We start from the raw sequence: 72089 nt of genomic DNA, 5'->3' as shown, positions 1-72089 counted from the left end.
GACAATTCTCGTGGTCACCGCCTTCGAATCACCAGTGCTCTTCAGGTGCCCAACGTCCACGAATGCCATTGCGTTTACGCTTTGAACAAGACTGGAGCATGAAAGGGACAGTGGATTAGTGAGTTTAGTTTTACGCCGCACTCAGCAATATTCCAGCTATATGGCAGAGGTCTGTAAATAATCGAGTCTGGACCTGACAATCCAGTGATCAACAACATGAGCATCGATCTGCGCAATTGGGAACCAATGAGTGTCCACCAAGTCAGCGAGCCTGACCACCCGATCCTGTTAGTCGCCTCTTACGACAAGCATGGGTTACTGAAGATCAATTCTAACCCGTATCTTCACGGGTCTCTTCAAGAGGAGTGGGACGTACTCCCTCAGATCGTAATTGTTAGATTAATACTCAATAAGCCTTGACGAGTGAATGACTGTTTGACAAATCGCGGCGGTGTTGCATTCAGTTGATCAGAAAACATCATCTATGACATTTCTCATCTTTCATTACTAGCACACAACGTTTACAAGGAAGCAACATCTCTCACAATTTTGGAACTGTTAAGAAAGATTTAACGTTTTAAAGAGAATATTACATGTTTCATGCCACTAAAAGGTAAAAAGCACACCTTTCAGTGTTCTCCCATCAGAAGGTGATTCTCATGTGTTTTGTTCTTTGCTACTTTGTGACGAATTAAAAGGGACCGAGGGATCATTTGTTTTAAGATAGTATCGTGACATTTCGTGACAAAAAATATTTGGTGGCCCTGATGGGCGTTTGTAACAAACATAAGTCAGGAGGTCATATTTAATTTTGTTTGCTTGTTAGTTTGTTGTTAAATGCCACACTCGGGGAGGTGGGGTAGCCTAATGGTTAAGTGTCCGCTCGTAACGCCGAAGATCCGGGTTCGATTCCCCACATGGGAACAAACCGTGAAACCCATTTCTGGTGTCCCCGACCGTGATATTGCTGGAATATTGCTAAGCGCGGCGTAACACTAAATACATTCACTCACTAACACCGCACTCAGCAATATTCCACCTACATGATGGTGGTCTGTAAATAATCGAGTCTGGACAATCCAGTGATTAACATCATTAACGCAAATGGAATACGATGACATGTGTCAATCAAGTCATCGAGCCTGACCTCTCGATCCCGTTAGTCGCCTTTTACCACAAGAATGTGTTGCTGAAGACCAATTCTAACCCGGATCTTCACGGGTGAATCACACCTTTGATGATTATCATTGCCCTGAGACTGAAGTTTCTCTTACACTTCTCATTCATAATTATAATGATAATAACAGTCTGTAAGCTACTATGATTTGATAGTGTTTGTACACGTGTTGCTGAAGACCAAATTACCGGATTTTCACGGGTCGGTCATATTGATGAATGAATGTCTACCATTAAAAGTCTGGCATGGTAGATGCTTGTCCCTGTCTTTGACTGTGATATCTTAGCATCTAAGCCGCATGGTCATGGTGAACATAGCGAAGGTAAGTCACACACACACACACACACACACACACCTCTCTCTCTCTCTTTTTCCTCTTGCCTCTACAGCGGGTATGAAAGACGTCGTGTTCTTGAATGTCAAGGCACAGATGATATCATGACATAACTGGTTTGCGGTCTTCGCACTGAATAAAGAGTTCTTTCAGATAAATCGGAATAGCATGACTATCAAGTTACTCCAGACTGTATTCATAGATTTATTCAGAATGCAATGCGTGTTTTTAAAATTATTATTACAAGCTTTCAATATACAGAAAAAATACATTGAAAGGTTTCAATAGGATGTTTTTAGCACGTACGACAACCAAAATGTTAATATTATACAGTCTCTACAGTGTCACGATCAAAGTTCCTACATTATTCATTATTCGTTAAAATAGCAGTCTCTGTACATAATTGAAGCCATTAAGTAATTAAATGTTTATTTTGCAAATCGTTTGTGCAAGTTCATATAGCCTGTAAAGTACCACAAAGAGAACACATGCATTGTAATTAAAAAGAAACGTCAGTACGAATTCCAGCATGATTAAGTGAGAATAACGGACAATATTCACCGTCTTCTGACATAGAGAGTATTTCACGTAGTCATGGTAGAATTATGTAATTATCGTGGAAGGCCACAATTATGAATGAGAGGTGTAATAGAAACTACAATAGTCTCCATGGACATGACAACAAAAAGGGTCAATGAAAATCAATCAAGTCATGGACACAACACAAAGGAGTGATTTACCTGTGAAGATCGAGTAAGAATCCAATTGTGTAGATCGACGCTAATCATGTTAAAGATGCCCATCGATCCTTTCAAGAGTTTAGCATTCCCATCACGTCTGTGCATAATGGTGGCCTTCCATGATAATTACATAATTTTACCATGACTACGTGAAATACTCGAATTTGATTGGACAATCAATAAAATTAGTCACTAACAATTCGGATTGAAAATGATTTCATGACCACTTCACTGCGCACGTACACAAACCTGCCGCGATTCTTCAGCTTGACCACCAACATGGCTAATATCAACACAACAGACGTGATCGAAATGCTAATAGAACATTTATTTAAACTCGAATAATACAGTTATATGATTTTTCCTCCACAGTTATTATGGAACCGCACTATCACATTACCTTCTATCATAAAAATATTCAAACTCAATTACAATGTACAGCCCTAAACAAAAACAATATCTAACTTATAAATCAGAAAGCCTTGTAAAAATACATCCCTATTTATACAAAATTTACTGCAAAACGTCAGTAACATTTGCCTACCTGGTACACGATATGTTTTCTTCAGCATTGCATACGGAGCTCAGCAGTCTTTTGAGCAGTATTCTGAAGAAATGTGTGTGTGTGTATGCGTGCGTGCGTGCGTGTGTGTGTGTATGTATGTATGTATGTATATCGCGGTAGTAACAGTAAATTATACAAACAAAACAACACGGATTTGACTTTCACTCCAAACATTGACTATCCCGGTTTGTGCGTTTCCTTGCGTTGTGTGTGTGGTGCATATAACAAACAATAATGTTTCGTAACGAAAACATTTTTTCAGTGTTTTTGTTCAAATAGCGATGTCAGCCCTCGCACACACAATACGCTTGGAGTGTTTCCAAAGGAACGGCCACAGCATCACAATGCAGCCTTTCAGCATGAAAGAAACATTAAAACGTATCTCCTGTGCATGTCCTGATGACCTTTTATTTGGAGGTAGCGAAGCGTGTATATGTTAAGGATAGCAATGTCTGTGTAGGCGTCACATCTGTATGGCTATATAACTAGAAATATGCATGCAAAACACGACCATGACCTTAGTCAATGCACAAATATTTTGCTTCCGTTGCATATTATTGCACAGCCTACGTCCCATATCAGAGAAGGTGTTAAAATAATTTAATTTAGATAAGAAAGTAGTAATGAAGATGAAGTAATGTATTAAATGTTTATAATATGTACTTAACACACTTCAAATTCTCGACAATAAGATGTCATGGTAAAATAATACAAATCCCCAAGGAAATAATGATTGGATTGACAAAAATGTATAAAACAAAGAATTTTGTTCACATCTCAATACTTTCCCTGCTCCAATCACCGCCTTATTGTCTAGTGGTTAGCCATGATGTTGATGATGATGATTTGGAGATTTAATGTGCGCTTTCCGACATAAGGCTTGTTTCACACAAAGTAATAAGTGAGTCCCTGAATCCCTTAATGCACATCAGCTGCGGCAGCAGAACAAATTCTATTGGTTAGAGTTAATATCACGTGACAGCTATACTCTCTGATAGCTTAGAGGCTGGGCGAACCTATACCAGTTTATCTACTTTTGTGAAACATCCAGAATATTAGAGGATGTAATAATATGCAAAACGACGTGTTTTTACATGAAGTGTTGCTTTCTCCTCAATCACGTATACGATCGGCCTCTAAAACGTCGAGAGCATAAACAGAATTAGTTATCCGCCGAAATAACTTCTCTACATTTATGGGGATTAATGTTTATAACCGTGACTGGTAACAGATATATCTAGAGGTAAGATTTCAGGTTTTGTCACTTATGGTTTAAACATATTTTTATTCTCAAAAGAGTCTGGTTTGCTAAACAAGTAAAACTTTGCTTTTATCCATACCTCACCAGTACATTTATCATGTAAGCAAAATACACAAGAACTGGATACTCAAAAATGACAAGTTAAATCACATATGTGCATTGTACGTGCTTAAGAACCTTAAGCTTGCAGTTACATTTCACTCATTGTGTACACACATTGGTGTAGAATAATTTATCAAATCGTTTAGTCTTAAAGATGTATTGATGCAGGGATTCTATTATGTTCATATTGACATTGTTGGTAGCTGGGGGTATTCCATATAACACAGTTTGGAGGCTGTGGCCGTTTACAGAGAAACAAGTATTATTTCTAACAGCAGTGTATAACTTACATGTAAAAAAATAATGAACAAAGTCTTCATTGTGGTATCCATAAGCGCATTTGGGGTTGTTAGGAATGTGCCTATTTACTTTATCCGCGTTCCAATCACTACACCTGGGGTGAAGCCGACAGTGTACCATCTGACAGACCACTTATATAACAGTCTGGTTTACGGATATATATATAATTTCGATCATAATTCAGCTCGCTGCACAAGTATATTCGTGCTGTATGTAAAATATTATTGTTTCTTTTTCTATACACGATGTACGCAGGAGACGTGTAGTAGTCCCTTCTAAAGGATTTTGGAAACGAAAAATCGTATAACTGCGATCTGATAAGTGTACTTTCCACAATCGGAAAGTTGGTGGTAAAAAGATTCTGCGTTTCTGAGAGCCCGTTGGGCTTCTTTCCCCCATATGCAGAACGTGTTTTTATCATCTTAGAGCCATTGGCAACATACGACATCTCATAACAACTGACAGTAACTCACTCACAGTTCCTTCCTACAGACTAAAAACCTATGGCTACAGAACGTTCTCTCACATCTCTACAGTGCTGTGGAATACTCTTCCATCTGACGTCAAACTTTGTCCCACGTTCGAGCTGTTCAAATCAAGACTCAAATCACACCTGTTCTCTTATTGTATCTGACTTTTCTGCTTACCTTCCTATCAAATTTCAAACCTCTACTCCGGACTCTTAATCGTTATTTTGTAGCGCTTTGAGCAGGCTTTATGTCTGGATTGTGTGTATTACAAATGCACTTTTATTATTTATTATTATTCATTCTTCTTCTTAAAACAAATAGGTAGAATCTCAAATAGACAAGCAGGGCAATTTAATGATGAAGTATAAACAAAGTTTCTTTCTAACTGATTTTCGTGAATAAGTGTGAATGTTTTGAGCTGAAACTTTGCCTGCTCACTTCAGATTGCCAATTGGGTGCATCCCAAACACTGTTATCATCGGTAGACATGCCCACTGACCTCACACAAATTGTCATAGTCAGTAACATATCAGCAGTGTTATTCACATAAAGAAAGGACTAAGGACGGTTCTCTGTTGCACACCATACTTCACGTACCTTGATTTGGATATTTTCCCATTCACAAATACTTTTTGGCAACGATTACATATGTGACTAATACGACATGTTAACAATATATAATTTATACACAATCGACTATGACATTAGATTTCGTTGCTATTTAACGCTGTGTACATTAAAGGGGATATAGCGCATGTAAACGTAACATGAGTTAAATGGCCAAACGAAGTATACCTATTTACAAACAAGAAAAATTCGCAAGTGGTTTTATTGTTATCTAAAGATCAACCAACATCTGCTAAAATCCAACGACCAGCGGGTATGCATATAACAATCACAGCTTCTGCCAAGTTCAGTCTGTGATGTCATAGCCGCGAGACGACTGCCATTTTCTTTTGCTCACAGCGCATTCAGCTTCATGACAATCTCAGTTATTTTCTGGGTGTAGTAGAAAGATGGGATATTGTGTTGCGAGGGGGTGTCTCAGTACCTCACAGAAAGTGTCATTCAAGCGTAAGGGCTGATCTAGCGAGGAGGAAATTTTGGATACAGCCCTGTCTTGTGTCCTTGCATCTTGAGAGATCCAGACAAACTGACAGTGCGAAAGCAAAATCAAAGAAAGATGCCGTGTCAGCTAATTCAGCAGAGAATAAATTTGACGAACATGGATTGCCGATGGGAAAGCCTTCCTGATAATATTTACAACACATTCAGAGTGAGCTTTGCAACTATGTTATTGGATGTAGGTAAACTATTCTTGAAAATCTTATGTATGCTCGGTATCAGTAAGCCCTTCCTCAATTCATGTCTCCTTTATATATTTATATATAATGGTTATTGCTCACAACAACATACATCACTTACACCTTTCAAAAATGAAGTCAGCATAACTCAGAGACATCTAAAGCATGGATGATAACAATATATTTAAAAAAATTATTCGCGGAAAGTACTTTTCCTAGATAAATGTGAAAAGTGAAGAATGTGTTTGTCAGTTTTATTGGATAAACATCTACGCGTTTTAATGGATATATGTGTGTTAATGATCAGTCAGAGACGGATCTGGGGTTGTGTAAACGGGTTATTGTTTTACGAAAAAGACAGTTATAATGTGGCGTACAATTTCAAAAGATAAGTATATTTAAATGCAATATTGTCATTTTATTTCATTTTTTGTGTTTAAATTGTATCATTTATTTCATTTTTTTTTTTATATTATCATTTTATCTCATTTATTTGTGTTTAAATATCATCATTTTATTTCATATAGTTGTGTTTAGATATCGTTCTATTTCATTTATTTGTATTTAAATAATTTTCATGTTGAATTCTTTCTTCGTTTGAGTTTGTTAGTGTCTGCATCTCTCTCCTATACATGTAGTAGTCCATGGTATAATGATGGGTGTGCTTATTGTAAGCTAAATACCAGCAACAAAGATCCCACTGTTTATCAGTGAGGTACATGCTACAACGACTCTTTGACGGCAGTTATAACTAAACCAACCTTCACTACACACATTAGAAGATATACAATTAAAACAAAAGACTCATTTGTGTGGAAAACACATTTGCCTTTCCATAGTTGTAGGATAATTGTTCCAGATGTCAAAAGGAGCATTGTTTAGACAATGGTAAGCTTCAATCTCTCGATTTTGATAATTTCAAATAAGAATAACTGTCTTTCGAAAAACATATTTTGATATATAAGCAGTCTTTTTAGAAATATGAGGGTAGCGTTTAATGTGTTTGTTTTTATTATAACATTCCTAGATCCATTTTGTATTAGTGTATGAATATGAATAAAACAGATGCTCGCTTTGTGAATTACTTTCTATGTAGGCATAAGTACACACACACACCATACTCACTCCTAAAACAAAATATATCTGCGTGAAGAAGATTCGAAATCGTTTCATGTTTTCATCGAAGAAAATTATGGTTGGAAGTAAGTAAACAATATCATGACATAGCAACTAGCCAACATGAAATATATTTCTATTGCAATCGAAATGAATGTTTTGTTTTCTCTAGTCTTTACTCGATAGAACAACGTCGCTTTCCTTGCTGCTCTCAAACTTTTTACAACTAACCTAAAAAATACGAATATGTTTAAATTCATCTTGTGATGAACATATTTACAACGTTGCTTTTGTCTGGTGATGCCATGGATAACGCTAATAACATGTAGAAGCAATGAAACTTTGTTAAAGGTCACATGCAACCAAAAAATCAAACATAATTAAAACACAATTATCACTTATTCATGACATATAATATTCATTGCTGGTTATGAAAAAACATATAAACAAAATTATAAGCGTACAATCGCAAATCAAAAGTGCAATATTGTGTATTTCGGTTTACTTCCCGAGAAACGAAGCAGCCGGGATACCGAACCCAGTCAGAGCGGGTGGGTGTGCACTCAAGTGTAACGGCTGGTTCATTTGCAGATGCCTTCACGGCTCATTGTGTGTGTATATATAGAGATGTTGGGTTTTGTAAATACATGCTCATTTTTTGTGTATAACATTTTGCAATCAACAGACATCATAACATGTCATGTGTTCAAGTATCACACCTGCCTGTCTGTGTAATTACATAATGTGACAGAGACCGAACTCGGGCCATAAATCAATGCATTTTGTTTATGGTGTATAGCCTGATTGCATGTGGTCAGTATAGCAGCTGTGTATTGAATATTGTTATTAGCAGACGGGCAGGCAGACACACAGGTGTCAATAAAACAAGACATTGAGTTTTGTCTGTGACAACGACATATCTATATCACAGTTAGAAATTCTGTCAACGCTAAATAATGACATTGCTTTTAAGTATCGAACTGAGAAAGTGACTCGGTAAGAAGAACGTGTGGTGAAATAGACAAATGAAATTATATAAAGAGTTAATTTACTGTCATAACATATGAAAAGCTCGCGCCTGTGAGATATCAACAAAACATTAAAAAAAATAGCTCACACCAAAGCCTTCACCTAGTATTCACCGGACAACCCGCTGCCAAGCTGCGCGAACCCATTTCACTGCGCACGTGCTATGAGCGCAGCCCAGCTGTTGAAACCAGTATTCCCCTAAAGGGCTGGGGAAAATTAGTGAATCGTTTGAACTCCGATTTCGCGCGTTTTTTTTCATCGCGTTATTTTTCAACTTTACTTCCAACCATAATTTTCTTCGATGAAAACATGAAACGATTTCGATTCTTCTTCACGCAGATATATTTTGTTTTAGGAGTGAGTATGGTGTGTGTGTGTACTTATGCCTACATAGAAAGTAATTCACAAAGCGAGCATCTGTTTTATTCATATTCATACACTAATGCAAAGTGGATCTAGGAATGTTTTAAGAAAAACAAACACTTTAAACGCTACCCTCATATTTCTAAAACATACTGCTAATATATTAAAAAAGAATTTGCATTTTTGACGATTTGTTTCGGTAAGTCCATACCGAAAGGTATCAGAATCTGCAAAGTTGTGTTTTACGTTGCATGTGACCTTTAAGTTGTACGACAAAAAATGTCTTAATTTCTGTGTTGCCACTGTAAGGTTCGCCAGTTCACTTAAGGTTGCCAAATGCGTGCATCCTAAACACTGTTATCATTGTAAGACATTCCCATACAATATGTCACACAATGTGTAACACATCAGCAATCTTGTTCGCATGAGGAAAGGACTAAGGATAGAGCCCTGCTGCATACCAGCCATCGCGTCTCTTGGTTTGGATATTGTACGATTGGCTACGATTCCCTATGTAAGTAAGAGGACATATTAACAACTGGCCTTTATGAGATACATCTCCAGTTTATGCAAAAGCCCACTGTGGCATCCATCGCCAATGGTTTTTGATGCATCACGAAATACAATAGTTGTCTTTGTTATAACTGAGGATACATTTAATGATTAAGTTCCATTAGTGACAGATGGAAGGAACAAAGTGTATAAATATGCGTACTTGTATTATATAACAAAGATTTCACATACATGACATGTAAAAGCAACGAGATTAAAGTTTCCTAAATCTGCTTGTAAAAGTATATTTTAGTGTGTTTACTTTAGTTGATGATAAAAACTTAACTCAGGACTGTTAACCCTTTACGGGCTAACTCACAGGTAAAATTACGTACAATTGATACATTATTCAACAAACATGTTTAAAGACCTGCAAAGGTGCTCAATCGAACTTCAAAAACGTCCAAGCAATACTTATTCGTTTTGCATCACAACCGTCGGCAGTTTGAATGTCTCTGGTGACACTTTCAGTATAACTGAAAAGTGGTACTGAGCTTCTGATGAAACTCGAGACCAAAGTGCACTTGAAAAAACATCAATGTTATGTCCATCATTCAGAACAGAATAACGAGGCACGGTTATCCAACAAAGCAAATTGTCCGTGAAGATTAGGTAACATACCTTGTCTCGTCAATGTTTAAGGTTTTTAATATGCTTTCTTTTTTTCACCCTGTATTATTCATAAAATTAATGGTTTGGAAAGTAGAAGAGCAATTATGGATGTAGAGCTGCTAACAGCGATTTTCTTTTACCCCATCATCAAGGATGGATGTCTGTTTGCATGGTTTCACCTTTTAATATTCAGAAATTGAAAAGAATGAAGAAGAACTTCATCCGTTTAACTCACTTAGATACCCGTAAGGTATAAGTACGTCTGGCTTTATCATATGTCAGGCCAAGATATGCCTTCTTCCACTGCACTCAGAACAAAGAAAAATATTTTCTAATACTGAATTTGTTTTACAATGTAAATAACTTCCGGTTTAGAAAGGACACGTTTACTTTTCTCCGAATTTTAACCAGAGACATAGTTCAGTTTATACCAAGCATAGGAATACTTGTATTGTTAAGTACTTCAAGGTATTCAAAAAACGTATGCTTAAATAGTAGGTGCTCTGCCATGATTCTATCTCGGATTGTTACCTAAAGTGTTGATTATGTCAATTATTGTTATGGAAAACATTTACTGGCAGTATTTGAACGTCAAACGAATAAAAATATTATGGCTCTGTTATGTACTTTGTACGTTGTTTATTGGTCCTTCCTATTGGATTATGTCACTCCCGCTATTGTAATCAAGACTGCCCTGCCTACCATTTTTTGTAACTCATATTTTCATCACTGTTTCTCAATTTACAAAGAAACCTCATTTATACTTCTGACTTTAAGTATAACACTTTTTCTTTGGGAAAACAAACGAACCTCAAATCAAAAGAACCCGTTCTTCACGCCAAGAACGGAGGATATATATTCGTGGCTTTAGCTAAATCACTTGCAAAGTGAATGGTAATGTGGAATTGGGGTCATTTGTACTTTGTGCCAGAATCTCATACCTCATACAATAACGAGGCCATATAATAACGGGAGATTATGATTGTTCTTCGGGATTATGAACGTTGTATAATGTGTTTTATGAATACAAAATATATTGTGCTTTGTTTAAAAATCGCATACATTCTAATAATAAATTGTGACATTCAAAATCAGGAAACAGAGATTATTACTGTCATTATGTTTCACAGATTAAGTGGTCTATGTTGTAAACATACCTTGATTGATACAATGGTTAAGTTAACCCAGAAATCTACACGCAAAAGGATTCAGCGTGAAATTACAAATTTTACAGAAATATTATACATGTGACAATGTAATCATATGTTATTTTAGAAAACAATCAAATTGCAGAATGACAATGGTAGTAAAGAATAAAGTGTCAGTCCAACCTTGAGCTTCAGTACAAAATAGAATGCAAGTATTCAATACAATAGCGTAATAGCAATAGTAGTATAGTAGTAGTAGTAGTAGTAGTAGTAGTAGTAGTAGTAGTAGTAGTAGTAGTAGTAGTAGTAGTATATTTTTTTATTACAGTGCCACACGCACAAGTGCATTTTACATACATTACATTATACATCTGTCAATTTGTGTAGTCTAAAATATCAACTGGAAAGTTCCATACAATGCTGAATTAGTCTGAAGATTAGTTGATATAGAAGATTAAAGATTACACACGATCCCAAAAGAGTCACACACACGCACACTCACCCACCCACTCGCACACACCACACACAGACAACACTCACACACAGACAACACACACACAGACACACACACACACACACACACACACACACACACACACACACACACACATCTCTCTTCCAGTTATCACACCGTTATTACTGTTTGTTGCGAGGTGTTGAAACTGTCACAGGTATCTCATGAATGATCAATGTATGCAATACAACTAGCGGCATAGCTGCTTCACGACTTAGGTAGTGAGTTCTCAAAACGGTTTGAACTCCCCTCGTACTTTAAGGTATTTAGAAAACGCATTCTCACTCAGCAAGAGCTTTGAAAGGAATTCCCACTGTACGATGTCCCAATGGTGCTTGTTTTTGACGTGAGGGTGAATCAGCATATAGTTTTTGCCACGGCCGAGTTATCAGTTATAGAAGAATCATACAAATGTACCCTTGTTTGTAATGTGAAATCGTATTTCACACACTGAACCCTGCCCCCCTTAGTCTTTTCAAATACAGCGAAATAGCCTGATGGTTAAAACGTCCGCTCGTCACGTCGCAGACCCGATTTGATATTCACCAATCAGACACTCTATCCACTACACAGAGCAGTGAGTATGTTTTTCCGCCGCTTTTAGCAATATTCCAGCAACATTACGGCGGGGGACACCAGAAATGAGCTTGACACATTGTACCCATGTGGGGAATAGATCCCGGGCCTTCGGCGTGACGATCGAACGCTTTATCCACTAGACTACCCCACTGCCCCCTACACAGAGGAAGAGAATCGCTTATAATTAATTAAAGTCAGACTAATTTAACTGATAGTGGATAGAGACTACTGTATATGTTGGAACAGAACATCCAGTGATTTTCATAATGAGCATTACGTTTGCATGGATACAATGTCATGCATCAACCAAGCCTGCGAATCTGACAACACGACCCTGTTATTTACATGCCAGGGTTGCTGAAGACCCTTCTAATCAGGGGAGTTTTGTATGCTTTAAATATATCCCAACTGACACATTTTAGCCTTCACACATTGCGCCCATGTGGGTAATCGAATCTGGACTTCAGCGTGACTACGGGCGCATTAACCATTATGTTACTCCATCGCCCCACTATCCAATGGACCCGTAAAGGTCCCGGTTAGAATATTGATCTTCAGTAACCCATGCTTGTCGTAAGAGGCGACTAACGGGATCGGGTGGCCAGGCTCGCTGACTTGGTTGACACATGTTATCGGTTCCCAGTTGCGCAGACCGATGCTCATGCTGTTGATCACTGGATTGGCAGGTCCAGACTCGATTATTTACAGACCGCCGCCATATAGCTGGAATATTGCTGAGTGAGGCGTAAAAAAAACCTCATTCACACTCACTTTCCAATGCTGGTCTATAACTGCTGAAGTAGATTCAAGATTACACACACATACATGGACACACACACACACACACACACACACACACACACACACACACAGAGACAGACACACACAGAGACAGACACACACAGACAGACAGACACACAGACAGACAGACACACACAGACAGACAGACAGACACACACAGACACACACACACAGACAGACATACATACACAGACACACATACATACAGACACACACATACATACAGACACACACATACATACAGACACACATACACACATACACACATACACACATACACACATACATACATACATACATACATCATGAGCATCGATCTTCGCAATTGCGATACGATCACGTGTATCAACCAAACTAGCAAGCCTGACCCCCGATCCCGTTAGTCGCATCTTACGACAAGCATGAGTTGCTGAGATCAACTTTTAAGTGATTCTTGATAAACGCAAATTGTACATACATTGTTTGCCTTTTAGTCAGCTTGTTTATAACGTGACTTATATTTCAGGCACGGGTCCCTGCCTCTGTCATTATTAATACTCACGGGGGATAGTTATACATACTGATTTAAAAAAGAGGACGACAGGCCAATTATGATCATTATGCTCCAAAAGAAATGCTTCATAACAGTCCTCGTTTTGGGCTAACGAACAGGATACACACTGAGCACTGAGTACAGGTTGGTGCATGAATACCCGTGTATTGAGACCAAGTAGGCCATAGCTATCAAACCGAGAGTGACCCGTGACGATTCGGGTTAGAATTGTTCTTCAGTAACCCATGCTTATCGTAAGAGGCGACAACATGATCGGGTTGTCAGGCTCCCTGACTTCGTTGACACATGTCATCGTATCTTAATTGCGTAGACGGGCGGTGGGGTAGCCTAGTGGTTAAAGCGTTCGCTCATCACGCTGAAGGCTCGGGTTCGATTCCCCACATGGGTACAACTTGTGAAGCCCATTTCTGGTGTCCCCCCGCTGTGATATTGCTGGAATATTGCTAAAAACGGCGCAAAACCATACTCAGCCAGTCAGTCAATTGCGTAGATCGATGCTCATGATATTGATCACTGGATTATTTTGTCCAGACTATTTAAACACCGACGGATTTTCACGGGCACTGTTTTATCACAAACTGGTACATATTCTTATAGGGGTTTTATTCTACACCCTTAAAAACCACTAAACAAGGTTTTTCATATCCTGATACACAATGTGTTCGTTATCCCTAACTTTTTACCAGTATGAAGGGGCCTAATCCCTTCATACAAAGCGTCTGCAGACATATTGTATTTGAGGGATGGTCATGGTTGACCCTCCTGTGGTACGAATTACGTCAGTTCTCTTTCATCTCTCGCCTCTGACCCCTCGCTTTCCACCCCCCTCCTGTCACCGTCAATGAGCCAGATTTCAGATGTCGCCAATGTCCAATCGCCTAAATTAACAATTTCAATCAGAACCTGAGCTTCACCTCATTTAAGTTAGGAAACCAGTTTTCTTACACGGATTTTGATCAAGAGTTATCGTGACATATACATGCTTGTAAACATATGGGAAGTGAGTTGGCTGAATATTAATGAAGATACAATAAAATCATATTGAATGTCAGACAGTATTAAATGTCTGTGGGAAATCTTTTGTCAGTTTCATTTTGTTTTTGAGCATAATGGATGTCAAAACTGCTTATATAAGTTTGAATACCTATATACAGTCACGCCGCCCTTGTCAGGTTGACAGTAGGTAGACTATTCAAGAAGCTCTTCAATCCCATTGATAGTTGACCGTATTGTATGTCACACTTCAGATCAGCCTTTGTCGGACTGAAAATTACACGCTTATGACCAAACCATTGATATACTATTCACTTGCACATCTACTTAAACATGTCATTTTCAGATTATTGTCAGGCTTAAGGTAAGCCTTTGTCAGATTGAAAACGGGCGGATCCAGGATTTGGGAGAAGGGGGCACATACATCATGAAGTCCAAAGGTTAGGGGGAAAAGCTCCTCAGGGAACATTTTTGCGGGGGCGAAGGGGGTGGGGTGGGATTGCTCCCTGGAAAATTACACGGTTGTTTTTGTGAGACAGATCAGATTGAATTGTTTTTTTATTATTCTTTATTGGCCAGCATTTTACCAATTTACTTAGTATTCCTAAATGAGAAAAGTTCCAAACACTCTTATCACTGGAAGACTTGCCCATGCATCATACAATTTGTAATATATGAGCAACATAATTCACATAAGGAAAAGACTGGGATAATTTGGTGCTGGGACGTCTTGTGCATAGAGCCCAGGTCTCAAATGAGGTGAGGTTAACCAACGTTGGTCACAGAGAGTTCTTGGATGGGTGCCCGTGTTAGGCAGTCTGACTCCTGTAACTTTCTAGCAACATAATTCACATAAGGAAAAGACTAGGGTAATGTGGTGCTGGGACGTCTTGTGCATAGAGCCCAGGTCACAAATGAGTTGAGGTTAAGCAACGTTGGTCACGAATTCCAGGATGGGTGACCTTGTTTGGCAGCTTGACTCCTGGAACTTTCTGGCACTTTTGTCCTGTACCACAAGGAAACACACGTGGCATATGTGAACTGGAGGTACTGAACTAAACACGATTTGGACATTCTTTTTAGTTCTTGTTATGGCTTCAATACACCTGTGGGTGTTCCTCGATGATGGCGTTTCGGAAGGTTGAGAAAATTTCGAAAAGCTTCACATTTGTTATTGGTACATTGTCCATGGTGGCACGTTGGTTCCGTTGCCAATCGAGGTCATTCCAGTTGGTGACCATTTAGTCATTTCTGCATTGTTGACCTCTGAGGCCTGACCTATGACCTCCACTGCAAGTGTAAGATCTTGTCCCGTCTTCCTTTCTAATAGTTGAAATTAGCAGCCTCTTCAGCTTCAAACTTGAAAGGAAACATGGTGCTGGATCCTGACGGAAGGGGTCGCATGGTAATGTGTTCACCGCATGGATCATAAATCAATCGACGCTAAACAACCTTGGAAGCTGACAGCTGACCATGTTTGGCAGCTTTGACCCTGGGGTTTCCATCTTGCCAAACTCCAAAGGATATGCTACGCATAGTGAGGTAACATATTTTTAAACATGCCTCTGTTCTCCCAATATTCACTGTTGAGGATGGCGTGAAACAACACGCAAACAAACGTTCTTCCAACATCAATCTGACTCGCCTCAGTATATTCCGATTAACGTTCAGGCAAAGGTATTCAGAGGAGTCTTCATATACTCAGGAGGCAGGCGGTATCCCTGTTTATCATCCAAAACTGTGTTCCACAGGAGATATCGCTTGTGTGAGATCATATGATATCTCCTAGGAGATATCGCTTTGACAGTAGATTTTGTACAATGCCCTGCCAATGCTATGACGTCATCAACTTGATGACGTCACAATGCTATGACATCACTGCACTGCAAGTCTAATGGTAGTACAGTGTTGAGAGATGTACATTTTTCATTGAAAATTAATGAAGAATGATTTTTGATGATAAATAGAATCTCACCCTCGTGTCTACTGATATCAATTATATCAACACTCGTTGATAAAGTTAAAAATATCCTCGGCAAGCCTCGGATATTTGTATCTTTATCAACTCGCGTTGATATAATTGATATCAGTAGACTCTTGGGTGAGATTCTCTATTTATTACTGATATTAATAATATCAAAAAGGCAAGACTTTTTATGGAAGTCAACTTCTTTATTGTGATGGACACGACGTTACGATACATGTATATCACTAAATAACAGTACATGATAAATGCAAATGTTAATTACCTAGCTTAAGTAATCGCATGATCAATAAGCAATAGGAAACAGTGAGACTCTCAATACGAGTGAGTAAATTCAGTTTTACGCCGCTTTTAGCAATATTCCAGCAATATTACGGCGGGGGACACCAGAAATGGGCTTCACGCATTGTACCCACCTGGAGAATCGAACCTGTGTCTTGTCAGTGACGAGCGAACGCTTTAACCACTAGGCTACCCCACCGCCCCTCTTAATACGAAAAAATGACATGTCTGTATGAATCCGGTTGTACAAAGCGATCTTAGTGCAACGATTCTCACAACTCATCACGGTAAGTTTTACAAAGATAGGAACTAAAAGTGACAATATTTTAGGCCCACAAACCAACGTTGTTTAAAATGGGTTACATATTTCACTGCCCCCAAAGCCTCAAAGCGTTTCATAGTACTGACTGACTGACTGAGTTTAGTTTTACGCCGCTTTTAGCAATTTTCCAGCAATATCACGGCGGGGGACACCAGAAATGGGCTTAACACATTGTGCCCATGTGGGGAATCGAACCCGGGTATTCGGCGTGACGAGCCAACGCTTTAACGACTAGGCTACCCCACCGCCCCCGTTTCATAGTAGCCATATGAGGACAAGTAAAATTTGGCGCACCCGGACCCAAATGATGACCTATAATGAGTTCTACAATGTGTTCAAGCGTTTTCTCAGGCAAACAACTGTCTTGGCTTTGCATGTGTTTGTTACGACTGTCACCAGTAAGCCAGGACAAACTGACCTTTTAGCGAACACTAGGTATCATCGTTATTTGATTACGATCAAGAAACGCATGCTTAGGATACAACCGCCGCCATATAGCTGGATTATTGCTGAGTGCGACGTAAAACTAAACTCACTCACTCACTTATGATACATGCTAATGACAAAGTATATCATATAATGACATCGTATAATGACATCATTTCGTAGATATTCACCTGTTGCCATGGAAACGGTTTTTGCGTTTTAGTATCAAAATCGCTTCATTGAACGGGGCCAATCCTATCATATGAGCGCATGCATTAACGACAGTCGCGTTGCTAAGATCAACAAAACATTCAAAGCGCCGTGACTATCGCATCTGTATTGAAGTTACTTAATTCTTGATGAGGTCATTTTATAGAACGAGACCGTGTAGTTTAGTGTTGCCTTACAAAATGATTTCCGTGTGAAATAGTTTTGAGTTGCGGGACTCTGAACTGTGAAGTTCGTGTCTCTGCTTCAGTGAATCACAAGCACATGCTTATAAAGACCATGTAAAACTGCATGTTTGTCGTTAAAATACCTTGGATTACTCACAGGCGTTGTGACCGCGCCTTGTGGTTGTATGTGTGTCTCCACTAAACACACGGAGTTCCCTCCCATCTATTAACAAGGGGACGTGGCACGACGAAATGGTGCTTGTGAGGTAGGCACAACTGTAGAGTTGTTGAAGAAACTGATGTTGTTGAGTCATGACTGTGTCCTTTGAAAATGAGGCATGATGTATAGATCAAATATGCAACTGAAACGAAATAGGCTCGTTTGTGGGAATGACGTACCTCCTTTAAAGTACATGTAATTTTCTTTACTTTCTTCTGCGTTTTATAAACGACCAAACCGTGTCCTTCTCATTCCCACTATGTGGAGATTCCGGTATAAGAACCTTTGTTGGTCGTACGTGCAATATTAAATACACTGGGTGGTCTTGCTCTACCCCTTGGTTGAATGTGTGCCCTCGTATCATTACCCCCAAGAAGACAATCTCTGTGTTAGCATGTGCCTTACTGATGGCATAACATTCAGAAAATGTTTCTTGAGCCGGGTGGTAATCGGAGGTGGGAAAATTATGAAATAAGGGCGTGAGTCCTCAGTGTGCGGTGATGTGTATCTTCATACCAGACAGCGTCATCCAATACTGTCACCTTAAGTGAGATGTAGCTCCATTCACATAATAACATTATCTATATTGCCAGTAAAAAGAACAGAATTCGCTCGTGTAGCATTTTATTTATTACCCACGTCTTACATGCTTTAAAGTGACAAAATAGCGTATTTTTGTTATTTTTATGGTTTCAAACCGAAACCGGTTTTATACAGAGGTTGCGGAAGAATGTTGTTCTGTAGTACACTTTTTGCATGACGTCACACTGTAATGACGTCACTACGCCTTGCTCGTCTGCCCTCTTGGTAAGCGACGTCACGATGCATGTCAGTTGTCATCGCCTCGTACAGCCTCCTACATAAACTACTCCGTAGCACCCCGTTTTTTAGTTTGCAGTTGCTTCACTCTGCTAACATCACTGGTGGACACTTTGCGTTTATGTTTTTCGACGGATAAAATGTCATGAGAGGTCATCGGTTATCCAATCAAATCGTTAGATTCAAGTCGTTACGACACAGGTCTACGCGTTACGACACTCGTGTGACGTACGAGATTAGTATGCTACTACCCATACGTTGACCACGTGGGTAATAAAGCCAAAAGTACAATAGTAATTGATGTTTTTTAACATGTCACATGACAGTACGACTTATATAATTGTGGCAGAGCAAACACGTGTTTTACATAAAACGCAACAAGTTTCATTACATCAATATTTTAAAAGACTCACCATATTTACATTAGCAGGAAGATATTGGATGGATTTATGTTTTCATTAGACATATAACACATGAGATTGGCCTTCTATGGCTCCAAGGTTACAAGATGTAAGATCATCTTTAGATTTACGTAATTGTTTATTTTAAAGTTATGTAAAGAAATTCTAAATTTACTAACAGCACGTACTAATGATTTTTCATATAATTGTGCTATATACATTTCAAGTTGAACAAGAGATTTATGTTCACTGTAATGTTTAAGAAATTTCGAATTCTGTACATCTGAATGCCAGTTTTGAAGCGAAATATCTTTTCTTCTTTGTTCAAATGTATATCAGAACAATGACACACACACCGAGGCGAAAAAAGACAAAACAAAACAAAAGACAAACTGCAAAACACATCTCCAATGTGTCTATTAAAAAACACTGCAAATGAAATAGATAGGTTTAAAAATATACTCTCCCAAAAAAGAAACATATAGGAATTTCAACTGTATTTTTATGCTTATTTTGAAACATCTTGTAGGCTTTATGAGTTTATGAAATATAGCGAAATTGCACGCTGGGAATGCAGACGTATCCGTCGTTGGCACCAACTCGAGGAAAGTCAGTTTGAGTGTCACATGGAGACGTGTGGTGGCGCAACAGTCAATACCTCGTGTGACCACCGTGGGCATCCAGAACTGCACGGCATCGCCTCGGCATCGAACGAATAAGTCTCAGAATCTCGTGTTGCCCAATCGCAGCCAACTCTGCCTGTAGTGCCTGTGCGAGTTGCTGAAGTGCCTGGGACTGAGGGTTACGGCGTCGCACCCGTCTGTCCAGGGCATCCCACAGATGTTCGATCGGATTTAAGTCCGGTGATCTTGAGGGCCAGTGGAGCACATTGATGTTGTGGTTCTGGAGGAAGTCTCTAGTGTGACGTGCTGTGTGGGGCCTGGCATTGTCCTGTTGAAACAACTCCCTCTGGCGATCAATGATTGGAAGAAGGTGTGGGCGTAGGATTTCGTCACAGTACCGTTGAGCTGTCAGGTTGCCCTGGATCATCATACTTCTCCTACGGCAGGTGATCGTTCCCCACATCATAACACTTCCCCGGCCGAATCTGTCCACCTGGGGAACGCAAGCGTCGGCGAAACGTTCGCGTCGACGTCTGAACACTCGCATTCTTCCATCGCGTCGTTCCAATAGAAATCGTGATTCATCACTGAACCAGATTCTACGCCAATTCGGTAAGTTCCAGGCCTGAACGTTGGTGCACCATTGAACTCGATGTCGACGATGTTGTTGTCGAAGCACAGGGCCAAAATAAGGTCTTCTGGCACGTAAACCAGCCTCTCTCAACCTGTTCCTGACGGTCTGTGCAGAAAGCCTCCTCAATCCGGGTATTTGTCGAGCGGTACTGGTCGCCGTAGCTGTTCGATGACGCAGGTGATGTACCCGGATGTAGCGATCCTGCGCCGCAGTGGTCGCTCGAGGTCGCCCACTACGAGGGGCATCTGCTACCGCATTCTGCCGGCGATATCTCTCCCAGAGCCGTGAAATGGTGCTTTGGTGAACATTCATGCGTCGGGCAACTGCACGTTGAGACTGGCTAGCTTCAAGCAAACCAATGGCGATATGACGGTTGGCTTCACTTAGACGTGGCATTTTGCGTACGTCAACAATAGTTCAAATGCAGTGAATAATCGACAGACAGCGATCAACCTTTTATACCCATCATTGCGACTATCTGATCCCCAACTTTCACGTGCATTGCATGTGAATTGTGTATTCCGTGACACTACACGCCGAAATTGAAAATCATGCTGTTAAATACGGGTATTTTACGGATGGTGCGTTTTGTTGTGATGGTTCAAAACATAAACACCATAGGACTCATAAACAGAGCAAAACCTTTTGTAAAATGAATCACGTTTTAATTCATTGCTACATGAAATTGCTATTTTCATGATGCGTTTCTTTTTAGTCCAGTCGGGCCAGTAAATCTCCACTGTCACTGGCGGTCATTGTGTAAATATATCACTCTCCCCGACCTGTTAAGTAATAATACACTTTTAAATCATGCAAGATTACGGTCTGATCGAAATGTTCACCATATAAGCAACTTAATGATGAAACCCGTGTCCTGCCGACAATATCTTATTCTCGTCTACTTTTGTAATATTTTACTTAGTTTCAACATTCAAATTTCCGGCTAGTGAATTATTTTGTAGGGTACTAACTTTCAAGCATAGCGAGTCCGACTGGCTAGCAAAATTTGGAAACTATTTCGCACACTGCTTAGTAACTGTTTGCAATTACAAGTGTTTCCCTTTTACAGGCCAGCCAACATGGAAGCCGGGGTGCAAACATTCTCTTGGGTGGACTATCTTCTCTTCTCCCTAACTCTCTTTCTCTCTGCCGCCATTGGAGTTTTCTGGTCCGTGAAAACGAGAAAGAAGTTCACCCAGTCTACAGACCATCTGCTGACAGGCGACCGGAAGTTGCAGGTATTTCCGGTCACGATGTCACTGTCAGCCAGTTTCCTGTCCGCCATCTTTATCATCGGAGTACCCACGGAGGTTTACGTAAATGGAGGCATGTACGTGTGTATCTTGTTCAGTTACGTACCGACCATGGCCGTAGCAAGCATTTTCTTCGTACCGATGTTTCACAAGTTGCGGTACACAAGCGCGTATGAGGCAAGTATCCATTTTGAATTGTAACCCTTGAGTATCCGGGTTTGCATTGATCTTCTGTAACTTCTTGTTTTTGTTTGTTTTTTCACGCCGCACTCAGCACTATCCCATACTTGTTGTAAGAGGCGACTAGGTTATGCATGTCATAGTGTCACAACTGCATCGATCGACGCTCAGGATGTAAATCACTGGATTAACTGATCTCGACTTGATTACTGTTCAGACCGCTGTCATGAGCAGGAGAAATTTTGACGTTAAACAAGAAACAAACAAACAAACAAACACACTAACACACACACAAATTTGATTCATCTCGTATGATTGTATATTTTACGTTTTAGACAGGGGCGGTGGGGTAGCCTAGTGGTTGAAGCGTTCGCTTGTCACACCCCGGGTTCGATTCCACACGTGGGTATAAGGTGTGAAACCCATTTCAGGTGAATCTCATCGGGTTATCATTGTATCACAGTTGGTTATCGTTGAATTCCGCAGGGTTATCATTGTATCTCAGTGGGTTATCATTGCATCTCAGTGGGTTATCGTTGTATCTCAGTGGGTTATCATGGAATCTCAGTAGGTTATTATTGTATCGCAGTGGGTTACCATTGTATCTCAGTGGGTTCTCATTGCATCACAGTGGGTTATCATTGTATCTCAGTGGGTTCTCATGGAATCTCAGTAGGTTATCATTGTCTCTCAGTGGGTAATCATTGTATCTCAGTGGGCTATCATGGAATCTCAGTGGGTTATCATTGTATCTCAGTGGGTTATCATTGTATCTCAGTGGGTTATCATTGTATCGCAGTGGGTTACCATTGTATATCAGTGGGTTATCATTGCATCACAGTGGGTTATCATTGTATCTCAGTGGGTTATCATGGAATCTCAGTAGGTTATCATTGTATCGGGGTGGGTTATCTTTGTTTCTCAGTGGGTTATCATGGAATCTCAGTAGGTTATCATTGTATCGCAGTGGGTTACCATTGTATCTCAGTGGGTTATCATTGTATCGCGGTGGGTTATCATTATATCACAGTGGGTTATCAAATATATAACCGAGAAATTCCAGACTATTCAAAACAGCCTCACCCACATATACATTGACACACACAGACACACACACTCACTCGCGAGGACGTGGCTGTGTGAGTGCAGTCGTCTTTAACGCAATTCATCTAAACTTTTTGGGTGGTTGGGAAAAGTTGTTAAAGCAGTCGCTCGTCACGCTGAAGACCCGGGTTCAATGTGTGAAGTTCATTTCTGGTGTCCCCCGCTGCTGCTAGAATATTGCTAAAAGCGGCGTAAAACTAAACTCACTCACTCACTTCTCAACTGTTCAGTCAATGGTAGTTTCCATTGTGCCATTTTGAGCAGTTTCACAAGACCTCCAATGTTGCCATTGTCCCGTTTGAAATATATTCAGCTTTTCTTATCGCAACTTAAGTTCAACTTTTATTACTTAAGTGTGGTTCAGTTAGGTCGGGTTCATTGAGTGTATGTGCATACGCCGGGTTTGATGCATATGCCAGTTAAGTAGAGAGAGCACTCACTGTCTACTTTTCACACACTGGTCATGGTATCTGAATAATTTTTATGAAATATAGACAGCCTTTATGTAAGACAAAAGATGTCAAGTTGGCATGAACATAGGAGATAGGGTTCTCTTCGGCGTGAACAAAGATATAACCGCATTATGCTGCATTTATATTTTTAATGTTCACTGAGGTAAAGCGGCCTCTTATATAAGAGCGGATTTTTGTATTATGCTGTGGATATAATGATGATAAATATTTGTTAAATAAATCTTAGCGCACAGTCGTTATTGTTCATAGGATGAAGATTATATAACAGAAATTCTTTGAACTTCATTGAAATTGTTTTTAATTATTTTTAAGATATCTGTGTTCCCTTTTAGTACCTTGAGAGGAGGTTTAACAAAGTCATCCGGATAATGGGGTCCCTGACGTTCACAATAGAAATGGTAAGAGGCTGTTTTTCATTCTGATAAAATTTGAACCTATAAATTTTTAAGATGTCAATTTATACAACCCCGTCGCTATATTACCATGCGTGTTCTACCTACTGAGACCCGTGATGATCCGGGTGGTCTTCAGCAACCCATGCTTGTCGTAAGACTTTAATTTCTTGGGAAAATAATTAAAAGATAATGTGGACGATTGAATCAAGAGTACCAAAATGATTCAATCTCGAAAAAATGACAGAAAAATTACTCATGGTTCAATCCCATGAAAAAGCATCGTCTAAAAGTCATATGGGAGCGCATTAGTGACATCGTCTAAAAGTCATATATGGAAGCGTTTTAGTGACATCATCTAAAAGTCATATATGAAAGCGTATTAGTGACATCGTCTAAAAGTCATATATGGAAGCGTATTAGTGACATAGTCTAAAAGTCATATATGGAAGCGTATTAGTGACATCGTCTAAAGGTCATATATGGAAGCGTAATAGGTATATAATCTAAAAGTCATATTATGAAAGCGTATTAGTGACATAATCTAAAAGTCATATATGGAAGCGTAATAGGGATATAATCTAAAAGTCATATATGAAAGCGTATTAGTGACATAAACTAAAAGTCATATATGGAAGCGTAATAGGGATATAAACTAAAAGTCATATATGGGAGCGCATTAGTGACATCGTCTAAAAGTCATATATGAAAGCGTTTTAGTGACATATAATCTAAAAGTCATATATGGAAACGTATTAGTGACATAGTCTAAAAGTCATATATGGAAGCGTATTAGTGACATCGCCTTAAAGTCACATATGGAAGCGTATTAGTGACATCGTCTAAAAGTCATATATGGAAGCGTATTTGTGACATAGTCTAAAAGTCATATATGAAAGCGTATTAGTGACATAGTCTTACAAAGGTGTTATCTAGGTATATGAAACTATCATCTACTTACATTATTGTTTTAAAATAGTAATGTTTCACTAATACGCATCCATTATAAACTAAAAGTCATATATGGGAGCGCATTAGTGACATCGTCTAAAAGTCATATATGAAAGCGTTTTAGTGACATATAATCTAAAAGTCATATATGGAAACGTATTAGTGACATAGTCTAAAAGTCATATATGGAAGCGTATTAGTGACATCGCCTTAAAGTCACATATGGAAGCGTGTTAGTGACATCGTCTAAAAGTCATATATGGAAGCGTATTTGTGACATAGTCTAAAAGTCATATATGAAAGCGTATTAGTGACATAGTCTTACAAAGGTGTTATCTAGGTATATGAAACTATCATCTACTTACATTATTGTTTTAAAATAGTAATGTTTCACTAATACGCATCCATTATCCTGATCATTTAAGACAATTTCCATCAGTTTAGATACGATATATGCCCAGAGGGCGAAATGTCGGTGGTTCCATCTCCTGTCCACGTGGTGCCAGAGATCGTTGGAAGATGATACTTGTTGTTTCCCTGTCTGGCACTCAGCATGATATGAAGGAATTAAAAAAGGACTGGTAGGGTTGATGTCAGTATGAAGTTTTGAGTGGATAGTCATGCTAAACCCTGACACTATACGTGAGTAGTGTAAACTCTGCATGTCTGCCTCATACTTAACTAGTCAAATTTGTCCCTTTCGATGATACAGTTTGTCATACACAATTCCATATGCAATGTTATTTCTTTATCTTGTAGATTATCTATATGGGCGTTGTAATGTACACTCCTTCCCTGGCACTGAGTCAAGGTAGGTATACCAATAATCAGGTATATGCAATCAGCGAAACTACCAGTAAAGATCCGGGTTAGAACTGGTCTTCAGCAACCCATGCTTGTTCCAAGATGAGGCTAACGGGATCGGGCGGTCAGATTTGCCGACTTGGTTGATGCATGTCATCGTATCGTAATTTCGTAATTAGATGCTCATGATGTCAGTCACTGGATTGTCTGGTCAACACACGATTATTTATAGACCGCCGTCATATATACTATAATCGTTTAGCCTCACTTAAAGCACACACTATCTGTTATATATACATGTATGGTTACATCGAAAATGAATTTCTCAACGAACTTGGGGAAACCAACTGCAAACTTTATGCTGATGAATTGCAGGAGGATCATGCAACAAATTGCTAAAAAGCATGTGCAAATATCGTGCATGTGAACAGCTGCGTTTTGGTGCAAAGTTTTGTTAAGAATTTACCAATTTTCACTGATTTTCATCGTTTACTGAACTCATGACAATGATCTTTTCAACGTTACGAATTTGTTTTACAATACATAAGTTCATTTGTAAACAGTACTTTTAAACAGAATGAAATATATTGCAAAATCTAGTTTAGGACAGTTGACTGACGTAAGTGGCTACATTTACACTAGTGAGTCTAAACTTTTGATGGGTAGTATAGCTGGAACATTGCTGAGTGTGGCGATATACAACAGCCAGACAATAAACTAAACTGGAAACCGAATTATAAAGTTGATTTTGCAATTGGTCAGCTGTGAGAAATTATTTGATAAAGTAACAAATAAAACACTGCGACTCCTTGTTGTGAACCTGTGACCCAGTCGTTAAAGGCGCCCTTCGAGTTGTATCCCTGGGGTACGTGAGGGATTATATGATGGTTGGTTCGATCTCGGATTTCCCGGATCATGTGTTTAGGCTTGTCAACACCATACCTGTGCTTGAAGGCTTCGCCAAGGTAGTGAACGTATGAGGTCTATCCGCCTTTGGGCTTACCCCCTACACCAAGCTGACACTGTGATATAACTAGAATGCTGTTAAAACGGCGTTAAACCCAACTCACTCACTCACTCTCTCTCACTCTCTCTCTCACCCACTCACTCACTCTTTCTCTGGTGGAAAGCGTGTTTCAATAAACGTCATGTACTTTTTTGTTTGAAGTTTGAGCTCACATAACTAAATCGGTGGTCAAGCTCCGTGACTTGTTTGACTTGGCATCATACGCTTTGGAACGTTACTCAAACCAAATAATCACTGGTTTCATTATTTACGACATGCCAGAAATCACTGTGAGTTCGAATCCAAGATTCGACCTGATTATGCTTCTTGGTGTCCGTGTAGATACCGTCCTCGTGGGTTTCCAATAAGCGGTAAAACAGACCTGTAGCGGATGCTTTCGTCCCTATTCAGTCTCGCATGGTATTACTGATGTAACTGAACCCATTCACCCTCCCTTCCAGTCACAACTGACTCAATCACACTCAGGGGCGGCGGGGTGACCTAAAGGGCTAAGGCGTTCGCCCATCACGCCGAAGACCCGGGTTCGATTCCCCACATGGGCACAATGTGTGAAGCCCATTTATGGTGTCCCCCGCCGTGATATTGCTGGAATATTGCTTAAAAACGGTGTAAAACTAAACTCACTCACTTCCACTTCCACTCACTCACAAACCCACTTACTCATTTACACACCCACTTAACCATCCACCCATCCACCCACCCTCCCACTCACTCAATCATATTTAATTCTACAGTATCGATATCAACAGCTTTTGTGTCGATTTTTAATTGACAAATACATAATTCCTGTGTTTTCAGTAACTGGACTGTCCATGGAATTGTGTATCCTGACGGTTGGCGTTGTTTGCACATTCTACACGACAATTGTAAGTATTGCTGCTGTCATGTTGTAGCTGTATGTCAAGTTGCTACAGTATGTCACGCTCCAGTTGTGTGTAATGTTGCAGCTGTATGTCACGTTGCAGTTGTGTGTCATGTTGCAGCTGTATGTCATGTTGCAGTTGTGTGTAATGTTGCATCTGTATGCCATGTTGCAGTTGTGTGTCATGTTGCAGTTGTGTGTCATGTTGCAGTTGTGTGTCATGTTGCAGTTGTTTGTCATGTTGCAGTTGTGTCATGTTGCAGTTGTGTGTCATGATGCAGTTGTATGTCATGTAGCAGTTGTGTGTCATGTTCCAATTGTGTGTAATGTTGTAGCTGTATATCATGTTGCAATTGTGTGTCATGTTGCAGCTGTATGTCATGTTGCAGTTGTGTGTCATGTTGCAGTTGTGTCATGTTGCAGTTGTGTGTCGTGTCATGTTGCAGTTGTGTGTCATGTTGCAGTTGTGTGTCATGTTGCAGTTGTATGTCATGTAACAGTTGTGTGTCATGTTCCAATTGTGTGTAATGTTGTAGCTGTATATCATGTTGCAGTTGTGTGTCATGTTACAGTTGTGTGTCATGTTGCAGCTGTATATCATGTTGCAGCTGTATGTCATGTTACAGTTGTGTGTCATGTTGCAGCTGTACGTAATGTTGCAGTTGTGTGTCATGTTGCAGTTGTGTCATGTTGCAGTTGTGTGTCATGTTGCAGTTGCGTGTCATGTTGCAGTTGTGTCATATTGCAGTTGTGTCATGTTGCAGTTGTGTGTCCTGTTGCAGTTGTATGTCATGTAGCAGTTGTGTGTCATGGTCCAATTGTGTGTAATGTTGTAGCTGTATATCATGTTGCAGTTGTGTCATGTTGCAGCTGTATGTCATGTTGCAGTTCTGTCATGTTGCAGTTGTGTGTAATGTTGCGGTTTTGTGTCATGTTGCAGTTGCGTGTCACGTTGCAGTTGTTTGTCATGTTGCAGTTGTGTCATGTTGCATTTGTGTCATGTTGCAGTTGTGTGTCATGTATCAGTTGTGTGTCGTGTTGCAGTTGTGTCATGTTGCAGTTGTGTGTCCTGTTGCAGTTGTATGTCATGTATCAGTTGTGTGTCAGGTTGCAGTTGTGCCATGTTGCCGTTTTGTCTCATGTTGCAGTTGTATGTCATGTTGTAGCTTTATGTCATTTTCCAATTGTGTGTCATGTAGCAATTGTGTGTCATGTTGCAGTTTTGTGTCATGTTGTAGCTTTATGTCATGTTCCAATTGTGTGTCCTGTTGCAGTTGTGTCATGTTGTAGCTTTATGTCATGTTGCAGTTTTGTGTCGTGTTGCGGTTGTATGTCATGTTGTAGTTTAATGTCATGTAGCAGTTGTGTGTCATGTTGTAGCTGTATGTCATGTTGCATTTTTTGTCATGTTGCAGTTGTGTCTTGTTGCAGTTGTGTGTAATGTTGTAGGTGTATGTCATGTTGCAGTTGTGTCATGTTGCAGTTGTGTGTCATGTTGCAGTTGTGTCATGTTGCAGTTGTGTGTCATGTTGCAGTTGTGTGTCATGTAGCAGTTGTGTGTCATGTTGCAGTTGTGTGTCATGTTGCAGTTGTGTATCATGTTGCATTTGTGTGTCATGTAGCAGTTGTGTGTCATGTTGCAGGTGTGTGTCATGTTGCAGTTGTATGTCAGGTTGTAGTTTTATGTCATGTTCCAATTGTGTGTCATGTAGCAGTTGTGTGTCATGTTGCAGTTGTATGTCATGTTGTAGCTTTATGTCATGTTCCAATTGTGTGTCATGTTGCAGTTGTGTGTCATGTTGTAGCTTTATGTCATGTTCCAAGTGTGTGTCATGTAGCAGTTGTATGTCATGTTGTAGCTTAATGCCATGTAGCAGTTGTGTGTCATGTTGCAGTTGTGTGTCATGTTGCAGTTGTGTGTCATGTTTCAGTTGTATTTCATGTTGCAGTTGTATGTTATGTTGCAGTTGTGTGTCATGTTGTAGCTTTATGTCATGTTCAAATTGTGAGTCATGTTGCAGCTGTATGTCATGTAGCAGTTGTGTGTCATGTTGCAGTTGTGTGTCATGTTGTAGCTTTATGTCATGTTCCAATTGTGTGTCATGTGGCAGTCGTATGTCATGTTGTAGCTTAATGTCATGTTCCAGTTGTGTATCATTTTGTAGCTTTATGTCATGTTGCAGTTGTATGTCATGTCGTAGCTTTATGCCATGGTGCAACAGTATGTCATGTTGGAGCAGTATGTCATGTTGTAGTTGTATGCCATGTTGCTGTTTTATGTCATTTGCTGCCGTTATATATCACGTTGTGTTACATGTTGTAGGGTGGTATAAAAGCTGTTGTGTGGACAGATGTTTTCCAACTGTTAATCATCATTGGAGGATTGTTCGCCCTTGTTGTACAAGGCGCCCTCGATGTTGGAGGACTGGGGAAGATATTCGAGAGAGCCACCCAAGGGGGGAAGAATGCCATATTTTGAGTAAGAATTCAGTTGTTTGTCATTTCCACAAACTTTGATACTTTAAATTGAAATAGGCTATTTTCAGGCTAAATTCTTATCATCATCATCATCACCACTACCATCATCATCACAATCACCACCACACCATCATCATCGTCATCCTGTCATCATCATCATCATCATCATCATCATCATCACAACCAATACCACAACACCTTCGTCATCGTCATCCATGTGTTGCCGATTTGAATTAATGTTACAATCATAATTATCTTTTGTCAGCTTCAACCCTGATCCCTTTGTGAGGAATAGCTTCTGGACTCTGAACATCGGCGGATTCTTCACTTTCCTGACAGTGTTCGCGTCCAACCAGGCCACGCTACAGCGTTACTCCAGCGTTAAGTCACTCAGAGGAGCGCAGCTGTGAGCACATTAGATATTAGTGAGGGGGATTAGGTGATAAAACATGTCGAAGCAACTCTGCAGTGTAAGGTTTCAAAGTTTAAACTTAACAAGGCTACGATAACCTACCTCTGTACTGAAAAGGCAGGATATGTATATGTTAAAGGTGAGTCGGTTGTCTGCCGATCATGTTATCTGATGGCGCTGTGTACTTTCTAAGGTGCAATCACGTCATCATAATATGCTCACTTACATGACAGGCGTTGAATATGTGCACAAAGCTACTCGACAAGGACATTATGAGAGGTCCTATCCAAGGTCCTATCCTAAACAAACAAACGAGACGAGCTGAAATCGCATCTCAAACGTTACTGTTAGAACCCACGAACCCGTGGCGTACCAGGTTTAAATTGATCTTCAGCAACCCATGCTTGTCGTAAGAGGCGACTAACGGGATCGGGTTGTTAGGCTCGCTGACTTGGTTGACACATGCCATCATATCCCAGTTGCGCAGATCGATGCTCGTGATGTCAATCACATGATTGTCTGGTACCGACTCGATTATATACAGACCACCGCTATGTAGCTGGAATACTGGAATGGGGTGTTAAACACCAAACATCCATTCAACCACTGCGCAAAACAATATTCGCATATTTCATATCCCTGTTTTCCAGTGTACTGTGGCTGGCCTTGCCTATCGCCATTTTGAACATGTTGCTGATCTGTGCTGTGGGTCTGGCAATATACGCCCGCTACCACGACTGCGATCCGTTCCTCAGTGGGCGAATCGCCAAACTCGACCAGGTAGGAGGTTACAGCTGCATGCATGCAACTTACATTTCTGTCAACAAACCAACAACTTCAATATCTAAGGACAATCGTGTTAATATCGTTTACAAGGAACAGTAGGTTGGCACAGGTGGCCCTGTCGTTGCGGATGATTTAGAAAACTATGATCGACGGTTCGAATCCCAGATTCGCTGTGATTATGTTTCAAGGTTTATCAGCACAATACCGTGCTGGAGGATTTCACGATGGTCTACGTCAAGATATTAAAGGCCAACTCGGGGTTACCTCTCTTATCAGCCGGGGCGGTGGGTAGCCTAGTGGTTAAAGCGTCCGCTCGTCACGTCGAAGACCCGGGTTCGATTCTCCACATTAGTACAATACATGGAGCCAATTTCTGGTATTCCCCGTCGTGATATTGTTGGAATATTGGTGTAGAAATATACTCACTCACTCATTCTCTTCAGCCAGACACCACGAGTCCCTCAAAAGGACAACGATGGGCTTATCAATGTTTAAATATCAGGTGGGGTAGCCTCGTGGTTTGACCCGGGTTCGATTCCTCACATAGGTACAATGTGTGCAACCCATTTCTGGTGTCCCCCGCCGTGATATTTGTGGAACATTGCTAAAAGCGGCGTCAAACTCAACTCACGCACACCCTTAAATGTTTGCGGATATGAGCAGGGGGTGGTCATAAATGATAATTTGTAGATATCCTCTTCCATAGCTGGACTCACGTGAAGCCTGAGGAGAATCGATATCATATTAGGAGGACATATAAATTCCGCTGACCAGGATGGTAATACGATACGACCAACGAGGGTTGAAAATAGTTCTGAAATTTAACCATGTTAGTATTGATGTTACACACTATGAAATTATGATGAGAAAACTTTACCTACAAAAAGCAAGCCTTTTACTACATTCTACGTGACTGCTATAAATGATGGATACCTTCACTATATTGACAGATTGTACCCTTATACACGACGGATACCCTCTCTATATTGACAGATTGTACCTTTATATATATGGTGGATACCCTCTGTATATTGACAGATTGTACCCTTATACTCGACGGATACCCTCTCTATATTGACAGATTGTACCCTTATACACGACGGATACCTTCTCTGTATTGACAGATTGTACCCTTATACTCGACGGATACCCTCTGTATATTGACAGATTGTACCCTTATACTCGACGGATACCCTCTCTATATTGACAGATTGTACCCTTATACTCGACGGATACCTTCTCTATATTGACAGATTGTACCCTTATACTCGACGGATACCCTCTCTATATTGACAGATTGTACCCTTATACACGACGGATACCTTCTCTATATTGACAGATTGTACCCTTATACTCGACGGATACCCTCTGTATATTGACAGATTGTACCCTTATACTCGACGGATACCCTCTCTATATTGACAGATTGTACCCTTATACACGACGGATACCTTCTCTATATTGACAGATTGTACCCTTATACTCGACGGATACCCTCTCTATATTGACAGATTGTACCCTTATACACGACGGATACCCTGTCTATATTGACAGATTGTACCCTTATACACGACGGATACCCTGTCTATATTGACAGATTGTACCCTTATACACGACGGATACCCTCTCTATATTGACAGATTGTACCCTTATACTCGACGGATACCCTCTCTATATTGACAGATTGTACCCTTATACTCGACGGATACCCTCTCTATATTGACAGATTGTACCCTTATACACGACGGATACCCTCTCTATATTGACAGATTGTACCCTTATACACGACGGATACCCTCTCTATATTGACAGATTGTACCCTATTACTCGACGGATACCCTCTCTATATTGACAGATTGTACCCTTATACACGACGGATACCCTCTCTATATTGACAGATTGTACCCTTATACTCGACGGATACCCTCTCTATATTGACAGATTGTACCCTTATACTCGACGGATACCCTCTGTATATTGACAGATTGTACCCTTATACTCGACGGATACCCTCTCTATATTGACAGATTGTACCCTTATACACGACGGATACCCTCTCTATATTGACAGATTGTACCCTTATACACGACGGATACCTTCTCTATATTGACAGATTATACCTTTATATATGGTGGATACCCTCTGTATATTGACAGATTGTACCCTTATACTCGACGGATACCCTCTGTATATTGACAGATTGTACCCTTATACACGACGGATACCCTCTCTATATTGACAGATTGTACCCTTATACACGACGGATACCCTCTCTATATTGACAGATTGTACCCTTATACACGACGGATACCTTCTCTATATTGACAGATTATACCTTTATATATGGTGGATACCCTCTGTATATTGACAGATTGTACCCTTATACTCGACGGATACCCTCTGTATATTGACAGATTGTACCCTTATACACGACGGATACCCTCTCTATATTGACAGATTGTACCCTTATACACGACGGATACCCTCTCTATATTGACAGATTGTACCCTTATACACGACGGATACCTTCTCTATATTGACAGATTATACCTTTATATATGGTGGATACCCTCTGTATATTGACAGATTGTACCCTTATACTCGACGGATACCCTCTGTATATTGACAGATTGTACCCTTATACACGACGGATACCCTCTCTATATTGACAGATTGTACCCTTATACACGACGGATACCCTCTCTATATTGACAGATTATGCCTTTATGTATGGTGGATACCCTCTGTATATTGACAGATTGTACCGCTATATATGATGGATACCCTCGGCAGTATCCCCGGCCTACCTGGACTATTTGTTTCCTGTATATTCAGCGCTTCACTCAGGTATGCAAATAAAAGACGCGAAACACATCGATGTTTGGTAGTATAGGTTTTTTCAATGTACAGTTAACCCCGTTTGTCGGTCTGTTGCTTTAGCAATCCGTTTTCTCCGACGAATACTGCTTCAAAGGTTACATTGGTATACGTTCGATTCCCCACATGTGTGGAGCCCATTTCTGGTGTCCTCCGCTGAGATATTGCTGGAGTATTGCTAACAACGGCGTAAAACAAAACTCACTCACCCAGTCACACATAGATACATAGGAAACACTCAGTAAAATCATTCTCAAATCTGCGAAAGTGTTAAGCTTAAGCCGTTGACATTAACACATTTTAACGATACATATCGACGTTACGGCATAGCAGCCCATGCTTGTCATCAAGTAAGTTGTACGCTTCATTGCTAGAAGTGAGTATTTATGGCCCATACCCGTGAAGGTCCGGGTTAGAATATTGATCTTCAGTAACCCATGCTTGTCATAAAAGGCGACTAACGGGATCGGGTGGTCAGTCTCGCTGACTTGGTTGACACATGTCATCGGTTCCCAATTGCGCAGATCGATGCTCATGATGTTGATCACTGGATTATCTGGTCCAGACTCGATTATGTACAGACCGCCACCATATAGCTGAAATATTGCTGTGTGCGGCGTAAAATTAAACTCACTCACTCATTTATAGGTCCCGTGTGAGAAATACGCATAATGTCGAAAAGCGCACGTAAAATATCCAAATTAGCAGCAGCAGCCTAACGCCGCAAAGCAGGACAAGTAACAAACCAGACAATCAAGTTATCGATGAACCAGAAAATCTAGTTGTATATTTTGAATTAAAAGTTAGAGTTAAGAGATTCCTGCGCTTTCAAGTAAAGAGAAAAAATTTGGAAACCACGTCTTTGTTGCATATTTGCCAACTCTTTCGCTTAAGACTCACCCCTTTCTTATTCATGTCTCTCTGACGATAAAACTGATAAATCTCACGTTTAACTTTTACATGCACACTTTGACCACTTAAAATCACTCAAATTGGTCTGAATATATGTTTTTCAGTGACTTTTTTGAGAAGGGAATTTGCAATTGTGCGTTGACGTGGAATTTCAACCAGGTTCTACCCTGGACCCATCAGGGCATATGGCCGTTGGAACCGGGTATCCTTGCGGTTGGAATGTTTGTTGTTGTACAACCAAAGTTCAACGGATCTGTTTTCAGTACTGTCTCCTCCGGAGTGAACTCTCTTGCCGCTGTGTCAATCTGTGACTACGTGAAACCGTTCCTGGCATTATTTGAGAACAAGCCGTCTTCAAGAACAGTCTCTATACTCTCCATGGCGTGCTGTAAGTTATAGTTCCTATGACTTTTTTGGTACAATATAGAACACACTTTATGGATAACAACTTCTTTTTTCGTGAGTGCGACGTTTCGATACAGATTCTTGTACCGTTGTCAAGCATAATGGAACACGAAGAAGGGGGAAGTATATATATGCTGGATGTAACAATGTAACAAAGAAAACAACATAATTAACATATTTGGCTAGGCAGAAAGCTGATGAAGCCAGAGAGTAGACAAAGGACAGGCGTGGAAGCCAATGATGTACAAATAATAATGAGATGTTTATACAGCAGTGAGTTTATACAGTAGATTGGGCTTGGTGGATGAGTGCATCATAAGCGGATGGAATGAAGTATCCTTGGTCTCGGTTGATGGTGGGCTTTTGACGTTTGATGTGGATGGCTTCGGTGAGCTTGCGTTTTGCGTTTAATGAAGTCTGTTTGTTTGTTAGAGAGAATGGTGATGTCAGACCACTCTATTTGATGATTGGGGCTTGGTTTGATGTGGTCGGAAATGGCTGATTTGCTGTCGGAATTGGTAACAGAGGTCTGATGTTCTTATTGTTCCATTATGCTTGACAACGGTACAAGAATCTGTATCGAAACGTCGCACTCACGAATAAAAAGAAGTTGTTATCCATAAAGTGTGTTCTATATAGTTCCTATGGTTGAAACAATGTTGAAAGGGATATTTTCACAAGACCAATATATCGATTCGTAAGGTATGCATCATACGTTACATAATGAAACATAATGAAGAATTCAGCGCTACCAACCCATACTTGTAAAGTGCGATTGGGGACCGGGTGGTCGGGCTCGCTGACTTGGTTCCCAAATGCGTAGATCGATGCTCACAATACTGATCACTGGATTGTCTGGTCCAGACGCGATCATTTACAGACCGCCCCATGTAGCTGGGATACTGGCAATTAACATTAATAATTATACGTTTGTTCACATACTCATTTCAAATTAACAGTAAGTTATATTATTATTAATAAGTTAATAGGTTCGTCTAATAGTGAAACACGTACAAGTTATTAGATCACGGAATCATTAAGATGAAGTGCACAGTAATTTATCAGTTCAAGTGACACTTAAAATCATTAACAGTTATTAATGAGTTTATACAATAACTGAAAAAGTAACATAATTTTATTGGATCACATAATCGTTGACAATTAATGTCAACACTTTTTGAATTTGTTCAAGTAATAACTTTAAATGAACAGTTATTAATAAGTTCACGTAATAATTTATAATTGCCATTAACAGCGAAATTCTGGTGAAATTCACAGTAACTAAGCAAAAGTTTATCTCATCATCAGCATTTATTTCACTGCAGCAATTTTCTACGGGATGCTGACGGTAGGCTTGGCGTACGTCGCGGGTGTTGTGGGGAAGACTGTGCTACAAATTGGCCTCAGTGTGTTCGGAATGCTGGGGGGACCGTTACTGGGGCTGTTCTGTAACGGGATGTTCTTCCCCTTTGTAAACTCTTGGGTAAGTCTGTGATAGATCACCCGTGAAGATACGGGTAGTCTGTGATAGATCACCCGTGACGATACGGGTTAGAATTTGTCTACAGCAACCCTTGCCTATCCTAAGAGGCGACTAACGGGATCGGGTGGTCAGACTCGCTGGTTTGGTTGACATATGTCATCGTATCCCAATTGGTTAGATCTATGCTCATGATGTTGATCACTGGATTGTCTGGCCGCCGCCATATTTATTGACTATTGTCCAGTAAACCCAGTTAATATTTCATTCTTTTGGAACCATGACTAGTATCAGCACAACATTTTACTCGAACTCCACATAACTCGAATTTCGTGCTCTAAGAAGTCCAGTTATCAATATTTTATTGAATCCTCATTATGATGTTTCCAGGACATTGAGCTGTCACGCTGTTTTACCACTGATATACTCAGTCTGTGCAGAGTTCTGTCCCCTTATGGTTGGGGACCGCCTCTGTGGTGTAGTGGTTAGAGCGTCCGCCCGGAGAGTGGAAGGTCGCGGGTTCGATCCCCGACCGCATCATACCAAAAGACGTAAAAATATGGTACTTGTTGGTCCCTGCCTGGCGCTCGGCATTAATGGGTACAACAAGGACTGGTCGGCTCGGTGGGGTATTCATGCTTCACTGAGGCATGGTATCTCAGTGGGCTAGCACTATAAAACTAGCTTCAGTCTGGGCTAGTACAAGCAGGCGCACATACACATACACACGCATGCACGTCGTCATATGAGCGCAATATTTTCAAGCACGACGTTAAACCTAATTTCACCTCACCTCACCTTATGGTTGGTTCCCTGTCAGCAAACCAATCACCACTCCCACACCATGTTCTGTGTTACCCCAATGTTTAATATTCCTGTGGCCTTCATTACGTCGAGATTTCCCCCACATTAACACAGTTTGTGATGTAACTGAACTACTATTTAAAGCTCCGTTAACCTCAAATGACTTACTGTTAAAACATAATCGTGTTTACTTCACTGAGAGAATTACCCACATGCTTGCAGGGTGCTGGTGCTGGGTTGACGAGCAGCCTCGGGGTGTCCCTGTGGTTAGGGATCGGCGCTGCCCTGCAGCCTGCCAAGAGAGGTGCCCTGAATTTGGTCACAGAGGGCTGCACCATCGACAGCGGCAATGTTACCACTTCAGCATTATCTGTTTTCTCCAGTCTCGCTCCTACGTTAAATACAACAGATGTTCCAGCCACTACACTTGATGTGTGAGTATTGCTTTAACGTGTTGCAACTGTTGGGGATGTTTGTGTACTGACAGATACAACTCACGGGTATGTTTGTGTACTGAAAGATACAACTGTCGGGTATGTTTGTGTACTGGCAGATAGAACTCACGGGTATGTTTGTGTACTGAAAGATACAACTGTCGGGTATGTTTGTGTACTGACAGATACAACTGTCAGGTATGTTTGTTTACTGGCGGATAGAACTGTCGGGTATATTTGTTTACTGGCGGATACAACTGTTGGGTATGTTTGTTTACTGACAGATACAACTATCAGGTATGTTTGTTTACTGGCGGATAGAACTGACGGGTATATTCGTTTACTGACAGATACAACTGTCGAATATGTTTGTGTACTGACAGATACAACTGTCAGGTATGTTTGTTTACTGGCGGATAGAACTGACGGGTATATTTGTTTACTGACAGATACAACTGACGGAAATGTTTGCACTGGCGGATAGAACTGACGGGTATATTTGTTTACTGGCGGATACAACTGATGGGTAAATTAGTGTACTGACAGATGCAACTGTCGGGAATGTTTGTGTACTGGCGGATACAACTGACGGGTATGTTTGTGTACTGACAGATACAACTGACGGGAATGTTTGCTAACGGGCGGATAGAACTGACGGGTATATTTGTTTACTGACAGATACAACTGTCGAGTATGTTTGTGTACTGACAGATACAACTATCGGGTATGTTTGTTTACTGGCGGATAGAACTGACGGGTGTATTCGTTTACTGACAGACACAACTGTCGAGTATGTTTGTGTACTGACAGATACAACTATCGGGTATATTTGTTTACTGGCGGATACAACTGATGGGTAAATTAGTGTACTGACAGATGCAACTGTCGGGAATGTTTGTGTACTGGCGGATACAACTGACGGGTATGTTTGTGTACTGACAGATACAACTGACGGGAATGTTTGCTAACGGGCGGATAGAACTGACGGGTATATTTGTTTACTGACAGATACAACTGTCGAGTATGTTTGTGTACTGACAGATACAACTATCGGGTATGTTTGTTTACTGGCGGATAGAACTGACGGTTGTATTCGTTTACTGACAGATACAACTGTCGAGTATGTTTGTGTACTGACAGATACAACTATCGGAAATATCTTTTTACTGGCGGATACAACTGACGGGTAAATTAGTGTACTGACAGATACAACTGTCGGGAATGTTTGTTTACTGGCAGATACAACTGACGGGTAAATTTGTGTACTGACAGATACAACACACGGGAATGTTTGCTTACTGGCGGATAGAACTGACGGGTATATTTGTTTACTGACAGATACAACTGTCGAGTATGTTTGTGTACTGACAGATACAACTATCGGAAATATCTTTTTACTGGCGGATACAACTGACGGGTAAATTAGTGTACTGACAGATACAACTGTTGGGGATGTTTGTGTACTGGCGGATAGAACTGACGGGTATATTTGTGTACTGACAGAGACAACACACGGGAATGTTTGCTTACTGCCGGATAGAACTGACGGGTATATTTGTTTACTGATAGATACAACTGTCGAGTATGTTTTGGTACTGACAGATACAACTATCGGGTATGTTTGTTTACTGGCGGATAGAACTGACGGGTTTGTTTGTGTACTGACAGATACAACTGACGGGTATGTTTGTGTACTGACAGATAGAACTATCGGGTATGTTTGTGTACTGACAGATACAACTGTCGAGTATGTTTGTGTACTGACAGATACAACTATCGGGTATGTTTGTTTACTGGCGGATAGAACTGACGGGTATATTCGTTTACTGACAGATACAACTGTCGAGTATGTTTGTGTACTGACAGATACAACTATCGGAAATATCTTTTTACTGGCGGATACAACTGACGGGTAAATTAGTGTACTGACAGATACAACTGTCGGGAATGTTTGTTTACTGGTAGATACAACTGACGGGTAAATTTGTGTACTGACAGATACAACTGACGGGTATGTTTGTGTACTGGCAGATACAACTGTCGGGTATGTTTGTGTTCTGAGAGGTACAACTGTCTGGTATGTTTGTTTACTTGCGGATAGAACTGACGGGTATATTTGTTTACTGGCGGATACATCTGACGGGTATGTTTGTGTATTGACAAATACAACTGTTGGGGATGTTTGTGTACTGACAGATACAACTGACGGGTATGTTTGTGTACTGACAGATACAACTGTCAGGTATGTTTGTTTACTGGCGGATAGAACTGTCGGGTATATTCGTTTACTGACAGATACAACTGTCGAATATGTTTGTGTACTGACAGATACAACTGTCAGGTATGTTTGTTTACTGGCGGATAGAACTGTCGGGTATATTTGTTTACTGACAGATACAACTGACGGAAATGTTTGCACTGGCGGATAGAACTGACGGGTATATTCGTTTACTGACAGACACAACTGTCGAGTATGTTTGTGTACTGACAGATGCAACTATCGGGTATATTTGTTTACTGGCGGATACAACTGATGGGTAAATTAGTGTACTGACAGATGCAACTGTCGGGAATGTTTGTGTACTGGCGGATACAACTGACGGGTATGTTTGTGTACTGACAGATACAACTGACGGGAATGTTTGCTAACGGGCGGATAGAACTGACGGGTATATTTGTTTACTCACAGATACAACTGTCGAGTATGTTTGTGTACTGACAGATACAACTATCGGGTATGTTTGTTTACTGGCGGATAGAACTGACGGGTATATTTGTTTACTGACAGATACAACTGTCGAGTATGTTTGTGTACTGACAGATACAACTATCGGGTATGTTTGTTTACTGGCGGATAGAACTGACGGGTATATTCGTTTACTGACAGATACAACTGTCGAATATGTTTGTGTACTGACAGATACAACTATCGGAAATATCTTTTTACTGACGGATACAACTGACGGGTAAATTAGTGTACTGACAGATACAACTGTCGGGAATGTTTGTTTACTGGCAGATACAACTGACGGGTAAATTTGTGTACTGACAGATACAACTGACGGGTATGTTTGTGTCCTGGCTTATACAACTGTCGGGTATGTTTGTGTTCTGAGAGGTACAACTGTCTGGTATGTTTGTTTACTTGCGGATAGAACTGACTGGTATATTTGTTTACTGGCGGATACATCTGACGGGTATGTTTGTGTATTGACAAATACAACTGTTGGGGATGTTTGTGTACTGACAGATACAACTGACGGGTATGTTTGTGTACTGGCAGATACAACTGTCGGGTATGTTTTCGTACTGACAGATATAACTCTCGGGTATGTTTGTGCGCTGAGAGATACAACTGACGGGTATGTTTGTGTACTGACAGATACAACTGTCGGGGATGTTTGTGTACTGGCAGATACAACTGTCGGGTATGTTTGTGTACTGACAGATACAACTGTTGGGGATGTTTGTGTACTGGCAGATACAACTGTCGGGTATGTTTGTGTACTGACAGATACAACTGTCGGGTATGTTTTCGTACTGACAGATACAACTCTCGGGTATTTTTGTTTACTGGCGGATAGAACTGACGGGTATATTTGTGTACTGACAGATACAACTGTTGGGGATGTTTGTGTACTGACAGATACAACTGTTGGGGATGTTTGTGTACTGACAGATACAACTGTCGAGTATGTTTGTGTACTGACAGATACAACTGACGGGGATGTTTGTGTACTGACAGATACAACTGTTGGGGATGTTTGTGTACTGACAGATACAACTGACGGGGATGTTTGTGTACTGACAGATACAACTGACGGGGATGTTCGTGTACTGACAGATACAACTGACGGGTATGTTCGTGTACTGACAGATACAACTGACGGGTATGTTTGTGTACTGACAGATACAACTGTCAGATATGTTTGTTTACTGGCGGATAGAACTGTCGGGTATATTTGTTTACTGGCGGATACAACTGACGGGTAAATTTGTGTACTGACATATACAACTGTCGGGTATATTTTCGTACTGACAGATACAACTGTCGGGTATGTTTTCGTACTGACAGATACAACTCTCGGGTATTTTTGTTTACTGGCGGATAGAACTGACGGGTATATTTGTGTACTGACAGATACAACTGTTGGGGATGTTTGTGTACTGACAGATACAACTATTGGGGATGTTTGTGTACTGACAGCTACAACTGACGGGTATGTTTGTGTACTGACAGATACAACTGACGGGGATGTTTGTGTACTGACAGATACAACTGTTGGGGATGTTTGTGTACTGACAGATACAACTGACGGGGATGTTTGTGTACTGACAGATACAACTGACGGGGATGTTTGTGTACTGACATATACAACTGTTGGGGATGTTTGTGTACTGACAGATACAACTGTTGGGGATGTTTGTGTACTGACAGATACAACTGTTGGGGATGTTTGTGTACTGACAGATACAACTGTTGGGGATGTTTGTGTACTGACAGATACAACTGTTGGGGATGTTTGTGTACTGACAGACGCAACTGTTGGGGATGTTTGTGTACTGACAGATACAACTGTTGGGGATGTTTGTGTACTGACAGATACAACTGTTGGGGATGTTTGTGTACTGACAGATACAACTGACGGGGATGTTTGTGTACTGACAGATACAACTGTTGGGGAGGTTTGTGTACTGACAGATACAACTGACGGGTATGTTTATGTACTGGCAGATACAACGGTCGGGTATGTTTTCGTACTGACAGATATAACTCTCGGGTTTATTTATTTACTGGCGGATACAACTGTCGGGTATGTTTGTGTACTGACAGATACAACTGTCGGGTATGTTTGTGTACTGACAGATACAACTGTCAGGTATATTTATTTACTGGCGAATACAACTGTCGGGAATGTTTGTTTACTGATAGATACAACTGACGGGTATGTTTGTGTACTTAGAGATACAACTGACGGGTATGTTTGTGTACTGACAGATATAACTGATTTGTATGTTTGTGTATTGACAGATACAACTGTTGGGGATGTTTGTTTACTGACAGATACAACTGACGGGTATGTTTGTGTACTGGCAGATACAACGGTCGGGTATGTTTTCGTACTGATAGATATAACTCTCGGGTATATTTATTTACTGGCGGATACAACTGACGGGTATGTTTGTGTACTGACAGATACAACTGTCAGGTATGTTTGTTTACTGGCGGATAGAACTGTTGGGTATATTTGTTTACTGGCGGATAGAACTGACGGGTATATTTGTTCACTGACAGATACAACTGTCGGGAATGTTTGTTTACTGGCGGATACAACTGACGGGTATGTTTGTGTACTGACAGATACAACTGACTGGTATGTTTGTGTATTGACAGATACAACTGACTGGTATGTTGGTGTACTGGCAGATACAACGGTCGGGTATGTTTTCGTACTGACAGATATAACTCTCGGGTATATTTATTTACTGGTGGATAGAACTGACGGGTATATTTGTGTACTGACAGATAAAACTGTTGGGGATGTTTGTTTACTGACAGATACAACTGTCGGGTATGTTTGTGTACTGAGAGATACAACTGACGGGTATGTTTGTGTACTGACAGATACAACTGACGGGTATATTTGTGTACTGACAGATACAACAGTCGGGTATGTTTGTGTACTGAGACCTACAACTGTTGAGTATATATGTGTACTGACAGATACAACTGCCGGAGCTGTTTGTTTACTGGCGGATACAACTGACGGGTATGTTTGTGTACTGACAGATACAACTGTCGGGCATGTTTGTTTACTGGCGGAAACAACTGTCTGGTATGTTTGTTTACTTGCAGATAGAACTGACGGGTATATTTGTGTACTGACAGATACAACTGTCGGGTATGTTTATGGTCCGACAGATATCATTATTGCTTAGCAGGGGCGGCGGGGTAGCCTAGTGGTTAATGCGTTGGCTCGTCACGCCGAAGACCCGGGTTCGCATCCCCACATGTGTACATTGTGTGAAGCCCATTTCTGGTGTCCCCCGCCGTGATGTTTCTGGAATATTGCTAAAAGCTGCGTAAAACCAAAGTGAGTCAGTCAGTATTATTACTGAGCGTTAACTTCAGTTAGGTGCAAAAGGTCATAAATATTGCAGGTCTGCATGACGCGTGATACTGTCCGAAACACTGACCATTACAGGGAGTGCTCACACCTCCCTTCTCATTGCCACCTGCGTTAAGGCTTGGGGACGTGGTGGACAGCAAGGTGTCGTGTACTGTTGATTCTGATCGAGCACGTGCAGGCACCGTCGTATAGCCGGAGTCTGGCTGGGTGCTGAGTAACTTACATTGTATGAACACTGAGTGAGTTGGTTGGTTTGTTGTGTAACGTCCCACTCAGCAATATTCCAGCTATATAGCGGCGGTCTGTAATTAATCGAGACTGGATCGGGTGGTCAGGCTCGCTGACTTGGTTGATACATGTCATCGTATCCCACTTGCGAAGATCGATGCACGTGATGTTGATCACTGGATTGTCTGGTCCAGACTCGATTACACAGACCGCCGACATAAAACTGGGATATTTCTGAGTGCGGCGTAAAACTAAACTCACTGACTCATTGGATAAAGTCAATTCCAAGATCCGCAATTCACTAATATGTACGATGTTCCTCCCCTTTACATAATGTTCGAATGTAGACTAACATTTAGTCTTGTGTACATGTTGAACTGTATCAGTAGACACGGAACTTTGGATGAAGTCTATTCAAAGATCTGCAGGTCATTAATATGTACCATTTTCATCGTTCCAGTGACATCTTAGACAAAATATACAGTCTGTCATATCTCCACTACAGCACAGTGTCGGTCACGGTGGCAATCGTGGTGGGAATTGTTGTTTCTATTCTAACAGGTAAGATAATTATTCTTTAATCACATAGTTATAGTACGTTAAGTCGTTTCTGGTGTCCATGGTCGTAAGATTGCTGAAATACTGATATTGCGGCGTACCACCTTAATCACTCATTTAGTACTGTTCGTTCATTTGCCGTTTTGAAGAGGTTGCGTTTGCATCTTACACGCAATGCTTACATGGGTTTAAGCATTAAAGTTTACAGTGCCATGTTACATATTAAAGATCAACCGGACCCGTGAAGAGCCGGGTTAGAATTGATCTTCAGTAACCCTTGCTTGTCGTAAGAGGCGACTGACGGGTGGTCAGGCTCGCCGACTTGGTTGACACATGTCACCGTATTCCAACTACGTAGATCGATGTTCATGATGTTGATCACTGGATTGTCTGGTCCAGACTCGATATAGTTCGAATATTGCAGCGTAAAGCTCGACTCACTCACTCAAAGGTCAACCGAACACTAGTCAATGGGTACTGGTGTTCTACCCTGGGATTATATCCTCTGCATTTTTACTGTGACATTCCAAATCATAACAGTCACAACCGGATATGCAAACGTAATTACATATTGTATACACTGTGACCATGGAATTGTCCGTTTAGCAGAGCACCGCTTGGTGGCAAACCGAAACATGAGTCTCATTAACCTATTCAGACAATGACCTACTTTTCAGCCGATCCGAATTTTCTCGTGTGAAAGTGAAAATAGACATCACAAACAACTATGGTTACACTGAATTCCAGTTCCTTGTTCCATACGAAAATGGTATTTACTAATGAATTTCAATTTTAAAGTTTAATAACATCGTATTCCTACATTTTATGGCGAGGTATAGGCAGCATGACCTTAACTAAGACGTCACAGACTGCCCCAGTTTGATGAAGTCGGAAAATGATTCACAATGCATCTGGCACACTGGTTACATCGGTTATGTGTTTTCCTTGCTTACTTAGTGTAGTTCAGTAACGCACAATGTGATTGATATAATATCAAGTCCGTACCAGACCGCCAAACGTTTATAGCTGCAGAGCCTCGTTTTGAGATTTCCACGTTTCTGTTTGTCAGTGCTCGCTGTACGACAGAGCACGCTGCACGACATGTATTCAAGGATTATAAGGAACGTAGTGTTGCAATATATACATGTAAGTGCTTAGATGTATCAAATAATACTGATTAATATTTATATATCCTGTTAAATGAATTGGTCTCAAAATTCTGGACTTGTTATTGTACTAAATTGCGCAAAAGGACGGAACCCAGTCAACAGGAAATGAGACTGTTGTGTAATCAATGTTTTGACTTGGTTTCCTTGTTTGTCTCTTGCGCTCGTTTGTTATTGTATTTTTACCATATGATTAAGTATGAACTTTGCCCATGACATGATCACGTGACCTTTGGGCCAAATACAAATAACGGATACTGCATGTGAATGACATGTTGTGCCGCAGGTATTTCTATAGTGTCACGCTATCACTACGGTGAAACACATCAAGTCAAAACTGACTGGATTCCATCCTATTGCAGAACTTAGTACAATAATCATTCCTGAAATTTGAGACCAACTCATTCAACTGGATATATATAAATATTAACCAGTATTATTTGATACATCTAACGACTAAGTATATTGCAACACTACGCTCCTTCTAATCCTTGCAAACATGTCGTGCAGCGTGCTCTGTCGTACAGCGTGCTCTGACAAACGGAAATCTTTGAATCTCAAAACAAGGCTCTCCCGTTAGAAAGGTTTGGCGGTCTGGTACGGACTTGATATTATATAAATCACATTGTACGTTACCAAAATACTCTTAATAAGCTCGAAAAACACATAACAGATGTAACCAGTGAGCTAGATGAATTGTGAATCATTGTACGACCTCTTCGAACAGCAGTCTGTGACGTCTTAGTTGACGACATGCTGCATAAACCTCGACATAAAATATAAGCGATTTTTTTAAACTTTAAAATTTATTTGTAAATACCATTTTCTTATGAAACAAGGATCTGGAATTTAGTGTAACCATAGTTGTTTGTAGTGTCTCTTTTCACTTTCACACGAGAAATTTCGGATCGGCTGAAAAGTAGGTGATTGTCGGAATTGGTTATTGAGACCCATGTTTCGGTTTGTCACACCAATGTTTAACTTTATTCTTCTGTTGAGTATAGGGGCGGTGGGGGAAGCCTTATGGTTAAAGCATCCGCTCGTCACGCCAAAGACCAGTTTTCGATTCCCCACATGGGCACAATGTGTGAAGCCCATTTCTGGTGTCCCCCGCCATGATATTGCTGGAATATTGCTAAAAGCGGCATAAAACCACACACACTTACTGTTTAGTATATATTGCCGTTTTTAGTTTATTTTGACAAAACATTGTGGCAATGAATGGTTGCATTTGGGGATTCTGGTAAATGAACTGATTGCTCAAATCCAGTCCAGTAATTTGTGGCTTAATGATCATCTATAGTGTGAAGTATTTTGCTTACCTTCTGTCATATATGGGGCAGTGGGGTACCCTAGTGGTTAAAGCGTTCGCTCGTCACACCGAAGGCCCGGGTTTGACTTCCCACGTGCGTACAATGTATGATACCCATTTCTGGTGTCCCCATTGCTGGAATAAGGCTTAAACCGTCGAAAAACTAAACTCACTCACTCTGACATATCTATATTCGTTTAGGTTGCAACAAAGGGAAGCCTGTGGACCCAGAATTGTATTTGCATATACGGAATGGGTTCTGCTTGTATAAAAAGGTAAATGTCGTGGTAATTGTATAATACACTAAGGTTAACTCACAGGAACCACTGATTTTAGTTCCTTATAACCGTAGTTCTTTATGCACATTTCGACTAAAATATAAAGCAAGGAGCCGCTGAAAGGTTTGTAATATCCGTCAGCTTAAATATTTTGTTTAATCAATGCTTGCTTTTATTGACCAATCCATTAAATGGCAAATGCAAACGAAACCTAAGTATTATTAATATTTGACATTGATGTTTGAATCCGGTGGACCGACATCTAAAAGAATTTTAAAAATTCTGATTACCCCAAGGGTCTCTTTGCTCATCATAGTATTCATGTCCTCTGTTTCAGTGTCTGGCTGGATATTCCCTGGCACCAAGAAACACAACTCTTGTAGAAGCTACTCCCCCATCTTATGCTCTACCATTTATGGTAAGGATACTGAGAACTGACTTGGCACTTGGCCAGTGGTTAAAGAAATAATGAAAGCAGTTTTGAAATGCGTTTAGGTGTTCCCTTCAAGTACAGCCCATAAAGCGAAACTGGGAAAGGTTTCTTCCGTTTTAAAAAATATCTGATTCATTTCCACAGCCCGTAACTGCCATGTTAACCTTTTACTAGGCTAATGATGGGAAAACTCAATTCTGACTGTGCTCTCCTAATCAAATGTGTTTGATTATCTTATATCATACTTTCTTATCATCCTAATCAGGTAAAGGAGCCTCTGATTGTTTTGATGAAAGATTACAAGATCTTGTCAGCAAGAACTGCGACTTTCTGTAATGTCTTTACAATGACGTTAAACTCATCCCGCTCCTGTTGGTTACAGATATATGACGATCACAGTATACAGGAAAAGGAGCCTACTATATCTTTGCTTGGAGCAAAGAAGACTGTCGTGAATGCAGACAAAATTGAGCATCTCCTTAAAGACGATAGCAGGTCGTCGTGTGTATAGAACCATCCAGGCAGAAGGAACTCAGTATCATTGACTTGTAGATGCTGTGACTGTGCAGCACATCTCAATTCCAACGCCACATATCGAGACAACTGATGTCAGCTGAACCAGTGGCTGTACTGAGAACGAAGGACAATGGTGGACGTCGCTCCACTATGACGTCACAACTGTTGGGATTTCGATACGCATATAGGCTGGTTGCCAGGGTACTTTTTAGTTGGTTTTAGACAACAATGCAATCAGATAGGACTTTGTAATGTTTAAGTGTGTACTTTGACTATTTGACCTGATTCCAAGGGTCATTGTGAACCACGATAGCTAACGGACAGTAGACTAGCATAGTAAAGTATGGGCTTAACATAGTGATGTTGCATCCTGGTATATAGGAGTTGCATCTTAGTATGAAACTACAGCGTCTTAGCATATAGATGTTGCATCCTGGTATATTAGAGTTGCATCTTAGTATGAAAGTACAGCGTCTTAACATATAGATGTTGCATCCTGGTATAATGGAGCTGCATCTTAGTATAAAAGTAAAGCCTCTTAGCATAGTGGTGTTACATCCTGGTATAGTGGAGAAACATCTTAGTATGCAAGTACAGCGTCTTAGCATAGTGGTGTTACATCTTAGCATAGTGATGTTCCAACCTGGAATATTGGAGTTGCATCTTACTATGAAAGTTCAGTGTCTTAGCATGGTATTGTGTTTTAGTATAGTGATGTTGCAAGATGGCGATGCTGCATCTTGGTACTGTGATATTGTCCCGTATTTGCACAGCGATGCAATAAATTCTCATGGCTGTTTGGAGTGAAATACTCTTTTAACATGCTGTGAAACCTTATATTGTGTTCTCATATTGATTGTGACATGATCTTGATAGCTGAGGCACATAAGTGTCCATACGAATTTACGCCATCATGGAAATGAATACGTTCCACTGATTAATGAACGAACTGGTCGAGTAAGATTTGTTGGCTGGTTTGCTGTTAAAATCAATCTCTCCTAAAATACATTATCGAAATTTGCGGACGTTGAATTTATTTGGTGCGGCTGTTTATATACCAAAGTTGGTAAAACTCCGGAAATTAAAATTCTGATCATTGTTACAGCAATTTAAACTTAATCTATGAAGCGTTCCACTGCCAAAAAGATCTGAAAGCAAGTGGCGACTAACGGGATCAGGTGGTCAGGCTCGCTGACTTGGTTGACACATGTCCTCGCATCCCAGTTGCGAAATCGATGACCATGATGTTGATCACTGGATAGTCTGGTCCAGACTCGATTATTTACAAACCGCCGTCATATAGCTGGAATACTGCTGAATGCGACGTTAAACAACAAACAAACAAACACAAAGAGGATCTGAAAAGATGTCATCGTATATTTTTATACTGGAAGTGTCCATATTCACGACTCCAGTAACTGTTTGCACTGGAAGCCTAGTACCGGGTCACCAATGTTTGTGTCTTCATTGATTTGTTTGAGTGAGTGAGTGAGTTTAGTTTTACGCCGCACTCGGCAATATTCCAGCCATATTGCGGTGGTCTGTAAATAATCGAGTCTGGGCCAGACAATCCAGTGATCAACTGGTTTGTTTGACAGAATGCGGGCTGCAATTGTTATTTACAATCTACCAAATTAGTCAAATCGGAACGAAGTTAGAAGGAAGGTCTGATTATAACCTTACCACAGGTAAGTGAGAATGGTTTTACGCCGCATATGACGTATCAGCAATATCACAATGTGGTGAATCGGACCTGGTTCTTCGACGTGACGAGCGAACGTTTACCCACAGGGCTCCCCCACAGACCCGCGAACCAGGAACAACGACCAGTTCCCGTAGTTCCTGCTAAGTAACTATTGCTGGGTAACGTGAAGACGTTCAAGGTCACGGCGTCATCAAGGTCACGGCGTCATCAATGTCACGACGTTGAAGAGTACATGTGTTTTTAACGGCGGGGGATCGACCCTTTGTGGCATAGTGAGTGAGTGAGTATGGCTTTACGCCGCTTTTAGCAATATTCCAGCAATATCACGGCGGGGGATTCACCCTTTGTACCTGTACGGGGGAAACGAACCCGGGGCTTCGGCGAAAATTTTAACCACAAGGCTACCCCACCGCCCCGTATTAACAAGGAATCATTGTTTGAAATCTATAATCATGCGATGGTAATATTCTCACCAGTTTTCAAGAACACCGAATAGTTTTCCTTCCACGATAGTAACCACGTTAAAGAACCTTACAAACAACATGGACAGATCTTGTTTAAAACTATTCAAGATGTATATGCTTGTAATTCTGTGATTACACTATCGGCTCTCTTAAACGGCATTGCAGATCTGACAAAGCATCAAAGTGAAATTATATTTAAAAAATGTACATCAGTATATAAGCAAATCTAAACGATTCCAGTAGTCATCTTTATATACACCTTTCGTATTGTAACATTTCCCCTGAACTGTCAATCTTCCTCTGTCTCCTATAACTGCTTAAATGTGCAGAAATGTGGTGTTGTAAATATCTTTGGAGAGGGGTTTTATTAGATGCAAGAACTTAGCCCCGATCGTTTTCACGTTCTGAATAAAATACGTTTAAACTAAAGAACCTTACATACTTGGACACACTTTGGAAAAAGTATTCAATGATTTTTTAAGATCACCATGTGTTTAATTAAATTATTCTGAAATATTAACTTGTATTGTACAGTGTTGTAGTCAAACAAGATTAATCCTTACATCCAAGATAGACGCAAAATTGCACAAATATTCACAATTTACAGTTAAGTGTAAAAATACACACGTATATTTATTGAAATATCCTTGTCGGATTTTACATATCACCCCACAATTGCATGGAGAGTTATCTCCCTTTGATCACAGCTGTCCCATTCTCATGTCATTTACTGATATTTTAATGAACCAGGCTGATCGTTATTATTGCCTTTTAATCTTTAGACAATACAATAAATGTGAAACTCACATACACTGCTGTGAAACAATATGAAGTATATTCGCTTGGGTTAGGATTTCTCAATGATACAAGAACATGCAGATGTGTGCCAGTGTAGAACATTTTACGTCCGCATCAATGGTTTCGATAACCAAACGTTTTTTCTTGTGTACGACTGAGAAAGTTTCATGTAATGTATAAAGAATTCAGAACAAAATACGTCCTGGAATATTGCACTCTCTGTGTGTGTTTGTGTGCGTGTGTGCGTGCGCGCGCATGTGTATATATACACGTTGGTGTGCATGTGTTTCAGAGCACGAATGCGTGTGCGTGCGCATAGTTGTATGAACCAATGTGTCTGTAGGTGCTTGTGAGTGGGAGTATGCGTGCGTGCGTGCGTGCGTGCGTGCGTGCGTGCGTGCGTGCGTGCGTGCGTGCGTGTGTGTGTGTGTTGCTTGTGGTAGGTCCGGACTTACGCCGGTTTACAGTTCTTGCATATTTAGACACCATGCTACAGTTACACATGAGAACCCGAATCAGGCACCAGAAACCAGTGCATGTAGATGACATCAAAATTATGTGGCTTTACAGAACAGTCGTCCGTATCACTTATCCAGGACTGCTGTGAGCGAGTAACCGAATACATAGAGCGCCTGCATTGACATCACAAAAACATTCCGTGTCGAACGTTATCAGTAACATTCAATATAACGGTACAAACGGTGATGCGTTGTCAGAAATACGTAACACACATTTAACTTCCGGGAGAGGTGAAAGCCAGTTCTGTAATGAACCAGAATTCACACCTGTAACACCAGGTAAGAACCACGTGGTTGTCGTAGGTCAATTGACGATCGGATAGTCGAAATGAGTCACTGTTGCTTGTGTTACCAACCATCGGTTCGAGAGTCCCCGAGTAAGTTACATGCTACTGTGAATATAGAAAGCATTCATCACACTGGCTGGACTTTATTAACATGTACATAAAACGGAAACTAGTATTTCACAACAGAATATTTTTCAAGTCAATTTTTATCAATATTAGTGAGTGAGTGAGTGAGTGAGTGGGTGAGTTTGTTTTACGCCGCACTCGGCAATATTCCAGCTATATGGCGGCGGTCTGTAAATAATCGAGTCTGGACCAGACAATCCAATGATCAACAGCATGAGCATCGATCTGCGCAATTGGGAACCGATGACATGTGTCAACCAAGTCAGCGAGCCTGACCACCCGATCCCGTTAGTCGCCTCTTACGACAAGCACGGGTTACTGAAGATCAATATTCAAACCCGGACTTCACGGGTTATCAATATTAGTGACCAAAGAAGCTTCTGTTTTTTTCAGGAATAATAGCGAATTGTGGTCCAGGCTCGATTATATACAGACCGCCTGAATATTGCAGGAGTGCGGCGTAAAACAAGAAACCAAACCAAGGTTCCGGAACACACTTTGATACATATTATAATTTTCACATTTTCACTACAGCTTAATCCTGTGTTAAATTATATTCCCAAAGTATTTATTACAATGAATGTAACGGTAAATGGACATTGATAAGCAATTAATATGGCACAGATGATATCTCACAACAGAATGTACTTTGCAATACTGGTGACCAAACAAGCTACCAACGTACAGTAAATAACAGCTATTGGTGGAACACAACTTAATAAATTATGATATAATTCGATTAACCGTTTTACTAATCATCTTCTATTACAATGTGATATAAATTCATATATTACATGATGTTAGCCGTAAATGGACCTGTGTAAGCAATTTAAATGAAATAGATTATATTTGTCTGTTTTGTTTCTTTCATAACGCCGCAATATTCCAGCTATATGGCGGCGGTCTGGAAATAATCGAGTCAGACCAGACAATCCAGTGAGCAACAGCATGAACATCAATTGGGATACGATGACATGTGTCAACCAAGTCGGCGAGCCTGACCAGTCGATCCCGTTATTTGCCTTTTACGACAAGCAAGGGTTGCTAAGATCAATTCTAACCCGGATCTTCACGGGTAGAAATAGATTATAATTCACAGCAAAATGACTTTCAACTGACGTTTTGGAAATATTGGATATCAAACAGTAGTTTTACCACTAAAACGCACAGTTTCATATATATTTAAATTCACTTAACTCCTTCCACTATTATTGTCATGTATTTCTTCCATGAAGCTAGCTGTAGGTGAGTCACGCTCTACTTGCTGAAAAACAAAGTGACACTTTCAAAACATGTCCACGAAAACATGTTCCCGTTTTATATCTGGCGTTTACACGAGTTGCCAGGTGAGCTGAAGAGCTAGCGACAGCTCTACCTCGGTGACACGCTAGCATAACATGCACTTATAAAATATGCGTTATCATGAACTTGACCAACGAATACTATACATACGGAATCAAGATAAGCATCATTCCTGGTTTATTTTTTGGTGTAAGGGTGAGTGAGTGAGTGAGTTTAGTTTTACGCCGCACTCAGCAATATTCCAGCTATAGGGCGGCGGTCTGTCAATAATCGAGTCTGGACCAGACAATCCAATGATCAACAGCATGAGCATCGATCTGCGCAATTGGGAACCGATGACATGTGTCGACCAAGTCAGCGAGCCTGACCACCCGATCCCGTCATAGTCGCCTCTTACGACAAGCATGGGCTACTGAAGATCAATATTCAAACCCGGACCTTAACGGCGTAAAACTAAACTCACTCACTTTTAGAACAAGTATGGGTTGCTAAAAGACTAATTCTAACCTACACTAACGCTTAGTCTCTGAATATATATAATTTTGATAGTAACAAACAAACCCATATAAATTGAAAAGGAGCCCTAGGGAGGCCAGAGATTCAGAACCTGAACCTGAGGAAATCTAGACTTGCTTTATTTAGGGCTTTAGCACTGCAGAGAGGGCTTGGCAGTAGGGAAAATAATGTGGTTCAGGGACTGAGACAGAGTGAGTGAGTGAGTTTAGTTTTACGCCGCACTCAGCAATATTCCAGCTATATGGCGGCGGTCTGTAAATAATCGAGTCTGGACCAGACAATCCAGTGATCAACAGCATGAGCATCGATCTGCGCAATTGGGAACCGATGACATGTGTCAACCAAGTCAGCGAAACTGACCACCCGATCCCGTTAGTCGCCTCTTACGACAAGATAGTCGCTTTTTATGGCAAGCACATGGGTTGCTGAAGACCTATTCTACCCCGGATCTTCACGGGTCGACTGAGACAGACTAATTCTAACCCTGATCTTCAACTTACAGAAACGGAAACGGCTAGTGGGCAAGCATGTTAAACACGATTTTACAGTTACTGGCTTCCCAAATTATGGGGTAGCCTAGTGGTTAAAGCATTGCCTCGTCACGCCAAAGACCCAGGTTTGATTCCCCACATGGGTACAATGTGTGAAGCCCATTTCTGGTGTCCCCCGCCGTGATATTGATGGAATATTGTTAAAAGTGGCGTAAAACTAAACCCACTTACTCATTGTAGTCACAACCACAACACAAATTTTCACTTTTTTCCTACCTCTCCCCTTTCTTCTGTGCATCAGTATATGTTGAATGAAAATGAACACTATGTAACTTTACTACGGCAGCTAATTAGGTGAGGTGAGGTGAAATTGTGTTTAACGTCGTGCTTGAGAATATTTCGCTCATATGACGACATACATGCGTGTGTATGTGTATGTGCGGCTGCGTGTACTAGCCCAGACTTAAGCTGGCTTTATGGTGCTAGCCCACTGAGATTCCACGCCGCAGTGAAGCATGAATAGCAAACTCAGACACATTATACTGACTCCGAGTCGACCAGTCCCATTAATGCCGAGCGCCAGGCAGGGGCCAACAAGTACCATATTTTAACGTCTTTTGGTATGACGCGGGATGACCCGCGACCTTCCGCTCTCCGGGCGGACGCTCTAACCACTACACCACGGAGGCGGTCGCTGATTAGGTAATTACTCAAGGAGTGAATGTTCACGTGTGAAATAACATGCACACATTCTTCATTCGAGCAGGTCAGATGAGTCACAGGGTCAAGGGATGATGACCTGTTCTCATTATCATAATGCAGGCAATATATGTCAGCACCCGAATTAACCCCAGGCGACACAAGTTGCCTACAGCCTCGTGTCTATTAAACAACGATCTGATTACACAGATTAAAATAAATCGATTGGTTGGGGCAATAAATACATGTATGTATTTAACAACGAATCTGTTTATCAATTCAGCTCCCTGCACCACTTCTGACAAATTTTCAAATGAAAAATTCATACAAATTTAAGTATGCAGCCTTTCGGGATCAAACCCTCTTTCGATCAAACACTAAATGGCCTGGCGAGCCCTTGTGCGGGATACGCATTATGTCGGAAAGCGCACGTTAAATCATCATCACTATCGTCACCAATTTATATATTTGTGTTTATTAAAATTGTATGTCGTTTTAGTCGGGTTATGTCGAATGTACTGTTAATGCTCCAACTAGTGGTGGTCCGATTAATTGAAATAATCGAAGATTGGTCGCAGTGACTGAACGACCAAACAATCGATCATATTTTCTCATAATCGAACACAAACAATTCCCGAACACTTGTTTGCATTAACAATATCTTTCACAAGGTTGGTTATGTCTGTTACATTTCATGAACACTACAAGCTCGTTCCAAGTCATGGTTGAATTTATCTTCAAGACTCCAAGAAATTAATGTTCCTTACCTAGTAGTCATTCTTTAAAGATGTGAAATTTGCCAATGCCTTTTGTGCAATTTCCAAAAACACCAAAGAAAAACCAACAGGGTTTTTTCTTTATTTTTAACGTCGTACTTAAGAATATTTCGCTCATATGACGACGTGCATGCGTGTGTATGTATGGCTGCTTGTACTAGCCCAGACTTAAGCTGGTTTTATAGTGCCAGCTCACTGAGATACCATGCCGCAGTTAAGCATGAATACCCAACTCAGGCGAATTATACTGACTCCGAGCAGACCAGTCCTTGTTGTACCCATTAATGCCGAGCGCCAGGCAGGGAACAACAAGTACCATATTTTTGGTAAGACGCGGTCGGGGATCGAACTCGCGACCTTCCGCTCTTATTTTGAAATTTGCCCGAAATTGTACGCATCAAGCCCTTGTATACATAAACAGCATGTCATTGAAAAGAAGACACACATTTTTAAAAAACATCCACTATCCGCTTTACTGTCTCAATCTGTACCAAACGCTTTAATTGTAGTATAGTTACTTGTTTACACAATAAACTACCACTCGTCAGACTCGGCTTTTGATAAAATTTATGATCCTATTAGATGTTTAAGTCTTAATCCGTTAATTATAGGTTTACAGGGTCTTCATTGCCTCTGTGGGTATTGTCAATTAACAGTGTTGTTATAAGCACAGCTGCCATCAGTTATCGTCCATCACGCGTGTTGTGACAATGATTGACACCTCGGCCTCAACAACACGATGCGAAATTGACAATTACCTTTATGAATGCGCAGCCAGTGCAATGTTACGTAAACAGAAGGGATTTACAAGATTCTTGGCGTCTGATGTTGTGACGGTAATGTAGACTTGTGGATATAAAAGACAAAATGACTTTATTGGAGGTATCATTAACACTTGAACCGTGCAACTAGTTCAAACGAAGAGAAACGTAGAAGATCTAGCAGGTTTTAGCCGTTTCCCGAGTCTTCACTCAAGCAGACTGACCCTGTTATCGACAAGTGTCCTTAGTAAATCGAAGCGTCGTAAAAAAGGTACATACACGGTTTTACTTGATCTGATTTAATGTTGCATTTTTTTCAACCTTACAATCGATACAAACTGACTTCGTATAATTGTAACTAAAATGATGAAAATGATGAAAACGTAAAGTGTATCTAAAAATAAGTGAATTTACATTTTTGAACGGCACACACATAAATGCAAGCATTTATAGATGCCATTTTCCTCATTTTGAGGTACACGATGTTTCGAAATATTTTTATCTAGTACATTCGTGTTCCTTCATCACCTGAATCCTCGTTAGGATGAGAAAGCATCAATAACTCGGTGCGCCTAGTGGCTGAAAAGAGTTGTATACTCCCCAGGGTGTTGAGATTGATAATACGATGTGCCGTTGAGATTGACATCCAATGATCGAGGGGAAAATACCAGCGCCTTGAGCATGCACTCACTTGCGTGGATATGTGCGCTATATATATATCCTATAATAATAATAATTATTATAATGTATCTATATGAGTCTAGTTAAATTTTGGAATGTAAATCGTATTTTTTATATTTTATATATTCATTTTAATTTACGTTACCTTTAATATTTATTACATTATATTTTTGAAATATATTTAATACATTTGGATAATAATAAAATGTTAAGCTGGGTTGATGTGTTCCCATGTGGCTATTATTCTACTGGCTTGACCTTGTGCTGACTGTGTGGCAGGGCATCGATGTATTTAAAGCTTCGTGTACTGGTAGGGTCAAGTGTATGGCGAGTGTCTCACACCTTGTTTGTTGAACTGAAACGAGATGGTTCAGCGGCTGTTCGTAACGTTCGCCGATTAGGCGTAACATTGCAAAGTTACATGTACAACAGCAATGTTACGGCTAATCACCGTTAATAATCGATCATGAAGGTGAATATTGAGTAAGGTTTCTTACTGATGTCTCCGATCTGGAAGTTGCATAATAAATTCATTAAGAAAGAATTCGAAAGACCGCTGAGTAGGCATTTAAATGTAAATACGTTTTGCTAGGTGCTATGTTTTTCGTTATATGCTAGGTAAAAAAATATATTTTACTGGTGCAAAAATATGCGACTGAGCCTATACGGCCATTTGGAATTTGTGCAACTCCAAAACTCACATCTATTTCATTGCGAGTTAGGGGCGGTGGGGTGCCGAATGGTTAAAGCGTTCGCTCGACATGCCGAAGGCCCGTTCGATTCCACACATGGATACTATGTGTGAAGCCCATTTCTGGTGTCCCCGCCGTGATATTGCTGGAATATTGCTAAAAGCGGCGTAAAACTAACCTCACTTGCTCATTGTGATTTTTGTAAGCCCATTGATGTTGTCCCCTGTGGTGGTATTGCTGGAATATTGCTAAATGCGGCGTAAAACTAAACTCGCTCACTCCATTTCATTACGATATAGGGCATACTGTCACATGTAACATGTACATGTGAGACGTGATTAACAAGATCGCTAGATCGCGCGTCTGGTTAGCCTTCATCTAAGTCGCTGATATTAATCATGTAAAGGCGAATTAACCTCAGTTCTCATTTGTGATAAGATGATATTAACTGTCGTAACAGTGTCGTTCAATAAGCACCATCATGGGAGGAAGCGAAGTCCCTGTCGCGAAAGCGGAAAACGTGCTGTTGTCACCACGGCAACTGCTGCGTCAGACCTATCCCGTGTCGACCCACGCTGTGTGGCTATAATTAGATCCCGGACACTGGGTTTACCGCAAAGGTTTATTTATCACTGGCTGACGTGCGTCACGTTGTTCGCTGTGACGCTGTGTGCTACACCTAAATCTCCACTGTGAAACTTCAGTTAGCGTGTATTGGTCTAACCGAGAAGACGTTGTCCTGTAAAAACTCCCTCAGATCATGTAAATTTGGATTTATGAAACAGAAAGGTACGTTTTTGTTGAATTTTGATATCGTATGACATATCTGAGAAAACATGAGAGTTACGTTCTTAATATCCTGTGTAGTGAAAGACCGAATGGTAATTAATTACATTCGAAATATTTCCATGAACTGTTTATATTTACGCTTTTTTATAAGACACTATGTCGATCTGTGTATAATTTTACTGAATCAATATATTTGTAGAAATGATGATTTCAAAAGAACTGTTTACGTACAATAGCACTTCGATGTGATATTTCGTTTAGAAAATGCCGACCAAGTAGCTCAATGGGGACAAAGGAGGGTTAGTTATATATTGAGTCATACAATACTTCTAGCCCCAAGGGTAACTTCCCTAGTCGGTGGTAACAATGTTAACTGTGGGTTCAATGTGACTCAGTTTCAATTGCCTGTGACGGATTAGACGGACGTTTCCAGTGAAATACCTCCCACCAACGTGTAAATTGTAATCACCCTGTGTCAACTCCGTCCGACATGTATTTTATAATGCCTAAAACCCTCACCCAGGGGTGTTTTCCACCTTGTTATGTAACGGAAATGTCTCAAGTAGAACACAACGAGCAGCCCATATCTATTAATAAACACAACGTCCTCACAACACGAAACTATCGGGATGTTTACTCGCTCGCCATACGTGACGTCACATGAATGAAAAAAAGGTTATTTCCAGTCTTGCCCGTTACAGCAAACAGGAACACTTACAAACGCGAACAATTCTCTGACTGGCTGATTAATTCACCCGAGAAAAACATCCTGTGTATGTGTTCGAAATCTGATCCTGAATTGTGTTTTGATAGCATGATAGACGTTTCTTTGGTGAAATTAACAAGATTTGATTTCACATGCAAGGGTATATGTACACGGTGTATGTGTTAAAAGCTCTCTTTTGTAATCTGATTCTCTTTAATCCTGTCGGATCAATAAAGGGAATTTAAACTGATACTCTGTCTTCAGTGATCTTACCATATCACTTCGGAAGTACAATATTGACAATACGTATGGATAATAACGTCTTTTATTCCGTGTGACGTTTTCTTGTATCGTTGTCAAGCAGGGATGTGATATGAAGTGGAGGGGATAATATAATTAGTATTGTAGAAATCTGATGATGAAGCCAATGAGTTAACAAAGGGAAAGACGTGGAAGCCAGAGATGTACAAAGCAAAGAGGTTGTAATCAATATATGTTGTCTGATGCGTATATACCAATACAAACCATTTTATTGTTAACAACTTTATATTCTTTGTTCCGTCTTAGCGTATCTAATCTCGAAAATGGTACACTACTGCAGTGAGTTAATCATCTATCCTCTTTTCAGATTAAAGACAATGTCTTCCACCGCCCTGATCGATATTGACATCACCTCAGAAATGGCTGCGCCTGCTGCGTGGACACCTGGGAGATTCCTCACCAACGGGGATGCCACCGTGATTGACGTGAACTCTCCCGTGTACGACCCGGTCAGAGGTCAAAGATCAAATATATTCGGAGGAATGGGTCATACATCCCAAGATCTGTCATACATGGTACGTATATCTTATCTATGATATATACGACATACGCATATTGCTAATATGTGGGTTATCGTGATTAGGTAGCGTTACTCGTCATATTACTATATTGACTCACTGACCTGTAGCACGTCAATAGCACGTATATTGCAATAAGTGTTTCTACTTGAAAACCTGGATATCCGTCTTATGGCCCCACGCACATTGTTACGTGGCCTGTCATGGGGATCCTCACGTAATGTTAAGTCACCAGTGCTTAAGTCAAGTACGAGAATGGAGAATTAATTAAACGACGATCAGCTGTAGGAATAATCCGTTTACTGGCCAGAGACAACGAAGAACATCTGCACATAGAATGTGTGTTTTGCAGGACCATTATTTTCTGGATAGATTTGGATTTTTCATGTGCTGATACTGAAAACAATTAGACAAGATATACTAGGTCTGGCTTACACCAACCAGACAACTGGACGGCATCCTCGATAATCTCCAGGGTATATGTTCCGATAAATCTCCACTATACCCTAGATGCATCTGCGGTTCGAGCCGATGATTTTATTACCTGATTGGATAAAAGGCCAACCAAGGGAGGTTATAAAATCATGGGCTCGAACCGTAGATACATCCAGGGTATAGTGGAGATTTATCGGAACGTATACCCTGGAGATTATCGAGGATGACTAGAAGTAACCCATTAGGGATCTGAATTTTACTTTTTACTACTTTACAACCCGGCTAATCGTTCTGTATTGAGCCAAGTGGTCAAAGCGTTCGCTGGTCACGCCACTTCGATTCCCACATGGGTACAATACATGGAGCCCACTTCTGTTGTTCACTACCGTGATATTGTATATTGCTTAAGCGGTGTAAGACCATACTCACTTGTTCTGTCATGATTTCACAGCCTGTCAACTTTTCTTCCAGTCGGAGCAGGGATTACACAAGTGCTCATCTCTGCCCCGAGGGACTACCTACCTCATCATGGCATGTTGTGTCGTGGCGTCTTTAAGCCTGGGGCTACTGGCTTACATCCACCTCTAGCGAGCTGACAGGCACTTAACTTGGATTACTCATTCCAACAATGGCGACGAAAGTCACGCAGCAATTTACAGAATTCGACAAGGGAGATAACCGCGCCCGTTCCTCCCCGTGACTAGAAGAGACGAGACCTGTCTCCCTAAACCCAGTGCAATACTTGGACATATAATACTATAAATGGCATGAGAAAACAGCATAATGTGTGGTAACCAAGGCAACCCCATATAATAGTAAAACCAAACTGTTCCTGTTATTTATTGCGACACATTTCGTAATATATAGTCAGTAAAAGTCTTATTTAATTTAAGCTCATAGTCTACCCACTGTTGACTGATCTCGAAGGTGCTATGGTCTAGAACCATCAATCTCACCATTGCATATTTATCTGAATTCATTGCCAGATGAGATTGTCATATACTTGTTAATAAATATTGGTTGTTTCAAAAACTATGTGTGTGTTTGTGCTTTTGATCGTCGGAACAGATCTGTCTTGATTCGTAAATCTCATCCGACAGCTATGCGTTAATCCAACCACTGTAATTGTCATATGATATTTGTATAGCGCCAATGTCCAGCACAGATGCTCAAAGGCGCTTTGTTTTTTCCCTCGATCATTGGATGTCAATCTCAACGGCATATTGTATTTATCAAACTCCCTGGGGATCATACAACTCTTGCAAACAAAAAGGCGCACCAAGTTAATGTGGCTTTCCCATCCTTACGAGGTACCCATTCACAGCTGGGTGGACTGGGACACAGAACTTTGTTGATGTACCCTAAACTAGGTGTTGGCACGTATTCACAATAGCTGTAAATCGCACCGTTAGAACAGCACGTCGAAACATCTCACGATCCAGTTTATGGTAGATACTCGTCTCAGCGTCAGGGCAACCTCATCGTCAGACTAGCCACCATGGCAGACCAATCTCACCGTCAGACTAGTCTCCCTGGCAGACCAATATCACCTACAGACCAATCTCACCGTCAGACTAGTCTCCCTGGCAGACCAATCTAACCTACAGACCAATCTCACCGTCAGACTAGTCTCCCTGGCAGACCAATCTAACCTACAGACCAATCTCACCATCAGATTATTCTCACTGGCAGACCAATCTCACCTACAGACCAATCTCACCGTCAGACTAGTCTCCCTGGCAGACCAATCTAACCTACAGACCAATCTCACCGTCTGACTAGTCTCCCTGGCAGACCAATCTAACCTACAGACGAATCTCACCATCAGATTATTCTCACTGGCAGACCAATCTAACCTACAGACCAATCTCACCGTGAGACTAGTCTCCTTGGCAGACCAATATTACCTACAGACCAATCTCACCGTCAGTCTAGTCTCCCTGGCAGACCAATCTAACCTACAGACCAATCTCACCATCAGATTATTCTCACTGGCAGACCAATCTCACCTACAGACCAATCTCACCGTCAGACTAGTATCCCTGGCAGACCAATCTAACCTACAGACCAATCTCACCATCAGATTATTCTCACTGGCAGACCAATCTCACCGTCAGACTAGCCTCCCTGGCAGACCAATCTAACCTACAGACCAATCTCACCATCAGATTGTTCTCACTGGCAGACCAATCTCACCTACAGACCAATCTCACCGTCATACTAGTCTCACCGGGAGACCAATCTTACCCTACCTACAGACCAATCTCACCGTCAGATTTTTCTCCCTGGCAGACCATCTCACCTACAGACCAATCCCACCGTCATACTAGTCTCCCCGGCAGACCAATCGTACCTACAGACCAATCTCACCATCAGATTATTCTCACTGGCAGACCAATCTCACCTACAGACCAATCTCACCGTCAGACTAGTCTCCCTGGCAGACCAATCTCACAGATCACACTAGACTCACAGTCAGACCCGATGAAATATATATACGTTAGACCAGGGCTCACCGTCATAACTGATTTAGGCATGCCCTACGATCAGATCTCCCTACCATGTTAGATTTCACCCACACTTCCCAAAAAAGGTTAATCACCATGCATGACACATAGAGTAAATATTTATAAAGTCTGCATGCACATGAAAATTTAATTTAACCAAACGTTGCGACGTGATCCAAACTCTACGATGCTGAAAGGAGTCGCCATTTTGTTTCGAAACGCTGCACACTTTAGGACCATCCATGGTGTCGTTGTTACAATGCAGTCTGTGTGCTGAGATGATCGCAACTCCCATACCCCATACCACAATAGAGTCATAACGTATAGGTAAGACATAGTTTTGTCACCAAAACAGTTCTCGATTGGTCTGTCAGTGAGATTAGCCAGATTGTGAGATGTGATCTGATCAATTTGATCGACATCGAATGATCAACTGTATTTTTGCGTTAGATTACTATAAGGAAACGCCGTCTTGTACAATATATAACCACGTATCATGCTATGTAGTCTGTCATACAGACCCTGAAGTAAATATATCCAAGATATCCCACACAAGTCTAGAAAATGTGGCAAGTCTAGATTTCCACGAAGAAAGTCTCAGGGCTCCTTTTCATTATATTTTATTTTTTTCACTTTGAGCTCTTTTCTTCTGTAAAATATGTTAATTTCAGAGACTAGTGGTTAGTCTACGTGCTATGGTCAGGGGTTCAAATTTAAGATACGTATTGATCATCGTTCGGCCTCGTGTCTCTCCAGTGGATAGCATTATGTATGTCATGTCAACGTTCCCAAGCACAAGCGACATGTAACCTAAATACTCACTAAGAACTGCGGTAGGTAAAGAATCCTCCTTGTGACAAGTGACTAGTACCACCTCCCGGGGTATGGCGACACACCTAATGTCTGGTAATATACTCGGACAATATGGTTCCGCACAGCAGGGCACGCCGAAGACTTCGACTGCCCACATGGTCAGCAAGAGTGAAGGGCGGTGGGGTAGCCTAGTGGTTAAGGCGTTCGCTCGTCACGCCGAAGACCCGGCTTCTATTCCGGTGTGCGGAAAAAAGTCCTCGGTAAAAAAGTACCGAAAAAAGTCCACAATTTGCTTAGGAAAAAAATCATCCGAAAAAAGTCCTGTTTTGAAAAGGGAATTTTTGACAAAAGAATAAAAAGTATTTTTTAGTTTTTCATAGTTTTTCACAGCGTTTGTTGACTTTCATGTAATGTATATTCATGCAACAAATGTAAAATAGACAGATCCTGTATACATTACATTCAGCTTTTATTCCTACTACAGAATATTGGTGAATATTAATGTCTACTTACAGCTCATGCCTTTGAAAACATTGTTTTAAAGATCAAAGATCAGTTTGAATATCTAATCTGTCCATTATAATCACAAAATGTAAGTACTTCATGTTATGTAAGACACTTATAACTCTTTAAGTGTATGCCTTTAAAAACATTGTTTTAAAGATCAAAGATCAATTTATCTATTCAGTAACCCATATGTGTGAGTTATCAATGTTTTTCTAAAATCTTTGACCTCAAAGTTGATGAATAAATAGGTTTTTATTACAATAGGACCTTTTTCCAAGGGCATTTTTTCCTACAATCTCTGTTCCCAAAATGGGCACAATGTGTGAAGTAGAAAATGGGTACCCGGTGGGATAGGTCATACGGATATTAACCTTCTAGCGCCTCACACGCAGCTTTTTCCAGGGCAATAATATCCATTATGTTGTATGTACTCTCAGAGCATTCCTGTGCGGCGTGGAGTTACACGTGGCCGTATCATACAGCAGTGATATTGTGTGGAGTTGTACAACAAACTAATCTTGCTCATAGACAACGTTAAATGGCAACGTTAACTTTTCTTATCCATGGCAGGTTTCTTGGTGGATCATGAAATCTATTGATGGGAATTAATGGGCCATGGATGTAATTAACTCCCATCACAGTCAAAGGGAGTTAAGGATGGCGAAAGGTTAAGATGATAGAAAAGAAACGATGAACCTGATGGCCTGAGAGGATGCCTTTCCTTGTCCTCGACATATTCCCATGACGACTGTGAAGCACTGAATGAAGCCCATTTATTGTGCCTCCTAACATGCTAGTGTTGGAATAATCCTCACTCACTCACTCACTCGCTCACTCACTCACTCACTCACTCACATTCCGAAACTACTCACTTTTCCCACTTTTCGTTATGGAACAATATATTAAATTCCAATCCCCATGTATATTCTAAGTTTGCCCAAAAGAGGTAAAATAAAAGTCACTTATAGTCAGGTTCCTTAACTTACGATTAAAATGCTAACGTTTTCATAATGTGTACATCATGTGATATCCAGCGATTTGATATCATGTTCAGTGCACGGAGCATTTTATGGCCGCTTGCATCAGTTTATCCCGGGGAACGATGAAACATCAGCTGAGACGCTGTGTAGTTTTCAAATATGGTTATAACATGAGCAGAGTTACTGCCCTTGTACCACACTGTCTGCAGTTAGGTATGCCTGTCTGGTAATAGGTAGGTTGGTTTGTTGTTTAACGCCGCACTCAGCAATATTCCAGCTCCTGAGGCAGCTGTCTGTGAATAATCGAGTCTGGACCAGACAATCCAGTGATCAACAGCATGGCCATCGATCTACGCAATTGGCATACCATGATATGTGTCAGCCAAGTCAGCGAGTCTGACTACCCGATCCAGTAGTCGCCTCTTACGACAAGCATGGGTTACTGAAGATCAATTCTAACCCGGATCTTCATGGGTCGTTTGGTGAAAGGAACCACGCACACCATCACCTAGAATCTGACAGTTACCGGACATCGAGTAAATACGATCATCGGCAGACAGAGCAGTAATAATATGTTGGGTTTTTCATGCTTAATGTCAAAGCTCTTCACATCGCATGTCTTCCGCTCTGTCATTGGTCAGTTTGGTTTTATGGCCGCTTTGAACTTTATTTCTGTTGTTCTGATTACTTTTAGGTTTGCTCAACGTTGAGCAGTGATGGGGACGAAGGTTGGTTGTTTTTCTACATTACAGACTCGAACTAACATCAACGTAGGTAATAAGACATTACTAAATCATATAATCTTATCTGCTAAAAAAAATATATATATACTTGCACTTTGAAGAAAATAATTCCAAAAGTTACTAATTTGATTTTTTTTTTGAAAGACATTTATTGGGTTGAAAATTTCATATCCAGGAAGAACAATAAATCTGATAAATTTTCAGACAAATGGTTTCCTTTATTGTCAATATTTAATTTCTGACGTAATCTTTAATCAAAGGGGAATAATTTTACTGGAGTATATTTTCTCTATGCTATCAGTTGATCTAACATTTTTGTTGAACCCAATGAACTTTGATCATGTATTTATGCATTTAGTGCTTTACTTTATATGCTTGTACTCAATTATGGGAACAAATAAAAAATATTTAAAAACAAAAACAAAAAAACCATCAACGTGACAAGCAAACGCTTTATCCACAAGACCATTGGGCTGTCACCATACTCGTTGTCATATGGTTCTCTTAGATATAAATGTCGCGGCACTAATTTGTATCAGTACAGTACACATCCCTGTGCACTTAAGAGAACACACGAATCCGTTGGTAAATGACCAGATGGTGGCCACATGAATGCACGCAAACACCTAGTTGCTGGTACGTGCAGTAAACTTGGACAAAGTACTGTGACTATATGTCCCAGTCCACCCAGCTGTGAATGGGTACCTCGTAAGGATGGGAAAGCCACATTAACTCGGTGACCGAGTGGCTGCAAGAGTTGTATGCTCCCCAGAGAGTTGAGGTTGATAATAAGATGTGCCGTTTGAGATTGACATCGAGGGAAAAACAAAGCGCCTTTGAGCAGCTGAGCTGGATATTGGCGCTATACAAATAACATCAAACATCAAAACAGGTCATTTGAAATGTTGATTATAAGGTCACTTTCCCATTATGAAAGGCACCGCCTACGAGGTTAAGTGGATAGAACGTCTGTCCGACGGCGGGAGCTCTCTGGTTCGAACCCGGACCATATCAAAAGACCCTGAAAGATTATTGCAAATGACGCATTGCACCCAGGAGTGGTTTGCTCGGAGTCAGTACACTGTCTAAGATGGGTAATCGTTGAATCCAACGTCATGATATCTTATATGTTTCAGTCGGCATTTATCCGGGTAGGACAAACAACAGCATGCACGAACACAGACGCATGTACATGTGGATGCATGTATCTATCTAAGTGCAATAGACGATAAACTCAATTTCACCTCATCTGGCGATCAGGAGAAGAAATGGAAAACAACGTAATAAAATAACAGGCAAAAAGGCAAAGAGAAAGAATAACCAAAGAAAAAAGTAAAAAAAAACAAACAAAATAACAGCACGTTTCCAATTATCTCTTTTGATTGTCTTATCATCCAGCCTTACATATAAAATATTGGATGTTATTGGCGAATGACATTTTGATACAATTTCATTTACCCGCAAAGTCATGCTACCACGTAATGGAAAAGAACTCCAAACGACATGGCCATTATGGTGGCAGACATGCTACCACGTAATGGCATCAAATTGAAGCTCCTTGCAGTGAAACTTCATCACGTGATAGATATCAACATTGTATCAACATTTGTATTAAGCTGTGTTGGGAGTGTGCCTGGCAATATGGCCACAAACAAAACCTTTTTATTCGCGGTCTCAGATTCAAACGATAAAAGTAGCGGTGAGATAAATTATTCTCCATCTTACTCTTTGGGAATAATGGCTTAATTTATCCTCCGCGTCGACGTGTACAGTCTCACTTAGGATACATCGAGATGTATTCTTTAGTGGCGTCAAACTGTATTCCCTCTCTCGAGTTTTAAAGTGCCGATACGATGCTCGTGTATCACGATGCTACGAACGTTGCACCCTGAACTGGCCCCAATGATGGTTTTCACAGCCACTGTACCAAACTGCAGAGACAAGAAATGCAATAAAATATACCGTTATGCGTGCCGCCCCTAGCTATACTTAGCGCTGTAAATATCCATTTCATGTGTCTTTTTATGACAATTTTGATTGACAGTACGAAAAATAACAAACGTCTAAGCTGATGTCAGTTTTTGTTGTAGTCATATGCTGTAACCGACAAAACTTCTCAGTTTTTGTTGTAGTGATTGCCTCATGTCGAACTATCAACGCAATTGGGATATGGTGACCTACAGCATGGGATACGATTGCACGCATCAACCAAGGTCTGTGTGCGCGCGTGTGTGTGTTTACTTGTGTGCGTAATATAGTAGGTAGGCAGCCCGCATCAACAAGCACCCCCCTGTGTGTGTGTGTGTGTGTTGTTGTTTTTTGCGGTCGAACGTGCCTGTGTGCGTAATACAGTAGGTAGGCATCCAGCATCCCCACGCACCCCCCTCCCCACTCCACCCCCTTCACGTTCCGCACCCTCCCGACACACACTCAGACACTCATCCATCTGATAACACAACAGCTGCTAATTGCTTCCATACCTTCCTGCCATACCAAACTGAAACAGATCACGAGTCTCCAGTCGGTTAAACTCTTGGCTCAAGTAGCGAAATAAACGCTGATTGGGACAATAACAAGTCCAGTTTCTCTTGAGCTTGATCACTGTCCTAATAAATAATCCATCGATCACGTTTCTGCTGAGATGCTGCCTTACTTTCTGGACAGTCACGTTCTGTCAGGAAAGCTATAAATCTAACTGCTACTGGTTACATGAGTTTGACATTACTGTAAACGCCGTGTAGAAGCATTGGTCATCCAGCTGACAATGGTCAGCACTTTGATAACGACCCTTTGTGACACAGATTGTTGTGAGAGGAGGTACGGACCAACGGCAATTCACTGCCTCATAGGCGGATCTAGAGGGGGAAAAAGGGATGCGCACCCCCTTTTGTATTGAAAGTTTATTAAATGACCATTGAAACTCTCGTGAAAATGAAGTGTGCACCACCCTCCACCCTCTTCTCAAGAGTGTGCACCCCCTTTCTCAAAAAGCTGTATCCGCCCTTGTGCCTTATCAGAGACCATATACTCTATTATATGGTCTCTGGCCTTATGCACAAACACGGTTGAATTTGGGACGATTCGATAAAGTAGGAGGGATATGAAACATTTCTGTAAGATTCTTTTGTCCAAGGTTACCAAAATTATTTGCAATTTATAATATAAAACTTTCGTCCTTAGCTTTTCCATTTTACGCATCTTACAAAACGGGTTAACACTGGTCTTCATCAACAAATGCTTGTAGTATGAGGCGACTAACGGGATCAGTTGCCCACGAGCCGATTTGGTTGATGCATGTCATCTAATCCCAAATGTATAGACAGATGCCCATGATGTTTATCATATGATGGTCCAGTCTCGATTATTTACAGACAGCAGTTATATAAATCCTACAAAACCGCCGTTCTCTGGAACCAGAATTGCGTCTAACGGTTTAATGCGTTAATAAGATGAGCTACAGCTGAATCGAGCCACGACCGAGTTACATGATCTAACTCTGACCTTGAAAGTTTGATTCTTGTTCTACAGATAAGGTTAATCTTATGTACATAATGCTGTGTGATTCCCTTAACGATCTGTTTATCACTGTATGAAGGTCACTTGTGCGATGATGACTCACAGAAACACGCGACAAGCAATGTCAAGATCAACCTTGAAGTTGCTGCTGCTGCTGATGATGTCGTGTTTCTCTGGAATACACCACTGTGGTAGTGAGGGGGTGGGAGCAACTGGTTATGAAAGCATAGCACATGGTATCAGAGAGCGTGTGATTATTTAAATGAGTTTATGAAAATAGCTTTGATCGAAGGACTCGGTGCTGACAAATGTCTTGTTTATATATTTGTGTGGCTATATCTGATCTCGAGATGAATCGCAAAAGTGTAGCATTGAAAAAGGATATAAATACATTGTATCTGATGAAACACAAGGGTGTAGCATTGAAGAATCATACAAACTGCCATTATGGTGCTGGAGGGTTACGCGTGTCTTAGGGCTGTGTGTGTGCGCGAGTGTGCGTGCGTGTGTGTGGATGTAGTGCTATTCTGGGCAAAGCTGGTTTTAAACACATATTACACGTGTGTGTATGTAGGGCTATTTTGAATGAAACTGAATCATGTAGGGAGGTGCACGTGTGTGCAGGCCTTTGCGACACAATGCCGCTTTTGCATAACGAAGTGTAAATGTGTGTCAAAAGGCTATTCTAAGCAATGCCTGTTTTGAACACGAATTACTCGTGTGTATGTAGGGTTGTTGTAAACAACAGCAGCTTTATACAGCGAAGTGCACGTGGGTGTGGTTATACTAAATAATTGCGGTTTATATAATATAGCGAAGTGCACGTGTATGTAGGGCTATACTAAATAGTTACGGTTCTCTATAGCGAGGTGCACGTGTATGTAGGGCTATACAAAATAATTTCGGTTCTCTATAGCAAAGTGCACGTGTATGTGGGGCTATACTAAATAATTGCGGTTCTCTATAGCGAGGTGTACGTGCATGTAAGGCGACACTAAATAATTGCGGTTCTCTATAGCGAAGTGCACGTGTATGTAGGGCTATACTAAATAATTGCGGTTCTCTATAGCGAAGTGCACGTGTATGTAGGGCTATACTAAATAAAAGCTTTTTTATAAAGCGAAGTGCATGTGTGTGAGGGGCTATCCAAAATAATTACGGTTCTTTATAACGAAGTGCACGTGCATGTAGGACTATACTTAAGTATGACACTTTTACATGAGGAAGTGCACGTGCATGTACGTAAGGCTATACTATAACACTGCCGGTTTCATATAGCGAAGTGTACATGTCTGTTGGGCTATTCTAAATAATGCGGTTTTATGTATGAAAGTGCACGTGTCTGTGCGTACTGCTATTCCAAATAATGATTGGAATTTGAAATTGTAAGACATTTTGAAACTGCTGGATCGAGTTGAAACCTTTGAGTCCTCTACCCCAAAATCTGAATACTCTCGGGAACTCACCGAAACAGGCATGTCGTGAATAACAAAGGGGAGATATCTGTCCAATTCTAACGTTGTATATGAACTATGATTGACGTCACTCCACAGACGTCCATTT

At 40.7% G+C, this 72089-nt stretch overlaps 2 protein-coding genes and 1 long non-coding RNA gene across 4 annotated transcripts; 2 read left to right on the top strand and 1 right to left on the bottom strand.

The window, feature by feature from the left end:
- The first annotated feature begins 29995 nt into the window (after positions 1-29995).
- On the top strand, positions 29996-49712 carry LOC124256079 (sodium-coupled monocarboxylate transporter 1-like). 2 transcript variants are annotated; one of them, XM_046690012.1, is made up of 11 exons: positions 29996-30144; positions 30409-30549; positions 31206-31335; positions 34100-34188; positions 35394-35518; positions 36861-37018; positions 38042-38253; positions 45073-45173; positions 47850-47923; positions 48264-48344; positions 48742-49712. In XM_046690012.1, exons 1-11 carry the CDS (start codon positions 30080-30082, stop codon positions 48868-48870), a joined length of 1305 nt encoding a protein of 434 aa, XP_046545968.1. In that variant the 5' UTR covers positions 29996-30079; the 3' UTR covers positions 48871-49712. The 2 variants fall into 2 exon arrangements, with proteins under 2 accessions (XP_046545968.1, XP_046545969.1); XM_046690013.1 differs by lacking the exons at positions 29996-30144; positions 30409-30549 and adding an exon at positions 30568-30694.
- A 1528-nt stretch (positions 49713-51240) lies between these two features.
- Positions 51241-57672, bottom strand: LOC124256088. The gene is made up of 3 exons (XR_006892823.1): positions 57662-57672; positions 57034-57036; positions 51241-51351 (listed from the first exon to the last, which is right to left on the bottom strand). It is a non-coding gene; the product is annotated as an uncharacterized LOC124256088 (long non-coding RNA).
- Positions 57673-59317: 1645 nt separating this feature from the next.
- Positions 59318-62486, top strand: LOC124256086. Its single transcript, XM_046690019.1, has 3 exons — positions 59318-59480; positions 60815-61022; positions 61932-62486. The coding sequence occupies exons 2-3, from the start codon at positions 60825-60827 to the stop codon at positions 62046-62048; spliced, it is 315 nt and encodes a 104-aa protein (XP_046545975.1). The 5' UTR covers positions 59318-59480; positions 60815-60824; the 3' UTR covers positions 62049-62486.
- Positions 62487-72089: the final 9603 nt, after the last annotated feature.

The sequence above is a fragment of the Haliotis rubra genome, unplaced genomic scaffold, assembly GCF_003918875.1.
Source record: "Haliotis rubra isolate DU_JTF1 unplaced genomic scaffold, ASM391887v1 Scf617, whole genome shotgun sequence".
In the NCBI taxonomy this organism is placed as follows: domain Eukaryota; kingdom Metazoa; phylum Mollusca; class Gastropoda; order Lepetellida; family Haliotidae; genus Haliotis; species Haliotis rubra.
Note: the sequence above shows the minus strand (reverse complement) of the source record. Positions and strands in the feature narration are given on the sequence as shown.

Bases quoted from the DNA above. Each gene is read 5' to 3' on its own strand.
- LOC124256079 (XM_046690012.1), top strand. From the start codon at position 30,080: ATGTTGGAGGACTGGGGAAGATATTCGAGAGAGCCACCCAAGGGGGGA. The intron at 38,254-45,072 runs GTGAGTATTGCT...TCATCGTTCCAG, and splicing joins CCAGCCACTACACTTGATGT to TGACATCTTAGACAAAATAT. The intron at 48,345-48,741 runs GTAAGGATACTG...TGTTGGTTACAG, and splicing joins CTTATGCTCTACCATTTATG to ATATATGACGATCACAGTAT.
- LOC124256086 (XM_046690019.1), top strand. From the start codon at position 60,825: ATGTCTTCCACCGCCCTGATCGATATTGACATCACCTCAGAAATGGCT. The intron at 61,023-61,931 runs GTACGTATATCT...CTTTTCTTCCAG, and splicing joins CCCAAGATCTGTCATACATG to TCGGAGCAGGGATTACACAA.